General features: G+C 35.8%; 5 protein-coding genes across 6 annotated transcripts in view; 4 read left to right on the forward strand and 1 right to left on the reverse strand.

The window, feature by feature from the left end:
* LOC109054655 (discoidin, CUB and LCCL domain-containing protein 1-like) overlaps positions 1-16,462 on the forward strand; it is a 34,244-nt gene extending 17,782 nt beyond the window's left edge. The window contains exons 7-15 of one of the 2 annotated variants that reach the window (XM_042746186.1): positions 387-427; positions 7,888-8,079; positions 10,194-10,315; positions 10,529-10,685; positions 10,769-10,861; positions 11,715-11,799; positions 12,557-12,603; positions 13,787-13,906; positions 15,469-16,461. In XM_042746186.1, coding sequence (XP_042602120.1) covers positions 387-427; positions 7,888-8,079; positions 10,194-10,315; positions 10,529-10,685; positions 10,769-10,861; positions 11,715-11,799; positions 12,557-12,603; positions 13,787-13,906; positions 15,469-16,022 — 1,411 coding nt within the window. In that variant the 3' untranslated portion in view covers positions 16,023-16,461. Of the gene's footprint in view, positions 1-386; positions 428-7,887; positions 8,080-10,193; positions 10,316-10,528; positions 10,686-10,768; positions 10,862-11,714; positions 11,800-12,556; positions 12,604-13,786; positions 13,907-15,468 lie in introns of both variants that reach the window. The other variant, XM_042746187.1, reaches the window with a different exon arrangement.
* A 6,242-nt stretch (positions 16,463-22,704) lies between these two features.
* LOC109054649 (Golgi-associated PDZ and coiled-coil motif-containing protein-like) lies at positions 22,705-36,127 on the reverse strand. Its single transcript, XM_042746528.1, has 9 exons — positions 35,589-36,127; positions 30,571-30,735; positions 28,249-28,272; positions 26,693-26,868; positions 26,385-26,554; positions 25,328-25,419; positions 25,048-25,212; positions 23,975-24,146; positions 22,705-22,874 (listed from the first exon to the last, which is right to left on the reverse strand). The coding sequence occupies exons 1-9, from the start codon at positions 35,868-35,870 to the stop codon at positions 22,756-22,758; spliced, it is 1,365 nt and encodes a 454-aa protein (XP_042602462.1). The 5' UTR covers positions 35,871-36,127; the 3' UTR covers positions 22,705-22,755.
* Positions 36,128-36,616: 489 nt separating this feature from the next.
* LOC109065450 (nephrocan-like) lies at positions 36,617-40,321 on the forward strand. The gene is made up of 3 exons (XM_042746793.1): positions 36,617-37,146; positions 38,151-39,052; positions 39,835-40,321. Exons 1-3 carry the CDS (start codon positions 36,952-36,954, stop codon positions 40,232-40,234), a joined length of 1,497 nt encoding a protein of 498 aa, XP_042602727.1. The 5' UTR covers positions 36,617-36,951; the 3' UTR covers positions 40,235-40,321.
* Positions 40,322-41,034: 713 nt separating this feature from the next.
* On the forward strand, positions 41,035-51,739 carry LOC109065449 (dehydrodolichyl diphosphate synthase complex subunit nus1-like). The gene is made up of 5 exons (XM_042746781.1): positions 41,035-41,582; positions 42,823-42,954; positions 47,186-47,338; positions 48,311-48,410; positions 50,659-51,739. Exons 1-5 carry the CDS (start codon positions 41,234-41,236, stop codon positions 50,747-50,749), a joined length of 825 nt encoding a protein of 274 aa, XP_042602715.1. The 5' UTR covers positions 41,035-41,233; the 3' UTR covers positions 50,750-51,739.
* A 6,115-nt stretch (positions 51,740-57,854) lies between these two features.
* Positions 57,855-72,089, forward strand: part of LOC122140978 (solute carrier family 35 member F2-like) — an 81,647-nt gene continuing 67,412 nt past the window's right edge. The window contains exon 1 of the mRNA XM_042746548.1: positions 57,855-57,964. Within this exon, the coding sequence (XP_042602482.1) occupies positions 57,855-57,964 (110 nt within the window). The remainder of the gene's footprint in view (positions 57,965-72,089) is intronic.

A 72,089-nucleotide genomic window follows, 5' to 3' on the forward strand; every position in this document is an offset into this window, starting at 1 on the left:
AACTCTGAAACGGTTTGCTCGACTACCATAAAAGTAATGAAAAAGTAATCACATCCAGGAAGCCTGTGATAATGACAGGTTTTTAAGTAATGCCTGACAGAGATGCAATTTCCCAGCCTGTTCCTCTCTAATTACAGCACACTGCTCTTTTCACCAGCCCAGCTGTACCCCAGTTCTCCTGTCAGAGGGGGAGATGCGGGATGCAGTGAGGGAGGTTGTCTGAATTTGGCAACACAACAGGGTTGACAATGGAAATCTCCCTTTTGGCCCCTGCAGGCGTTACTTTCACATGACATAAATAAAGCCTTAATAAATCACTGTAATAATGATCTTTTGTGTCTTAAATGCTCAGTGCTCACTGATATCTGTTTTTCCATGTCTTTCAGTGGCTCGTTGTCTGAAACCCTCTTCACATTTGTGACAAATGGTAAGCACTTTTGTTTTATGGTTCAATGGTGATGTGAATTGAGCCCACATATTGGTGTAGGATTAATCCTATTATTTCTTGAACCGTGTTGACATGATTAGTTTTCGCCATCTGCTGTTATTCCTGCTGCCGCTGTGTGGTGTTGTTTGACTGGTATATTTGCACCTCTGCAAAAAAGGAAGTAGTTTAATCACCTTATGCTGGCCCAACAGGTTTTTTTTAACAGGTTTGGATATGGGAAGTACTGTTTGCTCTTTATCAGGGTGAATGGAAGGCGTGGGAATATCTTATCACCTGAGTTTGTTTTTCTCTGGCTGTTTGAGTCTGGCACAGACAGGTTGCCATTTACCTGTGCCGACGTGCTCCATGCAGCTCTGCAGAAGCTGATGAATCAAACTCTCACAACGGTTGCCAAATGTGTGCATGTGCCAGCACTTGCTCCAAATGTTTACCTTCCATGGTTGTGCAGGTTGCTAAATTGAGAATGACTTGCAAATTCCAGAATTTTAAACATAGTAGCAAACAATATAAAATGAGAAAATAAAAATATAATAGGATGAAATCAAGAAATATCAAGATGTTCATCATAACTTTTTTGTATTTCATTTATAATTAGTTATCTATATAAAAATATGTGACGTAAGTAGACATTGATTGGCCAAATGCGTATGAAAACGCCCTCACCCACCATGATTTAAAACGCAGTGTAAACATTGTGTTAATTTATTTCGCAAGTATGGAGAACAGCGATAGATGGACGGACACTGAAGTGCAGGCGCTTGTAGCAAATATAGCACTGCCAGTTGTCATTGGAGAATCTTAGTCTTCCTTTCTGTTCTTTCAATCGATTTACGTATACGTTGACATTCCATGTCCATTATTGTGAAACCTGCGAGACACAAAAAAAACACAGCTCCGATCACAGCGTCCTCCTTCCTTTTGTTGTCAACGTTGTTCTTCTTTGTTTCCATTGTTGAATGCCGTGCACAAATGACGTCGCTTTTGACTTCCAAGTACACACTGTCGGTGCGAATGCAACCCCTTTAAATGGTACTGGGAAATTGTACGCGCAAAATCATCCCAGTACTTTAGTACTGTACATTTAGTTCTGGAACTAAAGCGGTGAGAAAGGCCCTATTGGTGCCAAAAAAGAACCTTTTATTTTTAAGATAATATTTACTATTGGCAACCTGGATACATTGACTGTTCCCTATTTGCTTTAGTGATACGCACAAGCTTTAGTCAGTTGTTGTTATAGATTTGTGGAAGTGCCTTTCCCGATCGTTGTGACCCTAATCTCTTCTGGTCAGAAGTGGATTTGTGTTCAGTGTGCATTGTTAATGTATTGCATGAGTTTCTGATGACAGGAGTTGATAGATATGTGGACATCACTCGATCCATGTCAATTGATTCCCATTAATCCAATTAGCTTAAAGCACAGCCATGCACCCAGCAATGACTGCTACCATCAAGTGAGCATCCTACCCTCATCAACCCCCTAGCTAGATGATATCACTCACAAACAGTAGCCTATGTGACAAGACCTCGAAGATATCAAGATGCATTTTGGTGGCATTTTAAGTCTAACTATAAAACACATGGGCATTGAAATACAGAGACCATCTTGAAATTCAGAGATTAAAAATCCTGTTTAATACTGAAAATTAACAGTTTTAGAATTAGGAAAAAGTTCAAACAAAGAAACACTGATGTGAAAAATACTGAAGAGTCCTTGGTATTTCTAGGTTATTAAAGAAAGTAAAATACATTATTAAAATAAGCATCATCTCTGGAGTTTGCAGACTTTCGGACCCCGCTGTACTTCAATCGGGGATCTTTTCTGACCTCCTGCTGAGATTCTCCTTGTCTTCTTCCACATATTCCAAATCCCACAAATGTTAAATTTTTAGAAAAATAAAGACTAAGCAAAATCATGAATAAGCAACATTATTCACTCTCCAAATTATTCTCTCTTCAAACCACCCTCTTTTATTTCCCACATTCATATATTCAAATATCTCAGGGATTAAAGTTCTCCGTCGTTACGACGGATTTCCGTTAATTGTAGCGAGTCATCGACGGATTTCCGTCAATTACACTGTTCCGCCTGTCCTTAATGTTTTAAATTCACTTTTCATAATTTTAATGCTGTATATATAGGCTTACATTTCTCAAATAGTGTAATAAATGTCTTAATTTTAGTTTAAATAGGTCTTAAATTAAGGAAAGACAAAGTGTATTCAGCCTGCTGAGGAGGATGTGATCAAAGCCTGGAGTGGAGCGAATGCACGTTCCTCTCTTCACTATAAGCGTTTTGTTATCACTCCGGTATGGATCCACTCCGGGTTTTGGTTTAGTTTTGAAGAAGTACATGTCAGGCTACGGCTGAGGTATAATTACATTTAAGATAGCATGGACACACTTATAATGCAGGAAGGCTCCGATGTTTCGGAGATTGATAAAAGTGTAAAAAATAAATGGAGATGGGCTTGGCTTAGCGAAATTGGGAAGAATGGCAAGCCTTTTAGTTCGTGGGCTAAAAAAATCAAACAACCAGGTACGTGTCTTTGCACAGTATGCCACAGGAAATTTCAATATGGCAATAATGGCAAAAAAGTGCTAGCTCGCCATCAATCAGAAGCTAGTCACAATGCTGCCGTTCGTGCTCTACAGTACACATGCTCCCTGCCTGGTGCGACAAGTACCACAACGGAGATTCATGCGTCTATGGCCGACCGTGTGTGCGATGTAAAAGTGCGCATATGTTCTTTCATAGCGGAGCATGACCTGTCGTTCACAGTCTCACAACCACTAGTTAATTTAATGCAATCAGTTGTCAAAGACAAGAGTGCACTTTCAAGATTGTCTATGTCTAATGCACATGCCTCCTACTTGTGCACACATGGCATTTCTGCTTATTGGAAATCCGAATTGTCATCTAAGCTGAAAACGAAGATGTTTTCTTTAAATGTAGATGAGGCAACAGATGGAAACATGGACAGGATTCTGAATGTTCTTGTTCGGTACTATGATGAAGATGTGGGAAAAGTGGCAACCCAGCATCTAGCCTCGAGGAAACTGAATATTGCAGATGCCTTAACAATCACAAACACATTGAAAGATATTCTCCAGTCATATAGCCTGAACTGGAATCAGGTTGTTGGTATACTGTTGGATAACTGCAGTGTGATGAGAGGGAAAAAGTCTGGAGTAGAGACACTAGTCAGAAGAGAAAATCCATCACTGCTGGATGTCAGCGGAGACACTGTCCATATGGTCTCGAATGCAGCCAAGGCCCTTTTAAATCCTTTCCAGGGATTTGTGGAACAATTTTGCTCTGATGTATACTATGACATTGAAAAATCACCCAAACAGAAAGAAGTTTATTTCTGAGTTTCAGTCCTTACTTCATTTGAGAATAAGAGCCTAATACGTCCCATCAGCAGCAGGTTCCTGCAAATGTTGGATGTGTGCAACAGAATACGGGAGCTTATGGATCCATTGACTGTGCACTTCTACAGCGTCCTGTCTTCTCATGATCAACACAAACACAGGTACTTCTATTTTTGTATCATCTAATTTCTGTACTAGTAGGCCTTTTTTGGATTTTTAATGAAACACACACACATTTTTTTGTTTGTTATTAATAATATTTAAAGATGCAGACATCTAGTGGATTTTTTTTACACAACAAATCTAAACCAAGGGGTGGAGATGGCTCAGTGATCAATCAGGTTATATAAAGTTATAGATATAGTGACTCAAAGGGTTAAATGTTAGAACAATGAAGCTCGGCTTCATTCCAGATGCAATCAAATTATTAAATAACCTTTATATAAAGAAAAGGAAGTGCCTTGACCTGTAAACACAAAAAGTATGTCATGACTGTTGAAGTATTGGCAATTAGAAATAGCATTGTTGATTTTTTCTTCTCCTTAATCCTTATGTGTATATGTTATTTTGTGATGCAGATGGCTCCTGAACCAGCTTCTTGATAAGCATGCAGTTACATCTGATGAGAAGGCCAGGATAATTTGTCTGCAACAGCAAATGGCAAAATCTGCAAGGATCGGAAGTGATGTCAACAAAAAACGAAAGACACGCATCTGTATGCTTTTTTCAGAGTTCGACAAGCTCACAACCATTATTGATTTGTATCGAGGTATGTTCACTTTTTATTCACTTTAAGTGTTAAGAAAAGTACAGAGATTCTCTTATTTATTGAAATCCCTTTATTGTTATATTTATTATATGCTTATTTTTCTTGGAATCCTGGAATGGAATCTGAGTTAACCATAAATACAGTTTTTAGATCACTGTTAATCAGATCACTTTGGTTAATACTACTAATACTAATACTACTACTAATAAACTATTTATACAGCACTTTGTAAGTTATAGACTTATTAAACCAGAATTAAAACATTTCAGGACTGATGTAAATAAAACTAGACAATTAAATAATACAGATGAAAATTAACAACAACCAAATCTAAAAAATAATATTAAAGGGTTGTAATATTCCAAGAAGAGTATGTTACATTACTATGAATGTGATTATTAATCAATGAATAAAATATTCAGACCCATTTCTAATCTGGTTCTATTGTGATTTTCAGGTGTACTTCCAACTTTTCAGGTGTTCCTGAAGAAGTTGCAACATGAAAAGCCCATGATTCATGTGCTGCATGCTGAAATGCTGCTACTGGTTAGGGAACTTCTCTCCAAATTTATGAAGCCTGAAACTATTCCTTTAAATGCAAAGGGCTTGTTGAAGCTTAATGTTCACCAGAGAGACCTGCAGTACACTGACAAAAGGTTGTCTGTGGGGAGATTCAGCTTCTTTGCCTTAAACAAGGCTAGAGTAGAAAAGAAGCCCTGGGTGCAGAAGGTCTACAGCTCTCTCAGAGAAGGCTACATAAAGGCAGCAACATTCCTCCTGAAAAACCTGCCCCTCAACAACAACATCATCACCTCTTTATCTGCGCTGACACCATCATTGATTCTCCATGAATCAGTCCAAGGTGCATTCAACACCTTGGCCAAGGCCTTGCCAAATGCTGTGAAGTCAGAGGAGTTGGGTCAACTGGATGAAGAGGTTCGAGCCTACCAGATTAATACAGATCTAGGGACACAGGCCAAATGCTTTGAGGAGAACAATGCACGAATCGATGTTGACTGGTGGAGTAAGATTTTCGCCATGAAGATGCCAGAAGGAGGAATGAGGTTCCCCATCTTAGGGAAGTTGGTAAAGGCTCTTCTGTCATTGTTCACTGGCCCTCTTGTCGAAGGATCATTTAACATGATGGATGATATAATTGAGAAAGACAGGGTTAGGCTGAACATTGAGACTTATGAAGGCTTAGCCATTCTCAAGTCCCACATGAAGGTAATGGGCAAAACTGCATCTAAAATGCAAATTACCCCTGCATTAAGGAGATTTTGCCTGTCTTCTTATGAGACATACCAAAATCATCTGAAGAAAAAGAAGGTGAACCTTGACAAGCAAAAGGAAAGGAAACTGAGGGAAGCTGTGAAGGTCCTCTCAGCAGTTAGGGTTAGAAAAGTAAAGAAAGGTTCCACCTCTTCTGTTTGTGCTAAAGCCCCCACCTCTTCCACCCTTGGAGTTAAACGAAAAGCTGCTGCTACAGCCTCCACCCCTGCAGTTAAAGGCACTGCTGCTGCTAGAGCCTCCACCTCTTCCGCCCTTGGAGTTAAACAAAAAGCTGCTGCTACAGCCTCCACCCCTGCAGTTAAAGGCGCTGCTGCTACAGTCTCCACCTCCTCCACTGCTGGAGTTAAAGGTAAAGCTGTTGCTACAGCCTCTTTCTCCTCCACCCCTGGAGTTAAAGGCAAAACTGCTGCTACAGTCTCCACCTCCTCCACTGTTGGAGTTAAAGGTAAAGCTGTTGCTACAGCCTCTTTCTCCTCCACCCCTGCAGTTAAAGGCGCTGCTGCTACAGTCTCCACCTCCTCCACTGCTGGAGTTAAAGGTAAAGCTGTTGCTACAGCCTCTTTCTCCTCCACCCCTGCAGTTAAAGGCAAAACTGCTGCTACAGTCTCCACCTCCTCCACTGTTGGAGTTAAAGGTAAAGCTGTTGCTACAGCCTCTTTCTCCTCCACCCCTGGAGTTAAAGGCAAAACTGCTGCTACAGCCTCCACCCCCTCCACCTCTCCTGGAGCCACTCCTGCACATGTAGCTAGTCAAACACTAAAACGGGTGTCAGGTGTAGCCAAGCTTCAGGAATATGGTTTCACAGCCAAAAAGCAGAAAAAAAAGTGAAAAGCACTCTAGAGACATTTGCACAAGAAAAGCACTTTTTGGAATTTAATGGTGGTGCAGTTACTTTTTTTTTCTGTTAATTATTAATAGTTTCACAAAACATTGTTTGGTGTTATAAGAAACATAAAACATGCACTGAAAATGCACTTTTTGAAAAAGCACTTTTTGGAATTTAATGGTGATGCTATTACTTTTTTTTTTTTTTTCCTGTTCATTATTAAGAGTTTCACAAAACATTGTTTGGTGTTATAAGATAAATAAAAACATGCACTGAAAAGATGTGTGGTAGATGGTTGATTATTTGTCAAGGTATATTTTTTTTCAAAGATTACAAATAGCTTTTAAAATATGCAAACTGGCAATATTAAAGCGGTTTAATCTCCCCTTAAAACGCTATTGGTCTCGACTATTTAAATAAAGTGTTTGTTAAAGGAATATGGCTTGGCCTGAAAAATGTTCAGTCAGAAGATTTTTTTTCACTTTAATCCCTGAATATCGGTGTGTTCATAGCACATACGTCTCCATTTAACTGTACACATGGTGGGTATTTTAAGAGCTCAGGGCTTCCTGTTGAGTCAATGTACACGTCACTGAGTTTTTGCTCAACATGTGTGTTTTATTATGTTAAAAGCAAGCAATAGACATGAGCAGAACTAGCATTAATCTCTTTTGATGTTCTTTATTTTTTGAAGTTGGAATTCATTAATATGTCACCATAGTTCTCATGTGGCACGATAGCTGACACACTACCAATCAAAAGATTTTTATATGTTTTTGAAAGAAGTCCGTTATGCTCAACAAGACTGTGTTTATTTGATCAAAAATACATTGATATTGTGAATTAATATTCAATTTAAAATACTGGTTTTGTGTAACCAGTCACTTGATCCTTCAGAAATCATTCTAATATGCTGATTTGCTGCTCATTTCTTATCAGTGTTGAAAACAGTTGTGTGAATCATTTCATAGAAATCATTGAAAGTGTGAATCATTTTTCTGGATTCTTTGATGAACAAAAAGTTCAAAAGGACAGCATTTATTTAAAATCGAGTTTAACAGTTTTCAAGTCTTTACTGTCACTTTTGATCAATAAAAGTTTTAAGTTCTCTGAAAAAATGCATAGACCCCAAACTTTTAAATTTGTAATGTAAATTGTTCAATGTTCTCTCTTTCACAGATTGCAGCCAACATACTGTTCTTCAACTTGTGAGCACTACTACAAGCTTGCCATCACACAAAAATATCTCTTCTGACGGGTCTGAAGTCGACTGGTTTCTTAGTAGCACCCAACCAGGTGTTGGTGATGACTTTAACAATAACCATCCAAAATGGCTCCAGATTGACCTCAGAGAAAAGAGGAGGATCACAGGTAAAACTTTTTTTTTTCACTGACATGTTTGTTCATCCAGATTTTTCTTCTCTGGGTCACCTGACTTTGCCATTTTCCTCTTTAAAACCTCAAGATTTGGCTTTCCCAATGCATCTTTTAGTAGCTTTTCCATTCTTCAGGGAGAAATGTAATGCTATTATTTCAAAACAAACACGCAAACATGTCGGAAAGACCCACAGAGTGTAATTATCCTCATAAGAAGGTCTTTCTCGTGATCAGCTCTGAGTGCCGAGCATTACACACTCACTCCTCCCCGACTGCTAACTGGTATCTGCATTTTTTGAACAGTTCCTGGTATTGCATAAAAGCACAGAAAGGCCCTCTCTGTGTCCATTCTTCAAAAATACAAACCCTCTTACAAAAGCACATTTAAATTTAGGAACATGCTGGACACATTTATTTTGAGCACAACTGTGTGTAGACAGCAAAACCGAGTTAATTTCATACAGTTCAAGGAGCGAGAGAATGCTCACTTTGTCTCCTGTCAGAGGGAATCTGTGCTTTTGGACACGATGACCCTGAGTGAAACAAAGAGGAAGCTCTGTTATCGTTGTGATGATGCCGTAAATTTGTGAGGCTAAATAAATCTAGAGAAAAAGCATCTCTTTATCTGTGGGGTCACCACTCTGCATTTTTTTCTGAGAAAGCTTTTGTCAACAGGCATGAAAAATGCATGTTTTTTTTATGTATTGCTGTAGACAGTAGGGTAAATGAAAGCAGTGAGCCACAAGAAACTAGTGTTAGTGTTATATAATTGGATCACCCTTAAACATTGTAAAATCACTGTAACGCACAGCGCTGTTGAAAAGTTTTGGGTCAGTAAGATTTTTGTTTTTGGAAAGAATAAAAAAGAAATCTATACTTTCAGTAAGAACACATTCAATTTGTCAAAAGTGACCATAGAGACATTTACTATATTACAAAATAATAAAATTTCAAGTAAATGCTGTCTGAAGTTTCGAATCATCAGAGAATTCTGTAAATGTATTACGGTTTCCACAAAATAATATTTATAGTAAGAAATATTTCTTTACCAGCAAATAGGGATATTAGAATGGTTACTGAAGGATCATGTGACAACATAAAGTTTAAATACTATATTCAAATAGAAAACAGTTTTTATACAATTAAATTATAATATTTCACAATATTGTTGTACTTTGTACATAAGAAATGTATTTACGTATTTCAAAAAAATTAAGAAATCTTACCAACACCAAAGTGTTTATCGCTTTATATGAGTATATGTGTAGTTGGATATGCTGTACGTATAATAATTGTCAGTTGAAGCTAGTGATTCATATTGCAGTGATATTGAGGATTATGAAATCTTTAATGTTTTGGTGGTAATACTGGAGTGGAAGTACTGTAATATCCCACAATGTTCCAGTCATTCTGCATTCCAGACAACAAACAATAGAGCATTGCTTTACTCTGCCATCTTTGAAATGACAATAAATTACACTTCTCACCAGTGTCGGACGTCCGAGGGCCATCCCAGTGGTAATTTTTCTTGTAGGAGGTGGGAGAATTATGGGTTATGCATTGCTCATCCTGTCAGAACCACAATTGTGTGTTTTATCATTTACCTTAACTGAAAACTGTTTAGTTTTCAATATATTCATCTTCAACCACAAGAAGAGACACCAGTGACTTTTTAGTGCTTTGATTCTTTAGCTTTCCTGGCTTTCTCTTTGATGATGAGTAACTTCCTTTCTCAACATACAAGTCATCACACTTCAGTCTCAGCTTCACACTTTGAATCGCTCCTATGATCACAGTGGTGTCCTCTCGCCTGTGATGTAGTTAATGTTGGAAAGTAATAACAGGCCTTGGGGTCTTTCTGTGTCTGCTGGGAACATGCCACTTGAGTTTTTCTCTCAGGAATGTGTTTAGTAAGCGAAGGAGGCCGGCCGCAGGGTTTCCACTGTGATGCACTCTGAAGTGAAGTCTTTAGCCTACATGCTGTCACATTCCTCAGCTGGCTGAGCGCTTGCATCATAGTCCTCAGGAGCATTTGAGGCTAAATGTTGTGTGACTAGATGCGGGAGTTTGCTAATGAAATAATTCGGAGTCATGTTTTTGTTTCATAGGTATTCTGACAACAGGCTTGACCATTGCAGGCTTTGAATATTTTGTAAAAAACTACAAGATTGAGTACAAAGAGAGGAGTCGCTGGCGTACATTTGTGCAGTATAATAACTCTGATGAAATGGTAAGACTTTCTTTAAATAACTACATAATCATGTTCAGTAAAACTTATTATTTATTAATTTAAACAATTAATGAAATATATATTTTTTAATTGATTAATATAATATGTTTGGTTTACATTTTTCCCTGACAATTGTTGGAAATTATAGAGATTGATAGATTTAGCTGTATAGACATCATTTGTTTGATTATACAATGTTGTATTTTACTTCAGATCTTTGAAGGAAATACTGACAGCCTCCACCAAACACGCAACACCTTCCATCCCTCCATTGTAGCACGAAGTATTCGAGTCGTACCTCAACAGTGGCACCGGATAATCGCTATGAGATTGCAGCTACTGGGCTGTCCTTACGTTAAACCCATCCCAGGTGCATGTCTGAGACACAAAGGCTTCACGACCTTATTTCTCTCATTAGAGCTGTTCGCTAAACCACTGTTTCTCTGTCTGCAGTGAATTCATCATCTAAGGTGACACAGGAGGCCCGGCCTACACAGTCCATTCACAGTGACATGACCAAACCAGTGGCCTCTCAGGCTGATCTTGGTATGATTTTAAGAACACAAGCTAATCACTCATGAATTATTACAGATTGTGTTACAGATGTACTGGACAAATGTCTGAGAATGCACAAATATTTCCCTACCACTACTATTCAAATTTCAGCTAAAAGTAATTTTTTTTTTTTTTTCAAGACTTTTTGTCATTAACTATAACCATAAAAAGTGAATTACTTACTTAAACATTGGCTTAAATGAAATAAAATATATATTTTAAAATCCTCTTTTTATTCCAACTGTCAAGGCAACATTTCCAGTTTTCATTTAGTTTAAGTATTAAAATAACTAAAACTAAAACTTCATATAAACTATATAAACATATAAAAAACTTAACAAAATTAGCAACATTTGAACTACAATTAAAAAGAAAATGTAATATCTAAAAATAAAATCTAAATCTAATTCAAAATTTAATAGTACATCAGTAACACTAAAATAACACACAATACTTTTCTACCTGACCTTAATTGTTATATTTCTACTGTATTTTGTGTGTGTGTGTGTGTGCATCAATTAAAGCAGCTCATTAATATGGAAACTGATATTAAACTTGATTAAACTGACTTGTTAAACTGAACCACCTGTGCATTAAATGGTGTTAATACATACCTGCCAGCCAATCAGAATCCAGTATTCAGACAGACCATGGAATAAAATTATTTAATACATACACACACAATAATAACTTGGAAATTACTAAAATGAATTCAAGTTTGTCTTTTCTCATCTCTGGAAATTCATGGTTCAAAAATGCTTAACAACGTACATAAATGCAAAGGGTGTTTTTTCTTTGTTTTTCTTCATTACTTTAATATCTCATCATTTTCTTTTGATTTCAGTTAATCTGGTCATAATAATTGTGCCAACCATTCTGCTTGTGGTCTTGCTCCTTGTGGGAATCTGCGTGGTTAAAATGCTATACAAGTAAGTCAGTTTTATCACGTTTTTGAAGTTGCTGTATTTGTTTATATTTTCCCTGAAGTCCTCAATGTTTGCTACCCTACTTTTATGCCTTTTCGAGATGTAAAAGACCTCTGTAATGATTACCTAACCTTCAGTGTGTGTTAACAAAGTAAATAGGTCAGTTTTTATTTTCATGTTGACTTGAAAGAAGAAAGGATGAAAGTTAAGACTATTTTGTCTGTGTTCTCCATGTTGTGTCTGACGTGAGAATCTGGTCCGATATGTGAACATTCACTGAAGCACGGCAAGCTTATCTCCGTTCAGCTACAGTCTCTTTCTAGTCCTGTTATCAAACACAGCAGACACAGTCTCAGCATCGCGTATGTACATGCACCAGTGATTCCCAGCCTGCCCTAATAGATACCACAGCCACTGGTGTCAATAAAAGCTGATACGAGCAAACCCTGTGTGGCCTGTTGTGATTCCTCAGCAACACATTGCAGCGGTGTTTAGATTCATAAAGAATGGAGAGATTGAGGGCTGCGGGGGATGGGGGGGTTGAGGGTCAAAGGTCAGTGTCAGGAGATGTGCCAGCTGCATTAGTCCCCCGAGAGAGAGCTCAGGGACAAAGGGATTGTGGGGAAATGAGGATGAATGAATGGAGTGTTTCAAGGGAATTGTTAGGCTTCTTCTGTTGTTTAAGAGTGATGAAGGTGGTGAGAGACCCTAGACTTTGCCACCTGTGTCTCTGATGATGGTGTTTTTCATTGTCCCATAGTAAGAAGACCAAGGAGAACACGTATGGCTCTGCGGAGACGCATACAGGTAAAACAATCCCTTTTAATGAACTGGTTTGAACATTTAAAGGAATAATTATCAAAACCAAAGCTGTAATAAACATTTGACTTGTTTCTTCAGTGGAACACAATGCAAGATGTTTACAAAAATGTTCAAACTGCACTTTTTCATACAACGAGAATAGATAGAGAGCAGTGGTGCCGAAAATAAGATCACCATAAAAGCAATCTCTTGACATGATTTGATAACTTTATGAAAGAAAAAAAAAAGTGGTAACACAAAGCATTATGTATGATACATTATAAAGGGTTACTAAAGGGTATAATGCATTGTGATTATTCATGATGTGCATTGTAATGCATTATATCTTGTTGTAAATAATTATAACAGAATTCAAAGTGCATAGTGTGACAATGAATTGATGTGTTATAATGTATTAACTGTGGTTACAGTTATTCATGAGATAGTACAATGCATTATAAGGGGCATTGCAAGGCATAATTAATGCATTTAATCTACTTGTATAGTGCATTATACATAAAGGCTTTAAGTAAAGTATTACCAAAAAGTTACTCATAAATGATAAAGTCAGTTTCATATACAAAGCTATTACATGGTTTCAGAAGGACCAAAACATGTAAAAATATCAAATTTATTAACAAAGAAAAGCCATATGATAGCTTTGTATATTAAACAGATATTGTTTGTTGTTATCATTTATGAATATTGACTTCATTTTTGGTTGGTTTACATGTAAAGCTATCAGATAACTTAACAATGGAGTTACTTTTATTTTTGGTGCCACTGTTCTGCATTTTTTCATTGTTCGCTTGAACATTTTTGTAAATGTCTTGTTTTGTGTTCTATTGATGAAATTAGTAAATTACAATAAAATTTTAATTTTTTTGGATAAACTTTTTCATTGCCTTTAGGGCAACATAAAATCCTTAAAATGATTGAATGCACACATTTGGATGAATAAAACATGACTTCACCATATCCGACTGATCTGAATGAATTTTTTTACCTTTATTATTCCCTAAGTCTGCACAAAATAACAAAATACTTCATAACATACACCACACATCCAAAATATACATATATTTTGCCCTTTCAGACACGTATAATTTAAGGCTTAGCTGCTCAACTCACACACAGATAAAACCATCTTTCACAGACTGGATGACAGTTGAATGATTCTTGTCTACAGGCTGTTGGAGGCAGATAAAACAGCCGTTTGCCAGGCACCAGTCCACAGAGTTCACCATCAAATACAGCTCTGAGAAAGACCCCATCCAGAAGCTGGACCTGGTAACCAGTGCAATGGCAGGTAAAGACTGACCAAGCCAAGATGGTAATAGAGCCCAAGTGACCAACAAAATGTTTCATTGCACAGATTGCTTGTCATAGTCAGACAATAAAACATTTAACATAGAATTAGATTTATCACTTTGAATAGAATGTGATTTATCACTTTGTTTTAGGACAAAGTGGTTAGGACATTGTGTTCATGTGGAAATATGGATTTAAAGCCAGAGCGTTTCATTTTTGTGGCTGCAGCCTGCAACTAAAGTCATAGGGGAGTTTTTTTATTGTCTGATAAAGGGGTTCAGCTTGTAGGGCAAGTTATGGTCCTTCAGTGAGCTGAAGAAGGAAAATAACTTTTTTAAAAATAGTTGTAACAGCCTGAAAGCTTGCCAGCTGAAAAAAATTGAATTGGCACTTTTTCCCCTATACTCCTCAGGACTGTAATTATTGATGATTCAAGGTTTGTGCAAGATGTCAGACAGATTACAGGCAGTCCGATTTCAAGCCCTGTGCTTGACTTGAAGCCCCTTTGAGCAAATACTAAAAAATTTCATTCAATTAATTCATGCTGAAACAATTTATTTGTGTACATTTTGGTTTTTATTACCGTGTCAGTCGTTCCTCTTTTAGGCTGTCAGGAACGTGCGTGAAAATGAACTATAGTACTTTATGGCATTCATTTTTGATGGCTTTAGGGTTTATGGTCCCAGATTTATGAACATGGCTTGCTTAGTTAGCCAGGTAGGTTTCAGAACGGCTTGGCATAAACAATTTCTTCTTTGGAGCACAAAAGAAGATATTTTGAAGAATGTTTAAACCGTTTTGACCCCAAAACAACATTGTACTCCATTGAGTTTCACTGTATGGACCAACAAATAGTTAACTTTTTCTCTTTTTTTTTTCTTTCTTTTTAGGATCATTTATATGTCATTATATTTTTTATTAATATTGTGAATTAGATTTGGTTTTAATGTTTTCTGTTTCTGTTTTTTGTTTAATGTCTGTATAGTTATATGTCTGCATAGTTTTTAAGCTTTGGTTTTAGTATCAATTATTTTATTTCATAAACTTATTTTATTTCAGCAATATTTCTCATTTTCACATAAAGTATTTTTATTTTTTATTTTATTTCAGTTAATGTTTATTTTAAGTATTGATGTTTTTTAATGTTTTAGTTTTAGTTAACAATAATAAGCCCTTACTAAAATTATTAAAAATCGTTTTCTGTAATTATTTAAATTATTTTTTAGAGCTGAAATCATTTATATAATTAGATCTTAAATCCTAATAATTCATTATAAATAATAAAATAAATTTGCCTACTAAATACTTAACTGAAATAAAATATGTAGTACTAAAACTACAAAAATTTATCATCATAAAAATTAAAGCTATATAAAATATATTTTTTAAAAAGAAATTAGAAAAGCACACAACAAAATTGTTAAAACTTTCAATTTAAAAAATTTTAACTTAAAACTGAAAAAATAAAAATAATCAAATTCAAAATAACACTGACAGGAAAGATTGGGGCATTTTTAGAAAAACTATTATGAAGTTACTTACCTTTTTCTATTTCTTCAGCTGAGTACCAGCAGCCTCTCATGCTCGGCACAGACACAGTGTCCAGAAAAGGTTCAACGTTCAGACCCATGGACACTGAGGACAAAGACATCGAGGCTACTTCTCACTACGACCACCTGCACACAGGCATCCAGTACGCCCTGCCACTGACCAATCAGGAACCAGAGTACGCCACACCCATCATCGAGCGCCACGCCTTCCGCAAAGATCCCTTCCTTCCGGATCCCAGCTACTGCGTCCCAGGCGTGGTACTAAACAAAAGCCCGTCATTTCGAGCAGTGGAGGGCAGTAACTGTAGGACAGTGATCGGAGGGCTTGCCGGGGGCTACCAGACGCCCCACATCAAAACGGACAGGGGGAATTACCCAGAGGACATCTATGACAGCCCAAAAATCCTGAAACCCGTCATGCAGAACGGGAGTTGCTCAGCGTACCAGAGACCTCAGATTAAATCCCCAGTTCAAGAGTGCTATTCCACTCCCAGAGACTGCGTCAGACTGCCTTTCTCTGGACTCAGACCGGACCCCGAGGGCAGCAGCTCCGAAGGAAGCTGAGAAGAACCGCACTGTGATGTGCCTGATATACCTGACTCAACAAAACCACCTCCAGACTCTTTAACTTATTTGTGCATGAGGGACAGCTTGTTTTTGCATTTTTGCGGAGGCCATAACGGATGACACCAGTTTGTGTAATTTAACGATTTTTTTTTTATATATTATGTATTTTGTCTTGACATGTCAAGATTTTTATTAAATTGTCCTGTTTGTTCCCCGTTCATTCCCTACGGACACAAACTGTGAATGCGAGCCAGATTTTCATGTATTCTACAATGTGACCATCCCTTTGAACATCCCTAAAAGGCAATTTCACTGATTTTTCGACCAGCTTTGTACTCCACCCCAAAATGTCAGTGATTAATTTTGTCATTAATCACTTACCCCCATGTCGTTCCAAACCCATAAAAGCACAGTTCATCTTCGGAACACAATTTAAGATATTTTGGATGAAAACCGAGCATACACAGCATACGGTGATATGGAGGGACACAGAGGAGTCTGTTGACAAAGGAATTGTTGAATAAAGTCATTATTTTTGTTTTCATATTTAACAAAAAGTGTTCCCGTCACTTCATATAACCCAGATTGCATGTCTGATGGCAGATGGAGTATTCTGACGAAGACTTTCATACCTTTTATGGACCTTGACACTGTTATTTACTTTGCAGTCTATGGGACAGTCACAGGCCTCCCGGTTTTCATCCAAAATATCTTAAATTGTTTTCCGAAGACGAACGGAGCTTTTACGGGTTTGGAACGACATGGGGGTAAGTGATTAATGACAAAAAATTTATTTTGGGGTGGAGTATCCCTTTAAGGTGTCATTAGTAATATGTATATTCAAAATGTATACTATTTCTCCATTAATTTGCCTGCAGAAGACGTTTGACAGCCAGGTGATGTGTTTTGAACAATCTAACAGACTTTTGTTGACATAAACTGGTGTATTTGGGTTGCGGATGACCTGGCGAAAGACTATACATTGTTCATTTCAATATACTACTGACATTTTAACAATACAAAGCTGGTAGAAAATCTGAAAAGTGTCTTTTAACCTAGGGCTATGGACAAAAAAGAACGTATTTCAGGAAGCAGATTAAAAGACCTGTTGGAAGAAGGAGATGTTTTTGGAACTGGGAGTAAACACAAGTTCCTGAGCAGTTACTTTGGTCCGTCTCCTTTAGGACCAAGAACCATTCCATGTTCATGTCTCTGCACCAATCAAAACACATGAAATGACATGAAAAACACCATTAAAATAGCCTACAACCATCTAAAACGGGAAGCAAGCTGTGTATCGATGCAACAAAATTAGCTTGATCCTATAATGCAAGCAAAATGATGCTGCTCATGTCGCTTACATTTTGGATCATTTTTCATCTCTCATTCTGCTGTATGCAATCGCGTTTTGAATCTCAAGGTTTTTGTTGATATTTCTTTCCTGCTGAAAATTTGTTGTGTTCACTTTATTGTTTTAGACTTCCCTTATTCCATGTGAAAACCGGCTGTTTAAAGCAATAACAGTCTTTTTTTTTTTTTTGGATTGTCTATAGGAGTATACATGTACAGTTTTGAAATGTATATTTGGTTAAAAAAAAAAAAAAAAGAGATGTTACTTTGTGCTGTCAATGATTGTTTAAAGGGATAGTTCACTCAGCAATTGTTTATTCATTCTCCTTTAATTCCAAAATATCCCTTTCCAGAAGATCCTGTGAGTTGCTGCTGTTTAAGGGACAATCCCTGTTAAAGATTACTGACTGGTCTTCATTTCTGTGAAATGTTTTGGGGGGATGTGCTGATGGTTCATGTTTGATGCTGTATGCCCGTGAGGATCTGGTCATGCTGATGTGTTGAAGTGCTTTGCCACTGAGAATCTCAGTGCTGTGTTTGTGCTCGTCTAAACCCTGATTAAAAGCACCAGTTGTTCAACCTGTCCTATGATGGCCGCTTTGCTTTAAAAAATGTGAATAATCAGCAAGATTACGTTAGTATTTGGTGAAAGCAGGATGTGCACACATGAGGTGTCTCTGTGGGACAGTGATCAGGAATGTAACGGTGGGGTGTTAGTTATGGGGCAGCAGCTGATGGTGACCCTGCTGTTTAAATCTACCGTTCAGGCGCCCTGTATCACATTTCCCACCCGAAGTATGCAACATTAAAGCAGAGCAGTGAATCTCTGGCCCGACTGACTGCCACAAATGTGACCGTGGACCACAAAACCAGTCATAAGTAGCACAGGGTATATTTGTAGCCATAGCCAACAATACATTGCATAGTTATTTTAGGTCAAAAATCATTAGGGATATTAAGCAAAGATCATGTTCCATTAAGATATTTTGTAAATTTCCTTCCGAAAATATATCAAAACCTAGTAATATGCATTGCTAAGAACTTCATTTGGACAACTTTAAATGTGATTTTCTCTATATTTAGAAATTTTTTTTTTTTTTTTTTGCACCCTCAGATTCCAGATTTTCAAATAGTTGTATCTCAGCCAAATGTTGTCCTATCCTAACTAACCATACCTCTATGGGAGGCTTATTAATTTAGATGGTGTATAAATCACAATTTAAAAAAAATTTACCCTTATAATTGGTTTTTGTGGTCCAGGGTCACAAATGTTTATGAATCCATGTGTATCCAATTCTGGTATATGTGCAAAAAAAACGCAATCATACAGGAAGGAAGAATAGCATTTATCATAGGCTATTTTTAGGGTATAAAATATGGTAAACATTGTAAAGCATGCAGAGAAAAAGTTTGGTAATAGTTTAAATATTACCTACTAACAGACAATCTTATTCATCTGTACGAGCTGCGCGTGTTAAGCATTTTATAAAGGTGTTTTATAAAGGTGTGACTTATGTGTTGTCAAACATTATTAAAAAGGTAATGTCATAAACTTAAAAGGTTTGTGAAACAGCTTTGTTTTAGTGTGTGTGGGAGGTCTTTGTGGGAAGCGGAACTTTGTGTGGGCTGTTTAACTTGGGTGTGTTCCCCGTTCACACCTGCGCGTTAAATAAACGAATCCTGCTAGATTATGAATATTAACACGTTGCTTTCAATACCTTCATGAAGAGCCAAGTCATATATTAAAATAAATATTAATAAATAAAAGTTAACTTACATTACAATCGTCTGCCTTTTGGTAAATGAGTTAAGCCGACTCAGCGAAATACGTCACATAACGTAATTAATATTCATGAGCGCATCGCTTCTGCCGACTGCCGCAACTGTTCTTTCTTCTGGTATTTTTTTAGGATATATATGCTTAATTTAGTGTGTACTAAACTTTAAACTTTATATTTTGTAGTATTGTCATCCAGATCTTCACCATTACAATCGTCTATATTTTAGCAAATTAGTTAAACCGACTGGGCGAAGTACGTCTATCGTAATTAATATTCATGAGCGCATCGCTTCTGCCGCAACTACTCTTTATGGTATTTTTAGTAGGGTTTATATGCTTAATTTAGTGTGTACTAAACTTTAAAACTTTATATTTTGTAGTATTGTCATCCAGATCTTCACCATTACAATCGTCTATCTTTTAGCAAATTAGTTAAACCGACTGGGCGAAGTACGTCACATGACGTAATTAATATTCATGAGCGCGTCGCTTCTGCCGCAACTACTCTTTCTAGTATTTTTAAGGGGTTTATATGCTTAATTTAGTGCATACTAAACTTTAACCTGCAGTTTTTTTGTAGTATTGTCATCCAGACCAGACCCTCACTGAATCCAAAATGTGGAGGAACCATAGCGTACATGGTACGGTTAGTTAATTTTCTCATTGCTAGTCAAATGTAAGGATTAAGTAAACCCAAGTTGCCTCAGTCTAGGAAGTGTTCATTTTGAAATATTACCAACAATATAAACGTTATTCTTAAGATTATTTCTAATATTTCGCAGTAAAACACTGAAACGCCTTACACGTGTAAATTTGACTTATCACATAGTATGCTTATACTGTACGTTTTGTAGTATTTGTTCTGTCAAGCCGTACTGCCACCTCGTGTTTAAATGAGTTACTGCAACTGCAAACTGTTAAAACTATAATAAAGCCCTTTTATCAACACCACAACAAAAACACCAAGCTCTGGGCAAATACATGTAAGTTTATTGAAACATTTCACGTCATACAATAACTACAGGTGGGACATTTATTCCCAATCTCCCTATATGACACTGGAAAAACAGAGAATAAATCACAAACCAGAAGGAAAAGGAAAAAATGAATTGGCTATAAAAAGGAAAAATGTTCCTCCATGTTAAAGTTGCATCTGTGCGGTGCCATGCACTGGCAGTGTGGGAAGAATTTCATCTCACAGATCATCTCCTAGATGAACTAATCAGTAACAAGAAAATATAAGCAACAACAGTCCACTGAACCAGTCCATATACTGCTAAGAGAAGACCTTACAGCCAAAGGAGCCAACTGCCCTCATCTGCCTAATATCTACAAACACCTGTGACAATTACAGTAGGGTGTTAAATAGCAGATAGAGTGTGATATACGCAAATAACTTATCAATATTTCATATTTACCATTCAAGCTATGCCTCCTTGCTGAAAAAACCTGCTTAAACCAGTCTTAATATCGCTAACCACCAAGCTGTTTTTCTTTCAGCAGGGTAAAGCATTGTTTAGGGAATGTTTTATTGCTATGCAGCCCACATGTTTCATTTAAATATAGAGTAATCATGCAAAGACATTCAGACTGGAGCATTAAATAGCAATAATGTGATAAACGCCTTTTTGAAAATGCTAGTGAGAGAACAGTTTGAGAGAAAAGTGATATGTTAAATGACTCAACGGTAGTAAAGCAACACTGATGATTATAGGAACCTCTTCTGGTGATCAATACAGTGATGATCTTACAATTCTCAGGTTTTGAGGCACTACAGCTGACTCTAAAGAGACTGAATTGGGTAGAAAGGTAGGTGTGTGCGAATCCTCATCTTAACATTGCTGTACACTTTTATGTTTTTTTTTCACAGAATATTAAGAGTAAATTGGCTTGGATTAAATACGCTATGCTACATTGCGGTGTAAAAATGCAAGTTCACTTTCCTAACAAGCTAATATCAGTGTCTTTTCCAGAGACGCTGTTAATACAGTAAGTTTAATGGCACTAGATGGACACTGTTCAGTAAAGAGGTTTAAAAATACCTTGACAGATATGTAAGGGTGAATATCAAGAAAGCTGGCAAGAAATGTGTAGGTCACATCTTATCCTAAAATAAAATAAAATAAAATAAAATAAAAATTTTAGGAACAAAAATTACTACTATTTTTTGTTTTACATTGTGACATCATTGTCATGAATAGTAAAAATAGTAAAAATACTATTTATTTGTATTTATTATTCAATTGCCAGTAACATATTTTTGTAATTAGTTTATTTAAATGCTGCAATAATGAGGATTTTGTGTAAAAAATGTGTGATTTTTTTTTTAAGAATTTTGTGTAATAATCCTGAAAATTACAAAATAAAATAGGTTCATTATTTTTAAAATATAGAAAATTGTTTAATTTAGTACCATTAATTATTATTGTTAATATTTTTCATTGTGCCCGGTTATTTTCATGAGAAATAAAAAAAAAAGCACACAAAACCTTTAAAATTTCACTTTTCAGTGTTTGATATTTCAATTAAAATAAAATTGTGTGGGTGTGTATACATTTTTTAGTGTGTATACATAAATATTGAAAGGTGAGTGTCACTGTAAATTTTGAGTAATGGTTGTCCCTTAACTTGAAAATACAAAAATTAAACGTTACAATGTTTTTGTTTTGTTTGTGTTGGTGGTGGTTGTGTGTGTGGTGGGGGGGGGGGGGGGTGTAATTATTTTAAAATAATGCCACAGAAAAGTAAAAAAAAATAAAATAAAAAAATCTAATTATTATTTATTATATATATATGGGTAAAATGTGACCTGGATATCTCTTCTATGAAATTCACCCCAAAATTAATTCTAGATCAACTAAATGGCACTTATCCACTTCTATTCTGAAACTGTTAGTGAAGTAAGCAAAGAAAAAAAGAAAGCACATGGATGTGCACTGTTAGTAAATCACGCTGTGTCATTTCTGTGCCCCCGTCACCTACTGACCACACCCTGTGTGCAAAACAGGAAGTAGCATCATCCCGTTTGCCTTTGCTTCAGAGCAGGACAGGATCACACTAAGCTAAAACAGAGAAGTTAAAAACAATGTGCATACATTTTGAGCAAGCAGTAACTCATTGCTATATCCATCTGCTTCAGTACAAGAGAAGAAGTGTGAATCATTAAAGTAGAAGCCCTACATTTGAGCTCATTTTCAGCTCACCTACAGAGGGGTACACCAAAGAGGAGGTCAAGAATCAAAGCTCGTATACCATATCAATCCATCCAATCACTTTACTCATCCACGTAAATATTGATTTTGTCCCCTCAAGTGTTTCTTTACAAGAATAAACCAAGATGGCTGATGATGTACATATGCAAACAATCCTTTGTGGCCTCTGAGTAACAGTGTGTCCTCTTCCCTCAGTGTTTCTCAGTGGTTCATCCATCTCCAGTGGACGTCGAAGCAGTCTGTTCTCCAAACGGCATAAAACAAGAAGAATCTGGTATGTACATATTATACATGTGCAGTCTTAATCTCTTCCTGGTCTCCATCTCTTCGCTGATGCTCCTCTCTCTCTCTCTCTCTCTCTCTCTCTCTCTTCTGGGAGTCTGGAGATCTAGGAGGAACTCTCTGCAGACTCTGCTGTCTTGGAGGTCTTGTCGTCTGAAAAACTTTCACTGGACAAGGCAGCATCTCCATTCTCTGTTCTGTTGTTCACTAAGTGCTTCCCTACAGCTGTAAGGAGAAAAAGAAAACTGTTAGTCAGTTTGGGATAAACTTCACAATTTTTTATTTAAACCATTAGCCTTTGGCTTTTATGATTAAATGGCTGCATAGGCTATAATGATATCATTACATACAGTACTGTGCATAGTTTTGGGTCAGTACGCTTTTTTTTTTTTAAAGAAACTTATACTTTTATTAAACTGACCAAAAGTAACAGTAAAGATATAAGAATAATAAAAATGTATCGCATTTTCCACTAAAATATTAAGCTGTGCAGCTGTTTTCAACGTTAATGTTTCTTGAGCAGCAAATCAGCATATTAGAATGATTTCTGAAGGATCATGTGACGATGATGCTGTAATGATGCTAAAAAAATTCAGGCCTGCATCACTGGAAAATTGACATTTTGAAACATACTAAAACAGAAAAAAAAATATTATTATATTTCACAATATTACGGTTTTTACTAAAATATTCAAAACAATATTACAGTTTTTTTTTTGTAATAAATGCAGCTTTGTTGAGCATAAGATACTTCTTTCAAAAAAACACACTTTTAAACAGTATTGTGAATTTTTATTGATAATCTGATGTAAGTTTTACACTTACACGTTTATAGCTAATGCTATAGGGTTTAATATTTACTTTTACTAATACATTTTTTAATGTTTCAAGTTGTGTTTAATTTAAAACTAACTTTAATATCATTATTTAGCAATATTTAATTTATTACATTATCTATTAATTCATTCATTCATTTTATATCTTATTGCCTGCATCAAAAAATAGAAAATAAAATTAATGAAAACGTAAACTAGAATAATAATGTTTTATGAACAACCATGAATAGACAATTGACAATAGTATAAGCTGATGGCATATTTAGATTTACATAGATTATTCATTCATATTTATTACTTTTGTTTATTTTATGTTATTTATTTATATTCATATTTAGTGCCTTAGCATCAAAGATAAATAACAAAATTGATTAAATAAATTACAATGCAATATTAATATATTATGAACATAAAGAATGAACAACAAGTTTACACAGATTAATAAATGCTGTAAAAACTGTTCTTTGATTGGAAGAGAATGAATTTCACCTTGTAGGGAAGCGGGGTCCGTGCCATTATTGTGACTGGATCCGGATGCCTCCTCCAGCTCGTCCAGGTACAGACGGTAGCGGTGTCCGCTGTCATCCTCATACTCCACGTTCTCATCATCAGAGTCCACCTCTGGAGCCACGTAAACCACCTCAAACTCGATTTCTCCCCTCTGCAGAACAAAAAAAGAAGTGTGGGTGTGTGTATAGATATCAGTCCTGTTCGTTATGTGAGGTAAATATAACCTAGGGATGCTCACACAGAGCTATTGAATCATAGGGCTGTCAAATAAAAATTAGAATTTTGAATATTTGTCGAATTTTAAAATAAAAATCCACATTCGAATGCAATGTTTTTAGGTGTGCGTCAGGCAGCCTTATCAGTGGAACACGAAATGCGATGACGATTTCTGAATGTTTTTGTTAGCCTATCCATTTGAACACATTAGATGCAGCGATGCTGTGTTGTTCATTCAAAACATTGTGGATAAAGACAACATCAATGCAGAGAAGATCTTGTTTAAGTCAAAGCTGAAACCAAAAGTGTTTTTCCCCCTTACTGAAATTTATGCCTTTTAAATTCGAATACTGATAATATTTAAGTGTAAAATTCGAATTAAATTTTACAGCCATTTTTAACAGCCCTATTATATGACTTCAGAAGACTTGCCCATGAGTCACATAAACCACTTATGATTCATCTATGATGCATTTTTTGTCATTTCAGAGCTGACAGACCCAAGTCCTCATTTGCTTTTTTAAAACTGAAAGAGAGCACCCACCTTTTGTGTTCAACAGGAAAGAAGTCAGATGGGTTTGGAACAACATGATGACGGGGAAAGGAAATGACAATTTTTGGGTGAACAATTCCATTAACAGGTATGTTCTCTTCAAACCGGTAGTCATTACACCTCACAAGCCCAATTAAAGGGCATCTTAACCTTTGGGAGGTTCTCTGCGGGTGTTAGAATGGGATTGAAACATGGTTCTAATAAGAAGTTATAGGTCACACGCTAAGCCCTGATCTGACAGCCCCCTCGCTGGGCTGCAGACTGAACCGTGCGTGTCTCTCACCTGCTGTGAGAGGATGGTGACGGCCTCTTTGTGCTTTGCATCCCTCAGGTTGATGTTGTTGACGGCTAAGATGGCATCTCCCACATGCAGTCCTCCGCAGCGCTCTGCAGGCTGAGTGGGGTGGATTTCGGAGATGAGGATGGGAACGCCGTGCTCTTTCCCGCCCTGTAATAATTCCAATGCAAACATCAAATCAGGACTTTGATCTTGGAACATACAGTGATTCATCTATTGAAACCAGATGAATTAGCCTGCATATAAAATCAAAGGTTGAACTCACAGTAATGGAGATGCCAAGTCCTTCATGATCTTCTTTGCTCAAAACCACTTTGCGTATAGGGCCGACTCCCTGAGTCTTTTTCAAAGAATCTGGTCCTGCAGAGGTAAACGTTAGAGAGGACATAATCAAGGGTGAATCACATGAAAATGCCCATAGTTCACCACAAAATCAAACAAACTACTATATTTATATATATTTATTTATAGTGCATATAAATAATTAAGCTTGTTTCATAGACTATTGTCTATAATATTATATTATTTATATTGTGACATTATTTTCATATTTATGGTAGCCAGCTGTACTGTGGAAAAATCTAATTCTTGTGACTGGGATTATATAGTATATTTAATACATTTAAAGTATATTAAAACAACATAATTTTGAAGACTAATGTTTAAGTCAATATAAATTTTTAAATATAAAAAATCTTACATTTTGATCTAAAATAGATTTAATTTAAATACTAAATAAGTAAATATGGACATTTAAATATATTTTTAAAGATTCTTAAATGTCAGTGCAGACAAAAATCTTAATGGGCTTAACATTTTATTTGTAAGATTACATTTAATTAAACTTAGTTTGTTTAATGCAAAAATTTTATTTCTTATAAAAAAATAAAAAAAATATTATTTTAGTTCATTAAATGTACCACTATTTTTTTATTATTATTATTTTAATTCAATTTTATTTTTTATATTTTTCATTTTAACTTTAGCTAAGGTTTTGTCATTTTGTTTTAAGTTATTATAGTACTTAAAACTAAAATAAAAAATGTATTAAATAAAAAAAATGTTGACGGTATCTAGCTGAAATGTTTTAATTTTTGTAAATTTTGTTTTATTTAGTTTTTTTATTTGAAGTAATGAATTATGGTTTTACTTTTAGTTAATAAATAAATAAAAAACCAGCAGATATAAGAAATTAGATTTTTAACTTCTGATTTTGATTTTGGGGTAAAATCTTGTTTTTTCAAATTTTACTCTGATATATCTCAAGAAAATTAGTTCACCTGCATGCAGTTTTACCAAGTAAATGAACTGAATGTGCTATCTTACATGCCCCACAGGTGATGGCAAGGGTTTTTTGGGATCATTGCGCCCCCTGCAGGCTCGGATCACTGTTTTGTGGCGATGCAGGTGAATCTCAGCTTCAAGCTGGTTCCAAAGCTTGTCATGTGCTGGTCCTTTCATGTCTCGCCCGAGCAACTGGATCTGTTGCACCCTATACAACGAAAAGAGCTTTCCAGTTTATACTGACACCCAGAACTCTGTGCCAGTTTTGGCTCTTTGTGTGGAAGAAATCGTCACATGAAACCCACATAATGGTCAATCAGAACAGAAGAACAATGCTGTCTCTTACCTCCCAGCCAGCTCTTTGTCCAGATACTTGGCTGCAAGCCTGGCTCCATACACCTCAGCCTGTAGTACCGCAATGTGCCTGCGGAGGGCCTCGTTCTCTTTCTTCAACATCTTCACCTCTGCCTCCAACTTGGCCTCCTTCACTTTTTCTTTCTTACTGGCCTCCAGTTCCTTCTCCTGTGACGTAATCAAACAAAGTCCAGAGGTGAGCAGTTGTGCCGCCAAACCTCTGACCATGTATGCATACTGATGCAAGTCTGTTTAATAAACCACACATCAAATCACTGTCATTAACAGCCTTTCCAACGTGTTGCCCAATAGGACAAGAAACAGGAAGACCTGCGTCACCACAAAAACTACAACCTTCACAATGACAAGTGAGGTGAGATCACAGGGACAAACAACCACTCTAGCTTAAACATACCACTTAATGTGTGCAAATACTACAGAATTGTAACAAATGTAGATTTAACATCATAATTACTACAAGTTGGGGGTGGGCGATATACCAATAGACAAGATTACTGGTTTAAATTTGTCAAGAAGAAGGTAGAGATTTTGAACTTTAGTCTCTATCGCGGTTACACACTCACATGACATTGCTGTGCCACATGGTCAAGAAAACCGTTATCATTTGCGCACATTTTTAAGCATTGCGGTTTTAAAACTAGTGATTTTAAGCCTTTGAAACAATCAGCAGCGTAAGAGAACTCATTTTGCTATATGCATTACGCGTGCATCATTTTGTCATATTGACACTGGTGACAACAATTCTGAAATTTCTATGGTATAAAAAATGTTGATATCAAAAAGTCCTTATTTAAATAAAAAATAACTATAACATGATATACATCATTATCGTAAAATCAAATGACTCGTATCGTGATATAAGATTTTGGTCCTATCACCCACCTCTACTACAAGTTTACCAGTAGTGTGAAATGAAGCTATTTAAATGGCACCTCTTCATTTGTTACAACCCCTGGAGTGAAAAAAGACACATCTAGCATTAGCTATGTACCAGTATTGAACTTCAGGACTAATATCGATCGGCTTGTATCAAAGATTAAAGGTGCGATCACATTAGCGATATTTCGGTGAAATTTCGCAGACATAAAAGGTCTATTGTGAAAAGTTTAGTGAGTAATTTTCAGACAAAGCAGCTTTCTCTTGGTCAGTGTGATGAATTTGAGCAAAATCTGTGAAGGAACAGTTTCGTTCTCATGCAAAATTCATGATTATGTGGATTTAAAATACTGGATATCGTCCACAAAATTTCACTCAACACCAGTAAATGACCACACCTTAACAGCATGTGGTGGCCGATACAGATTCTTTTACTTTTTCATTATAACCCCATCAGCTGGGTCAATTTTCCAAGGTTTCAGTGAATAATGTATCGGCTACCAATATATCACTCACCTCTAGCACTACTAGTACACAAAAAGAACATAGCTCTTTACTAGGGATGGTTAAAACAGACAGCAGCAGCATTAACAGAGGGAAAAAGTGGAGTTAGACAGGACACACATGGACTCAAAACAATGCAAAACTTACCTTGTCCTCCACTGAGGGAACAGGCTTAAGATTGAGAAGAAAAACAGAGGGTCAGATGTTAGAGAGACAGGGTTAAACAGAAAGGACGGTTACAGAAGCATCAACGCTCATCCTTACATCATTAGGGTTAAATCAGGAAGGCACAGAGCAGAGTGCCAACCCAACCAGAGTCTGTTAGTGTTCATTACAGCTGATTATACATAGATACTGCTATTACAACACCATCAAATGTCACAGCTTTGCTACACAGTCAAAAGTATGTAGACACATCATGTACTAATTAGTGGACTGAGCTATTCCAGCCAACCCGTTAATGATGGCTGGATAAACTGAAGCATACAGACATGTAATCTCTGTAGTCGGTTTGTCAGATTTGCGCCCTTGGTTACTCTAAGTGATGCTACAGTAAAGTGAAAAAGTCTAGGAGCGATGGCAGGTCACCCACAGAAGCTCACAGAACAGGACAGTGAGTTCTGAAGCGTTACGTGCACAGACACTGTCTGCAGCTTGAGCTGGAAGGTTTTTAAATATTGTTGTTTTGTTGTTGTTGTTTTAATTTAATGGTAAGTTGATATTGGATATATATATAGGTAGGTAAAAATTGATAGCATGAATGCACTGTAAGTCGCTTTGGATAAAAGAGTCTGCTAAATGCATAAATCTAATTTAATTTAATTTAATATATATACACTGCCAGTCAAACGTTTGGGGTCGGTAAGTTAATACTTTTATTTAGCGAGGACAATTAAAAGTAACATTAAAGACAATGTTACAAAATATTCTCATTTCAAATAAAAGCTATTCTTTAGAACTCTATTCATCAAATAATCTTAAAAAAATGTATCATGGTTTCCACAAAAATATTAACCAGAAAACTCTTTTGTACATTTGATTTTCTAATACGAATGCTGATGATGCTGAAAGCTCAGCTTTGCATAGCAGGAATAAATTAGATTTGAGAAAATTGTCATTTTAAATTGCAATAATATTTACACAATATTACTATTTTTACTGTATTTTTAAGCAAATAAATGCAGACTTGGTGAGCATAAGAGACTTTTTTCAAAAACGTTTTTAGAAATCTTACCAACCCCAAATGTTTGACCAATACTTGATATTGGATGTTTAATTGTGCAGCATGTTCATTTTACCATTTTTACATTTGGATTAGCTCTGCCATTACCTAACACTCAATTTAATATTTTAAAACACTAATAACTTAGTAACACTGTTAAATGTAATCTTTAGCAAAAATTAATATGCTCAAAACTCTAAATTAATATAGGTTTTCAATTATCAATAATATATTAATAATAATTTTCATTCAGTTAGGTTAGCTTTTATGGTTTTATTTGTAATTTATTTAGACAAAATCTTATAAAATGGTTGTTGGTTGAAACAAGAAAATAGTTATCAGCTTATCTGCTATTTGCATACTGTGTAACATGGGTTCACACATAGGGATGGTTTTCTCAGGATGTTACGTGTAATGTACGAGTCGAAAACACTAGGCATGTTAACTTTCACTTAAGCTGGGGAACGATCTCAGCGTCAGCGCGGAAAGTGAGGAACTAACTGATCTCTGCTTCATTACAGTTTGCACATATTTTTTTTTTGTCGCGAACGCTGATCTGCCTTCAAAACAGCCGGTAAAAGAGCCGCGCGATAACGTGCGTCATCACTACGACACACCCTTTACGGCATTAGTTCTGGCTTTTGTTCACACAGAGCTCGTTCCAGGACTGAACCCGGCAATGTTACTAGGTCCCCAACCCGGGATCAATCCCGGAATCAATCCCGGGACGTGTTTGCGTTCACACAGACGGCAACCCGGCAATGTCCAGGCAATTTTCCGGGTCCAACGTGCAGTGTGAAAGGGGCTTCTGATAGTCTATGGTTTGTTTGCTAAACGCCATGGCAGTAGTCCTGTACACAAAACAAGCTGATGGTTCGTCTAGCAATCCTTTTTAGATGGGTCTGGAATAACTTGATCAGCCTGCTCGAAATCCCACTCAGCTAGTTAGTCTAACATCACTTCTAGGCCTGAAACTTTATTAGTGTCACATCAAATGAAAAGCTTTCCTTAAAGAGTGAAGGCCATATAACAGTTCCACTTCCACATTAATTACCATAGTTCTGGAATGATATGTTCTGTGTTCAGGTATCCACACACTTTTGACCACATAATGAGTTGAAGATCCAGGTGGCCTTGATGATAACATATTAAACTAGGTGTCCTACAAGCCTATTTTCAGTAACTCATCTAGATTTAAACCTAGCCTTGGTTCTGCTACATTTTTGGGAATCTGGTGATGTGCCCACCATCCTGTCTTTGATGGAGTCAGAGTCGACCGCCTGTCCGTCTTTGGCTTGGAGTTTAAGCTGCATGGCATGGAGTTGAAGAAGCTGTTCATGAACCACCTCCTCCACCACAGCCTTCTCTGCCTGGACATCTGTCAGCTCCGACCGCAGGTCCACCAGCTGAGCCTGAAACACACACACACACACACACACACACACACACACACACACACACACACACACACACACACACACACACACACACACAGAGAGTATAACTAGCCATTCAAGAATCATGAGTCATGCTCAGATTTGTGCTGACTCAAGTAGTGTCTGCGTATGAAGCATTGACCATCCTTCTCCAATCCAGAATAGAGCAGATTTACAGATTAATAATGAAAATATAAAGTATGAAAATGAAGACAAATGTTTATCCTAACAGAGTCAAACCAAAAGGAAAACTGCAATTTGTGGCTTTTTTAGGTACTAGCAATTAGTGCAAGTCTTCTGGCACATTGAGCCAAGCTGCCTATGTGAAAAACTCTAGTTAGATTCCAGTTTGCAACAGTCTTTTTAAAGGAATAGTTCATCCAAAAATAAAAATATGCTGAAAACGGTGGATTTGCTTCTTATAAACATGCAGCGTTTCACTTCACAAGATGTTAATTGATGGACTGGAGTTGTGTGGATTACTTGTGGATTATTGTTTAGTTTTTATCAGTGTAATGCAAAATGTCTCCAAATCTGTTCAGATTACGAAACAAACTCATCTACAACTTGGATGGCCTGAGGGTGAGTACATTTGTGAACCTGGAAAACAAAACCGGTCATAAGCACCACGGGTATATTTGAAGCAGTAGCCAACAATACATTGTAAGGGTCAAAACTAACAATGTTTCTTTTATGGCAAAAATCATTAGGGTATTAACTCTTTCCAGGCCAGGATTTTTGAAAAAAGTTGCCAGCCACCTCCAGCAATTTTGATGATTTTCACTAAAATTTGATGGCTGACAGTATATTTTGCTGAATGAATATTAGAATATGCAATACACTAAAATAAAGAAAAGCCTCTACTTTTAAACAAAAGAATCAGTTTTATTCTAGCTTAAAGCATTCTTTTTTTATCAACACTTGAATATAGGTAGGTTTCATAAAAATGTATAATTTTGAGCAAAAAGGTGACAAAATCACATTTTTATAAAAAAAACTACATCTGGATAATATTCAGTACTATTATCAAAACATGAATCCAGTAAATCACTTCCATCCACACCTCCAAAACTTGCACAGCCATATACCACTTCCTGGATCATCATTTTACTCCATAACATTATGCAGTTTTCATTTATATGCTGTATATTGCTGATGATAGCATTATTTATTATATGCATCTGTTTACATAAGAAATCATTAGTTTTTCCATCCTGTTCACGTGTGTTTTTTGTTTGGGAGGTTTTGTACTCGTTCAGAAGATGTGTAATAGCACCCCCGTGTGTATAACAGTGAAAACACGGAAAGCCGTAAAAACTCGTCAATGGCAGGGAAAGAGTTAAGTAAATGTCCCATGAAGATATTTTGTAAATTTCCTACAGTAGATATATAAAAACTTATTTTTTGATTAGTAATATGTATTGCTAAGATTTTTAAAGGCGATTTTCTCAGAATTTAGATTTTTATTGCACCCTCAGATTCCAGAATTTCAAATAGTTGTATCTCGACCAAATATTGTCCTCCTAACAAGCTTATTTATTCTGCTTTCAGATTATGTATAAATCTAAATTTAAAAAAATAGACCCTTATGACTGGTTTTGTGGTCCACGATCACATTTTCATTTCTGGGTGAACTATTCCTTTATGAAGGGAGGACAAAAAACTGAACATTTAGCCTCTGCTCATATCCTTGATGACATTTCTTTAACTCATACAGAGGAGTTAGTATGGACGATTTTAACGATGTCCTCACTACGTTTCTGGACCTTGAACATTTCACTTGCATTGCTGTCTATGCAGGGTCAGAAAGCTCTCAGATTTCATCAAAAATTTCTTCATTTCTGTTCCAAAGATGAACGTAGGTTTTACGGGTTTGGAACGACATGAGGATAATTAATGACAGAATTTGGATTTTTAGGTGAACAATCGCTTTAAATTTCCTCTTCCCCTCTTCCTCTTACTAACGTTTCCACTTCCCTTCGGAAGAGCATACTCTCATCTGACACACTCAAAAAAACAAAACCTTTAATAAAAAACACATCCCCCGTCCCCCATCAGAAGGCCCCGCAGAATTAGAAAGCAGCTCAATCCTCCAGCATCTCAGCCTCTTAGGAAGGCAAGCTGCGTCAAGGACAGATATAAAAGTCCTCTCGTAGAAAAACTACTCATTTATTTATGCACCTAATCTCTGCTGGATAGCCAAGGTTAGCTGAGGGACTCTCACATTTAACAGTAACGCAGCAGACAAGGTTCATTTATCTGTCAGGATTCGTTCTGAAACAAGTAGAGCGAGAGTGGTGAATCTAAACCCAACACCATCAGCTGCACTGAATACTTATGATTCACAATAAAAAGTGACATAGTCTACATTAAAATGCTAGGAAGTCTATATACTCTTTAACAACACTTCCACTAGCAAAACCAAATATTTCCCCTTAAATTAACAATGTAACTGAATCTGACACAAAACGATGGCACCAAAATACCTCAAAAGGAGTTCAGCGTGTGTGATACAGCCTAAAACTAGAGAAAAATGCCTTATTGTTTCAGGCCAAGACTTTTCATACAGTGGCAGCCCTCAGAGACGGTGTTTGGTACAAATATTTGGGTGGATCCTTCGGGAAAAATGACATCACAGGAGTAGATTTTTAAGGCAGTATGAAATCAAAATGAACCCCATTTACTTTCTTCATGACCAATCCCTATCAAAAACCGTGTGTTTCTTTCAGCAATGCATTACATTACACAAACTGAATGGGTTGACAATGCAGTTTGATGTTGACTATAAGTAGTAATGGTGTATTTACTTACAAAGATGTACCATGTTGCATTCTAATTAAAGCACCTCCACTTAAAACATAATTTGAAACTACAAAAATATAAGAAATAATGTAATAAACTGGATGACTAATCAACCTTCCCGTTTTAAATATCAAGTTTCTTTGCAATGCATCACATTACGCAAATGGAATGAGAATTCAGTTTAATGCTGACTGTAAGTAATAATGTTGTTGTATTTACTAACAAAGACGTACTATGTTACTACAATTTTGTTGTTTTTTTTGGACCCCTATGCTAAGGGTTTTGGACAAGTACCATGGCTGTAACCAAGTGCCATCGAAATAGTACCTTCATTGTGCAGTAGTACCACCACAGTACCTTTTTAAGGACAGGAAGGAAGCTGTAATCACTGTCACATCCAACCCTCCTCTTGTACAGCAGGGAGTTTTTATCAAGCTGTGTGTTAATCTGCTCAGCAGTGCCAGCGAAGAGGTGGGTGTACGTGCGACCTCCTCACCTGCTAAACTACCTTTTCAGAAAGAAATCCAGCCTCCCACACAAATATACCAGTGAGTCAGTGCAGTTAAGAACCTGTTATTTTGAATTTAATCTCCTGGACTCTCCTGAATTTTATCTCCTGGAGTGATTCCTCCTCAGCAAAGACGATTCATTTCCCATATGGAAGATAATACTGCTTATCAAATTGGACTGTGAGCTTTGATAAAGAGCCATTAACGGATTTGAAAAGTGGTGGGAAAAGCAGATTACCCGAGCTGGTCTCCTGAGAAACCTGAATCTGCCAACACACAGACAAGATGCCAGTTATCCAGAGTGTGTGACAGAAAAATCAAAAGACAGCAACAATACTTAATACAAACATGACCTGGCACATAAGTGCATGTTATGCTGCTGTTAAAGTTAAGGGATCATTTATGTGATGCACTGCAGTCAGTTTAAACAGAAGAATGACCAGTGTCTGGCATTGGCTGGCTAAGCAGGTCTCACAGGTATTTATATGCTGCACTCCTAGTTTTGTGACTACTCGCTTTGCACCATATGCAAAGCATTTCCAGTGGATGAAGAAATCTGCTTCCGAACTGGCAACGTTTTATGTTTGTTTATGCAGCTGACATCCAGATACAGCCATCTGTGTGTCCCGAGAAAAATGAAAGAACAAAACGACAAATGCACATATGCATTATTTATCAGACAGCCTACATGAAGTGACAAGTAGTCTGAAGGGCACATAGGCCATTCAGTGACATGAGTTAATCTGATAACAGTTTTCAGCCTATACAGTTTATTTTGGCAATACAAAGAAGCTCATTTTTCAGATTTGACCTATTGATATTTAAAACTATTTCTCTAAATATCTTGCTTTGCGTAGGGGTTCTGATCACCATGTTGGGTTTATTGTGCGATAATAATCAGATTAACTGTACTGTAAGCCTTACTTATTGACCAAAAGCACCGCACTGTACTAATTACGTCTCAAATTTAGAGTAATCTTTTAAGTTGTGCCACATGGAATGAAAAGCTCATGTTTAGGCAACTATACCATTATTAAACCAGAACAGCATGAATTATTCAGAATGCAAATGAAGCACTGTTGCCATCTATACTATTTCGACATTATAGAGCAGTTTTAATTTCAAGGTTCCCGTCCCTTATTGCATAAGATTTTTCAAGGAATTCCTGATTACAGAAGTTTTCTTAGACCATGGGTCTACTAAAAAGGACCATATATATGGGAGTAAATGCTTAATTTATGCACCAATGCTATATACGTTTACATAGTATTTTTTTGTTAGTGTAGATTGAAATAAAACATTTAACTGAATATTCATAACCTATCCATATTCTATTTTTGTTAAACAAAATAAAAATCAGTTATTAAAGACTAACAGACATATCTATTCGGAAAAATATATACTAGTTATTCAGTCCTAAACATTCAGACTGAAACGTTCACAAGACATAGCATACAGGAACAGTACAACAACTTTGTCTAGAGACTTTGTAGGAGAATAGCCATCTATTTTCCTCACCTCTAGTTTGTGGTTGAGCTGAAACATGGTTTGGGATTTGTGACACAGCTGAGCAAAACACGAGCTGAGGCTGGTCATCTTCTGACGGCCCTCATATGTGATATCAGCCTGGTCCGGGTCGATCTCTCCCAGCAACAGATCCACGTCCACAAACGCCTTGTCAAACTCCTTCTCCAGCACCTCCAGCCATCGGAACATGGACATGCCGGAGCCGGGAGCCGCGGCGGGACCGGGAGAGAGGGCCGAGCCCGGGGATACAGCACCGCCAGCGGACGCAGACATCTTTAACACGGATACAAGAAGAACACACAGATGACCTGAAATGTAGTCCTCTACTCGGTGCGATCACTGGCCGATTAAGTTATATTAACAGCAGACTTCTGATGCGATAGAAAGTGAGAGCGATGTTTTGTTGGCGTGTTTTCCGTGCTCTCATCTGACCAGGAAATCCGAGAGCGAACAAGTCAAGCGTGAATCGATTAGTTTGGTCTGCCACACGATGGGGCCCGTCTATGAGGAAGGCAGTCGATAGACGAGCGATTCGATGAGTGCTTCGTGGGAATTTACAGCAGATACACTCTCTGTGTCATAATATAGATACAATTATAATCATTATTGGCATTTTATTAGTTGTTGAACTATGTAATATATTTGCAAGTGTTAATAAAACTTATACATGCTTGGTTAATAATGTGTGTGTGTATATATACACCACCCAACCTTTATTAATTTTTTTTCTTTAAGCTTTTTAGAAATTGAAGCTTTATATGTATATGTATATATATATATATATATATATATATATATATATATATATATATATATATATATATATATTATATATATATATATATATAAACAGTCAGTAATAAAGTCCATATTCAATATTGTTTTTTATTAGATTTATAACAATAACAACAGTGAACAAACAACATGCCAAAATAAAATAAAACAAAACAATCAAACAACAAAAAAAAGTAATGAAGTCAATAAATGTTGGGAGTTTTTTAATCAAGTAGTCCAAAATATAAAAAATTTCTACATTTTAGCTTTTAAAACTTCATTTTGTAATGTTAATATTACTGGGTGCAAAGAGAAGCCAAAGAATGTATCCCTAAGAGATGCATTTGTTTAAAAGAATAGATTGTAAATAGTTCATCAGCAAGTTTACATCTGCAAACAAACAGACAGGACACTCTATTGCTGATATGCCTGTTCCTTGCTGGTGTCGAATTTGTTTTCTAACCAAGATAATGATCTCAGCCATTGTTCCAGATAAAGCAAAGGAGTCTTATTCTCACAAGCGTGAATCTGCCTCAGCTATTTAAGCCTCAGACGCACAAAATGCTGCTTCTTTCTCAGAATGATGATATTCTGCCTTTATCTGTGTGTCTTACTCTACAGTCAACATGGCCACTGCAGCTACATCTGTCCAAAAAACTGCATCTGTGAGCAAGCAAGTTCAGTGCAGTGTTTCAGGGCTCAGGCTGTACCACCGCTCGTCTCAAACAACCTGAAGAAAATACACCTGGGATACAATCACCTCAAAGAGCTGAAGGTATTTTTTGCTTGTTCTTTATTGATGTTATTTAGCTGTTTAGGATTCATTCATTCCCAGTGGATGAAATATTTTTTCTTGTTAATTTTCCTGTTTTACAATGAAATGTGTATATTGTTGTTCAGGATTAAAACATTCATTCATTCATTCATTCATTCCTAGCAGATTAAATCTTTTTCTTTTTTTTTCTTGTTAATTTTGCTGTTTTACTTTAAAATGTGTCACATTACAGAGGTAAAATTGGTAGCCAATTCATAACTCCAGAATGTCTTTCTCTTAGTTTTATCTTTTACATCTTTGTACTGTAAAGTTTCTTTAATTAAATGTATTTATTCATTTATTTCCATTATATCAGATTTGTTTATTTATTAATTCCTACTGGATAATTTTTTTTGTTTTTTTATTGAACATCCTAGTATGTTCTTTATTTGTAGTTCTTTATTTTAATAGCCTATTGTATTTGTTGATTTTAAAGAGATTGAATTATTAACTAATTAAATTAATTCCCAGGGAATTTATTTATTTATTTATTATTTTTAAATATCCTGTTTTACTTTGAAATGTCACATTACAGAGGTAAAATTTGTAGTGAATTTGAAAATTTCAGGGTACCTTTCTACCTTTCTCTTAGTTTAATTTTTTACACCTTTTCTTTTTCACTTTTTGTGATTTTTCTCGAATGAACGTTTAGATTAGTTTATATTATGATTATATTTTTTTATATATTGGTTACTTTTAAACAGATTTATTTATTCCCAGTGGATTAAATAATTTTTTCTTTGTAAATATCCTTTTTTATTTTTTATTTTTTATTTTTTTTGTGGCTTTTTTGGGGGGCTTTTTTTAATTAAATTTTTTAATGTCACGTTACAGATTGAGAGTGCCTTTCTCTTTTTTTTCCATTTTTGTACTATGTGTTTTTTCAAGCTTTAAATATTATTATTCATGTATTTTCAGTGCCTATTACTGTGCCTATGATTTTAAACAGATTGTGTTATTTATAGGTCAGAGATTTTTCTGGTTTGCCAGGACTTGAAGAAGTAGTTCTGTCGTCTGGTGGGATCGAGCAGATTGACACCAATGTGTTCAGATCTCACGTGTTGTTAAGAACTCTGGACCTTCAGAAAAACAAGTTAAGACAGCTTCCCCGTGGCATGCCCTCTGGCCTGGAGATCCTCCATTTGGGCCACAACAGGATACACAGCCTGCAAGAGTCGCCCCTGGAGGGCCTCAAGAAGCTGCGGGTCCTGAACCTCCAGAATAACCAGATTAGCATTTTACGCACAAACACCCTAACATTACTTCAGAGGCTTGAGTGTCTTTATCTGGATGGAAATCAAATCAAATCAATACATGGCGTCCCCAGGTTGCCCTTACTCAGTTTGCTTAGCATGGGAAGCAACAGGATCGCCTCCATATCATCAACCTTCTTCTCTTTGCTGCAGCTTTTAAAAACGTTAGATTTGTCTTCAAACCGCCTCACCAAAGTCCCTCATGGTCTTCCTCGGTCTCTAGTTCATCTGAACTTGGACAGGAATCAGATTCGATCGCTGAGGAATCGTGACATGTCCCAGCTGCACAACCTCATTACTCTTTCTGTCAGCTCTAACAGGCTTGTGTCAGTGGATGGGGGTCTTCGCCTGCCTAATCTGTCTGTGTGCGAGTTGGCAGGAAACCAGCTACGAATACTGCCTGCTAGATTGACCTCTAAACTCGAGAAGCTGGACTGCAGGCAGAACAATATCCAGGAAGTCACTTTCCAACAGCTAGCAGGAATGAAACTACTGAAACATCTCTTTTTGGAAAACAACTCCATCCAAAACTTTGAAGCCAATGCCCTGAGAAACTGCATTCAATTAACCAGCCTAGCGTTAGAACAGAATCTGCTTTCTGCTGTTCCTCATGGGTATGGGCATTTTTTTCTCCACTTAATGTATTGTTATTTGTTTGATTTCCTCTGACATAAACTAAAAGTCCATCTGTGTATTTAGTATCATTGAAATAATAGTTTTTATTAACATTTTGAAATTAATATTAACTAGTATGATTAATATTAATTAATATAATTGATAAGAATATTTTCCGGTTTAATTTCAATTACAATTTTAGTCATTTTGATATGCTTTTGCCTTTTTGTATAGTTTTTAAACAAATTAACATTTGTTTATTTATGCTTTTATTTACACATTAATTTATGCATTCCTTTATATTCATGAGTTTACCCTATTAACTAATCAATTAATTAATCAATAAATTATATTAATCATTTTATTAAAAATTAAACAAAACAATTAACAAATATATTAATCAGTTTAACCTATTAATTAATCAACAATTTATGCATTAATTTACACATTTTTTGTATAGTTTTTGCATAATATTTTAATAGTAATATTATAGTAACAGTAATATTTTATTGTATTTATGCATGTTTAATTATGCAGTTATTTATGCATTAATTTACACATTTATTTATGAATTTATGCATTTGCTTATTTATGCATTTATTTACACATTTATTTATGCATTTATGCATGCATACATTTACTGTATTTATGCATTTGTTTTTTTTATTTATGCTTTTATCAGACTGAATATGATGTGATTAATTGGTCATGTTACATGCCTCAAGAATCTCTTGATAACTCTTTCTATTGATCAGTTCTTTTAATATTCTTTTTATACCAGGCTTCCTGAGACACTGGTCCGTTTGGATCTGAAGGGGAACAACATTGACACGATACATGAACGTGAGCTGAAGCCTCTCAGGCGACTGCAGGTGTTAAATCTGCGCAACAACAAACTCTCCACCCTGCCTGCACTGAACCTACCAAAACTAAAAGTTCTACATTTGGATGGAAACCCATGGCAGTGCAACTGTGAACTCATCAAGGTCAAAAAGGCCCTTTTAGCAAAGGATGTAGAAATCAGGCCTGATTTCTGCAGCGAGCCTGTCCATGAATCTCTTGATGAATGGCGAGCTTATGTACTGGCACAAGATATCTGTCAGAAGCAGACCAGAGATTTGTTATTGGCGAGCCAAACTGAACACACAGACAATGAGGAATATGATGATTATGATTTGTAAATGTAATCCTTACATATGAAGACATTGCAATGTTGTTCTGCCTCTCTGCTTTGTTTATGTTTGCATCCCATATAGAATGAACAATAAATTTAATCTTGTCCAGTATTGGTCACCGTCAGTGTCAGTGATATGGACACAATAAAATAAAATAAAATCAATTGTATTTGGCATAGAAAATATAGCTTTGTTTCATTAAATTCCAGAAAGAAATCAGAAACAGACTCATAAAAAGCCATTTCATATTAATTTCATATTAATATATACATTAAAAAATCAATTTGTTACTGTATTATAGTTAAAAAATTATATATTTATATAAAATACATCAATATTAAATTTAAATATATATTAATTATCGTTTTATAGTTGCAATGTTGATGCATTTAACAGTGGCTAGTAGTAGTACGTGTTAAAAGTCGTTTTAATCCTATCATCAAACACATTCAAATATGTCCTTCAGTAAAACGTTTTATATATTCTATGACGCTGAGTAAAATCCGAAATGTATATCTGAAGTAAACATAAAATAATTTACTTTTTTTATTCATAGATCAAAATGATTAGACATTGCAGTAATAGGATTTTTTTTTCACAAATTCCATTTACCGGTACAGCAGCCAATCGGATTGCACCTTCTCGCGCAAGGCTGAATTCTGATTTTATTTTGATCTGAGATCAGCCGTCAAATGTTCTTCTCGCGCCTTAGCGCTGCCGGGAAACGTCACAACCGACCCCAGACCAGCGATTAGGATGACGCACAAGCGCTCTGTCAGCCGTCCAATCAGAGAGCTCCATGTCACACAGCAGCGGGTTCAGAGTGGAAAGGTTGGCAAGAAGAAGAAATGGCAGCCGGCGCGCTGCGGTGTTGGCAGTGACCAAAATGGTTCATTTCTCGATAGACCATCGCTCACACCGACACGGATTACTTTAATATGAGGAATTTACTTCAAAATCCCATAGATACATTCAACTAGGAACGCGTTTCTAAGACTTTGAAGCATGGCTATACTGTATGAGATGGCGTGGCGCTTTTTGCACGCGCTGTTCTATGTCCAGCGCGCGCTGGTCGCCTGGTTCCGAGTCCACATCTGGAGGTGGAAACGGGCCATGGTGGGCTTATTGCTGCCCCTTGCCCTCGGCTTACATAAGCCGAAAAAGACTGGAGCCATAAGCAAACGGACCAGCCGCCGGGTTCGCTGTGGAGCCGATGGCAGGACGCTAGAGAAGCTGCCTCTTCATCTGGGGTTATTGATCACCGAGGAGGAGATCCACTTCACTGACGTCGCCAATCTAGTGGTCTGGTGCATGGCAGTGGGCATCTCATACGTCAGTGTGTATGATAATCAAGGTAAGACTTATTGGGATTCTTATGCATTGAATAAAGGGAAGTGAATGGCAGTCACATGCATCCAGTCACCTGCTCTTTCAGGACTTGAGCAAAGAGTTCATTTGGCATACTTAATGTAACCTACTTTGTGTTTAGATATGATTGCTGTTATGCCAATGCTTCACTTTTTTGCTCGTATTGATGTCATATATAGTATGTTTATGGGTATCAATATATGGGTCAAAGACGAGATATTCATAAACAATATACTTTATAATATAGGGTAACTTATATAGGATAAACGTGTGTGAGACATGCACCAAAACTTCTTATTCCTTGATTTCAAGAATGAAACTAGACTTTGTAACACCACTATTTGCATGAATGTTTCTTTGAAGGTTTTGAAAAGCATATTACTCAAACTTTAGTTCTTGTCTTATAATGTATATGTGTGCTCCTGTAGCTCAAGTGGTAGAGCATTGCGTTACCAAGCGCAAGGTTGGGGGTTCGATTCCCCGAGAACACATAAGTAAAAATTGATAGCTTGAATGCACTGTAAGTCGCTTTGGATAAAAGCTTATATTTCTCAATGGAAGTAGGGGAGTGTCTCATATAATATAATAATGGAGCAGTCTGTCTGGTCTGTTTCAAAACCTCAGTAACGTTTTATTTCTCAATGGAAGTAGGGCAGTGTCTGATATCATATGCCACTTGTAACCTTTGACAAATATTTTATAACTGACAAATATGTGGTAAGGGTGAACAGAGGTCTGAATCATGTTATTAATAGTAAATTCCACTCTTTATTCATTCATGCCACTATGGACCAAGTCATTTTAAGAAGAAACCAAGAAGTCTGTGGTATTTTTGATACAAGATTTTGTTTTCTCCTCCCTTTTAAAAATAGATTATCCTGTTAATTTTGCTTTATTTTATTGTTTTATTATTTAACAGTGATTATTCCCTGTCAGAACAGAACTGTGCTCCTCCAATAGAAAGCCACTGATCTAAACCACTTTGTCAAATTCAGCAAATTGAGTTCTCTCATGTGACATGTTCCTTAATTAGCCTCAGATGTTGAGAGTCTGAATTTGTCTTCTGAAAGTGTGAGGTTGCTGGTAACGTTTTTAGATTGATGTTAATGATATAACAGATGCTAAAGTGTAAGCAGGTTTTATGGTTGTGTCTAATTTTAATGGATGAAGAACATCTCTTTCTGGAGCTATAGTGTCTGATGGGTGTGAGACATCTTGTTTTACAGGTGTATTCAGGAGGAATAACTCCAGACTCATGGAGGAGATCCTGAAACAGCAGCAGGAGCTTTTGGGAATGGACAGCTCCAAATACTCGGTGGAGTTTATGAAGAACGGTACAGATAAACAAGAGCATCAAGGTGAGGCTCCAAACCTGAGGAAACGACTGGTGCTTTTTGTTTGAGATGCTCACTGTGGGTGGACGCCTGTACAAACAGGTTGGATCAGAATATTTAGTGTAGGATGAATGCAGGTTTTGCACCTTTATGATCTCTGATGGATCGCAATGATCAGTTGTTTACACCTTTTATCTGTTTTCATGGCTTGGGTTTGGAAACACTTGTTAATTCACATGTTAATTATGGAGAAACAAACACTTTTATGCAGTTTTGTCTGGAAAAGATTCATTGTTTCTAACCTATGTAGATCAGGAAATTGGTTTTAGTTTTCCAAAGTTGCCTTGAGCAAGTCATGTTTTAAGGACAGTATGGAACTCGATCCAGAGTGACACAGTGATACATGGGGAAAAAAGAAAAAAAAAACCTTCACTTATTGTTTTACTTCTAGCCTATATATATATTTGGGGAAACCAATAAGGAGTTTTCTGCAGATTCAGCTGAACAAGTAGTTCAGATTTTGCTCTGCCATCACATTTATACTTTCAAAGGTGTGGGATCAGGGAGAATTTTTTTAAATAAATTTTGTTTTTTATTCAGCAGGGATGCATTAATTTATTTAAACATGACAGTAAAGTCTCTTATTTTACAAATTATTTCTATTTCAAATGCTATTTCAGTTCATTACAAAATCTTAAAAAATGGTTTCACACTAAAATATCAAGCAGCAACTTTTTTTTTTTTTAAACATCGATAATAGGAATTGTTTCCTGCTGCAAATCAGAATACAATTTTTAATAGACTGAAGTAATGATGCTGAAAATTCAGCTTTGCATAAAAGGAATAAATTGTATATTTAAATAGAAAACAGTTAATTTAATTTGTGATATTTCACAATATTGCTTTTTTTTTACTGTATTCTTGATCAAAGGTTTACTGTCACAAATAAATTAATACATTTATATATGTGTGTATGTATTAGGGATGTCAACGATTAATCGATGATCGATTAATTGTCGATAAGAGATGCAATCGATTAAGGCTGTCGATGGTCGGTTAACCGATTTAATGTTGGGCTGCGTGCGGCTCATGCGCAGAACACGTGCGAGCGGCTGTGAGTGACGGTGACGGTAGCAGTACAAACATCATCATTCATTCACAATGTAAAAAATAAGCTTTCAATGTGATTTAAACTTTAAAGTACATTAAAATAGAAACAACATAAAAGTTCTTAAACATAAAAAAACAATAGAAATGAAGTAACTAAGTCATTTCATCAGATAACTGTTTCATATCGTGCGCCTCGCAGGGCTGCGGGACACAGGACAGGACAGATAGTAACGTTATTCATTCCTACAACTTGTTAATTCGTTCCTATGACTTATTAATTTGTGGCAATTGTCCATGTTTCATTAATTTTGTTCCCTAAATAACCCATGATTTAAGTGAAATAAGGGAGCAAATTAATAAATCGAACGAATTCTTAATTCATGAAATCTTTCATTTCCTTTCCCATGCATGTTTACCACAGAGATGCGAAAACAGTGATTAAAAGTGAAAGATAATAAAATAAACCTGCGAAATTAGAGGGTTACACTGTGAAGATTTAGGAAAAGAAACAATGACTATATATTATTGAATTTGTGGAAATTCGTGACCAACCGGCAAACCAGAACAAAGCCCGGTAAATGAAAACTATGGCTCGAGCGCATCCAGAGGCATGCTCGCGATCTAACATTTTCCTATTATTCCTCTAATAAACAAAGCTTTTATACCACACTTGTCATAATCAGAGCTTATAATTTGTAAATAGCCTAAATAATTGCTGGATTCAAAACAGCGATAGGCGCTGTGACAGACACGATACGTTTTCCCACGCGCATTCAGTGATGTCACTAAACGGTGACGCCGAGCATCGCTCACAAGTTTCTGCATTGACCTAACTAGGCACAGGCTCTCGAGCCCTGGGACAAAATGGGATGCTTTAAGAAAAATGTAATAGGCCCAAAATAAAAATAACAATTTGTTTTCTTGATGGTTTTTTTTTTTTATTTAAATATGCGAAATATATCTGACTTCAATAATTAAGATAACGGATTTAAAACAGAAGTGTGGCTGCGCTCCACAAGTTCACGGAAAGAAAAAAAAAGGATGACAACGCATTCTGTTTGTTTGCTTTATTTTACAAAGAGCACAAATCTTCTGTTTTTATTGTGAGTGTGCACAAATGAAAGCAAACACTTTTGCGGAAAAGGTTTTTTTATTTTTATTTTTATTTGTATTTTTATTTTTTTATGTCTCAGCTGTTTCGATCGCGCCGGAGCCTGCTGCACACGTATATTCTAGCGATTTAAAATCACATCGCAGTCTGTTCATTATCAAAATAAAATAGTCAACTAAAGATTTAAAAGGTTACACCAGTCAGTTTAAATAGACCGTACCGGTCTAATCTGCTGTTATGCCAAGGACGTTTGTGCTCACGTGAAGAGGATTATCTTTTCCGTCTATATGCGAATGCATGTAAAGTACAAACCTAGTTTAAATTATCAATAATAGTTTAACATTCAAATGCATTGCGAATATAGAAACATTTTGATTTATGCCGAATGAGACATGAGCAATAACCTCCAAATAAATCTAGCCAAAGCCCGCGCTCGCTCGTCCTCGTCTGCACGCACGATCTGATGCACTGTATGCCGGGTTTTTAAAAACAAATAGGCCTACCGGACCGCAAAAATCTGACATTTTCTAGGACAGAATCCAGCAAGATCAAATTAATGTGAGTAACAGTGTTTTGCTGCAGCAGCGCCGATGTAGGCTAAGCAGTTCACTTAATGCGCAGCGCAGTCACACGCGCGCCACAGTTACGTTTGGGATAATTTTATTTTAAATGCCATAATGTTAGTTGAAAACATTGCAACTGTGTTTTAAAATACAACAACGAGCACCACAAAACCATTTAAAGAGGCGCGTTCAGCGGGATTCCGTCATCCGTGCGGGATTGGAAACGGTCAACAACGTAAAATTACCTCAAAAGTATTGCGCGCTCTTTTCATTTTATGAAATCATCATAATCACATCTATTCATTTTAGAACCCTGCTACTAGCATTTTATTCAGACTTAAACCCCTTTAATTCAAGCGAGAAAGCGTTTTGTGTGTGCGTGTGGCTTTTGCACATCCTCTCATACCGGTGACTGCGTGCCTGCAATAGACGCATTTTGCAGCATTATGGTTAACGATTAATCGATTAATTGATCGTTAATTTAAACGACGATCGATCATGGAAATAATCGAAATTTGACATCCCTAGTATGTATATGTATATATGTATGTATATATATATATATATATATATATATATATATATATATATATATATATATATATATATATATATATATATATATATATATACACACACACACACACACACACACACACACACACACACACACACACACACACACACACACACACACCACACACACACATATATACATACAGTTGTGCTCACAAGTTTGCATACCCCTTGCAGAAATGTGCAAAATGTTAATAATTGAAACAAAATAAGAGGGATCATAAACATTGTGTGATATTTTTTATTTAGTACTACCCTGAATAATAAAACTAACATAAAATACCTTTACAAACAATCAACAAGGCAAAATGATAACTGAATTTATAAAAATGACCCCATTCAAAAGTTTACATACCCTTGAATCGTAAACATTTACTGATGCCCAAGAAGCCCACACAATGCATTAAGAGCCAGGGGATGTAAACTTTTAATCATGATGATGATGATGATGATGATGATGATGTTAATTCTTCTCATTTTTTTTAGCGATCATAATTTTTTCTTTTAGTACTGGATTTCAGAAGTTACATAAATACTTACATGTTTCCCAGAAGACAAAATAAGTACAATTTACCCTGATCATCCTTTTTAGTAAAGTTTACACCCCGTCTCATAAATATATATTTATATACTGTTGCTAATTTTATTCCTCAAATTGTCATCATTAAAGTAACTTTGTATGAGTCCGTTCACAAGATGTGACTGCTGTTTTAATCTCAGTCTCCTCACACGTCTGACTATAACAAGAAGACTGACTTCATATGTAGTCACTTGTTCTGAGTTACTTAGCTTCTAAATGGAAGATACAGCAATGTCTATGCATTGCCCGAATGTTTTAGGCTGTTTAAATGTTGTCCACACTTAATATAAAGTAATTTTTTCCTGTCCTCTATAGTGTTATCTTGTCAGTCAGTGGTGAAAGTCTTATCTCCAGACGATGGGCGGCTCAGTATCGTCCAGGCAGCCCAGCAGCTCTGCAGGGATGTTGAGCAGAAGGAAAAGACACTCAAAGACATTAACGTCACGGTGCTGGACTCATTACTCAGAGGTGAGGTTACAGCGTGTCTGTCAGCTGACAAGCACAAACTGTTATATATGAGCATTTAGTACTGTAATTTGACAGCGCAATCCACATTGAAACTTAGGGTTTTATATATATATAAAACAAAAGACTAACACACAACCTATATATATAAAAAATTTCAAAGTGACTTATGAGAAATTTCAAGTCAAAGCCAGTGAAATCATAATAAATGGGATATTTTTCTGATGTATTGTATTGGTGATGTCTTTCTTTTCACAGTACAAGAGTAGAATAAAAAGAAACACCTTTAACGTCAACTTTTTGCTGTGAAATGTAAAAAAAAAAAAAAAAAAAAAAAAAAGATTAAAAAACTCATAAAACATTGAAAATACCAAATAATCTAATATTTTACTGACCGTTTATATGGTAATTTGACATTTCTTTATAGATGCAATGATTTAAACCTTTGACGTTTCAAATAAATTGACCCTTTTTGTGACAGAATAAAAAAGGTAAATTGACTTTTTAATAAATATTGGGTAATAATATTAAATATTAATCATGTAAATCAATTTTATACAAAATTGTATTACAAGATATTTATATTAATAAAAGATTTATTATTATTTATAGTTACAATAATGTTGGATGTATCAAACCAAAATCCACTTACAAAAATACAATATTATATATCAGGAACATGATAATATCAGATAACAAGAGGCACAATAGAGAATGTACATTTCAGGCCATCAGAGTGATGAAGAATATGTATAGCACAACCTCTGATGGCAACAATATGAGCATCATGGCTCCTCTGTGATTGCAGCTCACTGAGCTCACTCATCCTGGAGGATATGTTGTGTTGAGAGACGGATCTGTGGTTCAGGACCTTTTTTTTGTAGTTTCTATGGTCTCCAGGATCCTCTCGGTTAACAAAAGAGCCTGTAGTGTTCTCAGTATTCATCTTCAGAAGCTGTTTTCCCCCCTGTGCAGAGTCAAAGAACATCCCAGACCCAGACCTGGTGCTGAAGTTCGGCCCTGTGGAAAGCACACTTGGGTTTCTTCCCTGGCACATCAGACTAACAGAGATTATGTGAGTATGCTCATGTATCGATGTAATTGAGAAAGACCAAACTGTACAGATTACAGGCCAATTGCTTTGTACAGAACATTTAGATTTTTGTTCTTTTTGGTACTTTCCTCTGGGTTTTCTTTTGTGCATCTTAAAAAGTCTTCATTTGTTCTTCCACAAATTAGGGCCTTAAAGTCAGAGCAGAATAACTTAAATTCATAAAGATGTTGCATTAAATATTGCATGCACTGCAAAAAAAGTACACTTACTTTAGATGCAAAATGAAGTCTTGTTGTCTAAGACATTGAACAAAATGAAGTGAGTTCATGCTAAAACAAGAACAAGATGGTATTTAAAGTACAGTGGGCTTCAAAGTCTACAATAGATGTATAGAATTTAAAATCAAATTTAACCCTGGAAATAAAGTGTGAATCTACAACAAAGAAATAAGTTCAGAGAAATAATGAGGGATCGGTAGCAGAAAGTCTGTGATTTTCATAGTTGTGTTTCCCTCTGTGCTTATGGTGGCATTTTGCCTGTAGAGTTTACTTAAATCCTTCGCCGTGATTATCAGCACAGATTAACAAGTAAACCTGTCCACGCTGGCACACTAACCTCTGGAAGCTTCCCCAGCATGTGTGATGATGTGTACAGCTCTGTGAGATCACGGCACACATGCAGACTTTCACCGCATTGCATCATGCAACCACTATCAGCTTCCTGCAGTCTGACAGTCTCCATCTTAACTGTTTTAAACACCAGTTTCTTGTCTAAATTAATTTGCATGGAGTTTTTTAACCTCACAAGATTGTGAATGGTAAATGCCTTACTAATTTTATTAAAGGTCATATACAATTTTCGTTCTGTATAAACTTTAACCCAAAATCTTAATGCACAAATTCAAAAATTTGAGATTAAATGAGAAAATATTAATATTAATGACATTTTAAAAGTAAAAGCATATAAATATGGACTTTTTATCCTGTCGACTTGTGTTAAGAAACAGAATTTAACAGAGAAAGAAACATGTATTTTCCTTTTCAGTGATAATTGCAAAAATATTGAACTAATGGAGAATGTAAATTAGCATTGTTCAACGCTGAATGGTATTGGTTTGCGTTTCTCTGAGCTTCCACCAGATGGCAGTGTGTGGCTGCACTGATTCACTGCATTATTTGCAAACATGATCCTCTGCTTTGTTTCCCTTCCATGTATCACAACACATTCATTCTAAGCCTTGGATGATAACACATCTGTAGACTGTTAATCGGGGCTGTTTTAAAGTAATTAAAATGATTTTTAGAAGTTTAAGTGATTGTACAAAATTGATTTACAATTATGCACCTACATTTCAGGTATGTAATTAGCTACATTTTAATTATATCAGCCCAGCTACCCTGAGGAAACTGAGATAATCCAACCACATCTAATCATCTTCATTCCACTAAAATGAAATGTGCACATTTGGAAATGACTGAAATTGCGGAGAGTTATTATTATTATTTTTTTTAGAGAAATTAGTACTTTTATACAGCAACGGCACGTTAATTTGAATAAAAATAGCTGTAAAGACATTTATAATGTTGCAAAAAGTTCTACTTTAACTAAATACTGTTCTTGTCAATTCAGCTTTATTTATATAGCGCTTTTAACAATACAGATTGTGTCCAAGCAGCTTTACAGTATTAAATGGGAAAATAGTGTGTCAGTAATGCAATTGATAAAACTGCATTGATAAGCAAATCAGCAGCAAATCAGCATATGAGAACGATTTCTAAAGGAACTTAAGACTGGAGTAATGATGCTGACAATGTAGCTTTGCATCACAAGAATAAATTACATTATAATAAAGAAATGTTATTACCATTATAGTATTTTATTACTTTTAACAATGTTACTAAATAGTATTACTCTTTTTAGTGTGTATTTGATTAAATAAATGCAGCCTTGGTGAGCATAAGAGCTTTTAAAATCATATTTATTTTATTATGCATTCTGTACTGCACAAATGTTCAGTATGAGAGAAAAAACATGGTGTAGAACCAAGGTTCAGCTTTAATTAAAAATCATGAAATTCAGCTGTAACAATATTTTCTAAATCGCCAATTAATCAACAGTTTTTCATTGTAAAAAATGAAACCTATTTAAGAAAATGAAAGGCATCATTAAAATGAATAAAAAAACAAAACAAAAATAATAACATAATATATTTATTAGTGTTTCTGAAGTATGTGATCTCTCCATATCTCTCTCTCCTCTCCACCTGTAGCTCCATGCCGTCCCACGTAGATGTCTCTTACGATGACCTGTTCGGTGCTCTGAAGCGCTATGCGACGTGCGAGCAGCGGTTGGGCAAGTGAAGGATCAGTCCGCAGAGAGCAGAACAGAAGGAACTGAACGAGCGAGAGGGGATGGAGGGGGTCCGTCCCTCTCTTCATGTTTACAGTACAAGCACTAGAGACTCAGCGCCAGCAACCCGCTGCTGCTGCTCTTCTCCACCAAGGCCGGCCGGGCGTCTCTCTGTGTGTGTATGTGTGTGATTTATACTTGTGCGTTTGTGTACGTGTGAGTCACCCGTGAATAACAACACGCAGAAAAGGACGCGAGCGCTGCCCTGCAGACAAGCCGGTCACTCGAAGAGCTTGGTTAGCCATGTGGTGTAAACTTACCATCATTTTTTTTTTTTTTTTACTTTCTTTCCTGTATCTTTGGACACTTTGGAATGGTGGCAGTTGGTAAAAGTGCACTGAACTCTACAGAAGCAGCATACAGTCATCGGTCTTGCACAGCGAACGAGAGGCCCTGGAGAGGGAATGTGCTTCTAGTTGCACAGCTGCGTTCAGACGGCGCAAACGTGCGAGATTTTTCTATTTCGTCGAATCTTCTGCATGCCGAATCTGTCTTATTGCTACGTCACGTTCCCATTAAGGCTGTAAATGGATATGTGTGTGTTTATTCGTAATTGTGTCGTTTGAATGTGCGCCTGCGTGCCACGAGTGACACTAATTAGCATTACACCCTGAAGTTTACACACTTTACATCTACATCGTTCCCCCCGACGAAAAACTGTTGCTGTTTGTAATTGCTCGTGGCACTGATTATGGTTTTATTTGATTTATAGTAAATATTGTTTCATTCAGAAGTCTTTTTTTTTCTGTTGATATCTCTATGGATCAGAAATGTTTCACATTAATATTTTCTGAGATCTGTGATTGTTTTTTCATAAAAGGCAACAGGCTTTTCATGGTTGTGCTCCGCACAAGAAGAAGTCTTAAATGTGTAATTCATGGGTTGGTTTGCTAGTGTCCAGCGTGAATGTACAATAACCGTTACTGAATCCTTTAACTGTAGTTGTATTGAGAGTGGCATTGATTCTTCTGTGGTGGAGTCGAAATGTAAAGAGGAATGATTTTCCTTTGCAGCTTCACTCTCACGCTTCCTGCTTCTGACTGGTGTGCCACTTTTCTTTTAACTTCTGTGTATTTCATCTGACAGTTCTTCATCTGGCTGACACTTTTATCCAAAGTGACTTGCGTTCAGGCTATATATTTTATCACCATGATCCCTGGGAATTGAGCTCATGGAATTGGCATTTCTAGTGACATGCTTTAGCAGTGACAGGAGCTCTGCTGGTATATTGGATACATCCAGAATAATTCTTCTACAGTAATTCAGCTTTTCGTCCATAAGGTTCACATGTACTGCCATGCAGAAGTTTGGGGTTGTACGGTTTTTTTCTAATGTTTTTTGAAAGAAGTCTCTTATGCTCACCAAGGCTGCATTTATTTGATTAAAAACACCGAAAACACTGCACAATAATTTGCAACCATTAAAAAAACAAAACAATTAACCAATATTATATATAACCATTAATACAGTTTATTTCCATTTTTATTATATTTATATTGCACTCTTAAAGCTAATCTATAAAAACACACTGGACATTATAATGTTATGGTTAAATTCACTTGAAACATTTAGAATGGCTTATTTTAATTTGTAGTGAGCAATTTCATTTAGACAAAATATTAAAGAATTTTAACATTAGCCATTTACCATTTATTGACCGTAACAAGAAGCCAAAATTATAATATTGGTTACAATGTTAACATTAACCAAATTAGCTACTGTCAAAATCTGAAAACGGGCAACAAACAAAGGCAAAGAATGAATTGTCCTCATAGATAGCTTCTGCTTTATTGGAAGGAATTGAAATGTTTATTATACACTCATGTTGTTTCAAACTTGTATGACTGATTGTCTTGTCAAACACAAAAGAAGTTAACCAGAATGTCTAAGGATGATCTCAATCTCAAGAATGTACTTACCACCATAAATGTAGTTTGTACTCGAGCACTAGATTCAAACCTGTCTGAAGCTTTACAATATCTTGTGTGAAACCCAGACTGAAATTAAACTTATCCAGAATTTTAAATCCTGTGGTTAACGTTCACTTCCATTTATATGTGAAGAGCAGCTTGAACTTCGTGCAATAAATAACTCCTTGTGTGTTCTACAGAGTAAAGTCAGTCATAGGGGTTTCAAAGGCATGAGTGATGGATTTACATTTCTGGGAGAACTGTAACTTTATATTTACATTCAGAAATAGTAGATGTAATTGGGACATCAAAGCTGAAGGATGGGGGTTGCCATAAATTCCTCCTGTTCTTATTAAACACCTCCATGTTCAAAAATGCAGCTTCTGAAGTAGTTCGCACATTTAGGTCAGTGAGGACAGGAGGTGTTATGAACATCTGGGCCACCGATTACATCCCGAGACTTATTCATTGCTTCTGTCAGGTGTCATTTACTTCTCCTTTAGAGGTAAAAGACTGTGAAAATGACTATATTGAGAAGAAAAAGCAGACCAAAACTGGTTGCCTTTGAATTTTACCCTTCATTTGATGGTTCGATATCTACGGCTGACTATGTTCAGAGTTACTAAAATCTGCTTTTCATATTTACGATGTTCTCACAGGAGATGTTTCATTATAGATCGTTGCTGGGATTGAAGATACGGCAGGTTGCATTTTTAAGAGCTTATCTGCCTCAGGAGGACAGAATAATGCTGAAAATAAACAGAAAATTTGGCTCCAATGCTTTAGATTTTCGATGCAGTTTGAAATGTACAAACTAATTCGGTCTTGCATGTCCCTCGTCATCTTTAATGTGTTACATATTTTATTTGGGAAAGCTTTTCCATATTTATTGCTATTTTTCATATCACTTAGATTTCTTTTCATGTTTTTTTATTTTACATGGATTCATAGCCAGTGCGTTTGTTACAACTAATTGCAAGCAAGAAGGGTTTATTGCCTTAAGCGTCTTCGCACAGAATCTAGTTTCTCTCCATTTTTTGTCTCTAAAGAGTAAATAAATGTGTGAGCTTCATTTGAACAATTTCATACGGCTGAACATGAAAAATACATGACGACTTTGAACTAATAAGATTGTCAAGATGTTTGGGAGTATCTGAAGAACAAACTGTCATGACCTACTTGTGAAAACTAAAAAAAAAAAAGAAAAAAAAAAGGCAGTAATCTGGTAGTTATCCTAATAGTTGTTGGTGAGTAAATTTGAGGTCTGGTTTGAAACTATGCCGCCTTAATAAATCCATATTTCACCATTGTTTTAAATTGATGAAAATTATTTGTCCAGTTATTTGTCATACTGTATGAAATTATTGTATTTTTATCAAATGAGAGATGTAAATTTGTTATGGTTTAGTTTAAAGCAATATTAAAATGTGTGTGTGTGTGTGTATATATATATATATATATAGCTAGCTTTTTTTTCTTTGGACATTTTATATATTTTTAATGTAAAGTTTGTTTCCTATCAAATGAACAATTCCATATTAAAGGAATAGTTCACTCATAAATGGAAATTTGCTGAAAATTTACTCACCTTCTGGCCACCCAAGACGTAGATAAGGAGGCGGGATTATGGATTTATTTATTGGCCGTAAGGTTTAAAGTTGAAACACTGTAATGATGGATTTGCTTCTTACAAACATGCAATTTTTCGCTTCACAAGATATTAATTGATAGACTGGAGTGGATTATTGTGATGTTTATATCAGCTGTTTGGACTCTCATTCTGACGGCACCCATTCACTGCATTGGTGAGCAAGTGATGTAATGCTACATTTCTCCAAACCTGTTCTGATGAAGAAACAAACTCATCTACATAACAGACGGCCAGAGGGTGAGTACATTTTCAACAGATTTTCATTTTTGGGGGAATTAGTTAATTTGTGATGCAAGCGTTCTTACTGATAGTGGATTAAGAACTTGTCTGTGTCTGTCTGAATGACCTTTAGTGTTTGTTATATGAAGCTTTTGTTCAAAATCCTTTGTTCTTTTCATTGTACGTGCTTCCAATAAAGCACAAGTCCTCGTGTACCTTCAGTCAGTCAGAGAAAGGCATCGACCGCGGCTCTAGGTGATCCACCCCCCGTGGCTAATAAGATAAATATTGCAGCAGCACGCTAACACCTTGAATAGAAACAAATCAATTGATCACCGGAGCACAGTGAACTGAGGTGCTTAGAAAGAATAATTCAGACCTGCCTACAAAAAAAGCATCTCGTAGTGGATTAGCCAAAGTCTAAATTATCATTAGGTTGTTTCAGGGTACACAAAACAGTCGGGATGCATTAGCAGACACATAAATCCACTCAGGGACCTGCTTTATGAGCTCTGCAGTTCCCTTGTTTTTATGGATTTGAATTTGTGCCTATTTATAGTACAGACATTGTCAGGTCATTCTCTTGTAATAGGGTGTTTGTCTCCTGCCGCTCGACAAAGCAGTCATGTTGCAGTCACGGGCCCTCAGCAAAGGAAAAAGATAACGCTTCTTCATATATCAGCATTCTTCAGGCTGAGTGAAATTTTAAATGGATTTCCCACCCGATAGTCTTTCAGTCGAGAAATCGATTGTAAGATATTGGCTGTGTTTGGAATAGCATACTAACTACTACTATTATGTACACTGCACACATTTCTGTTTGCATAAAGAACTCCTACCAAAATGGGCAGGAATAATGTATCCCACGATGCAATGCAATCAAACTGAACTTCCATTTCCTTTGTGAAGAATGAAACAAGAATTAACAGCTGGGATATTTAAAATCTTACAATTTTACAATCAAACAAATTAACCTATCATGAAAATAACATCATGAAATATTTTAGTTTTCATTTGTCAAAGTGAAAAAAGAAAGTCAAATCAAATGCATTGCATTGTGGTTTGCAGTATTACACAAAGTGTGCTTGTTGTATAACAGAAACCATTGAGTAATATCGCGTGGCAATTCTGTTACATTAATAATGACGTTTTATTCATGCAGGCCAAGACTGCAGCGCAGTGTTCAGATTAAACATGCTAGAATCTGCTTAGTTTCTGTATCAGCTTCAAAACAAGCAGACAGATGCTTGATCAAGGCCAGAAGAACATGTGGGATCAAACATCATCTTTCCAGCTCCTTCCTCGTCAACATTCAGCGGATCAACATCCATTAAAGTGCTGCTGTACAGCTGTACTTCTCTAACACGAGAATCCCCAGTAGGTTATGATTGCACCTGCTGTCTGTAAAGTCCCTCTGAACGAGTCCGTGACCTCTCTCTGTGCTTCAGCCACAAAGAATACACTCTATGCTGCGGTTTCACACACATGCAATATGAGAGCCAGTCCTGTTCAGCATGCTGGCCACTGGTTTCCATGACAACTAAGGGGTGATGGGTGGTCAAAGCCTGTATGAAAACACTACTTTCTCAACGTAAACACCAGCTGATACTGAACGGACTAATCTATCATTACGTAAAGTGGATGTTGATTTAAATTCAAAGTATTTCATATCAATTCAAAAAAGACAGAGAGCTTGCAAACGTGACACACTTGTTGTGCAGTTCTAAGCGCACCCATTAAACATGAAGATGTGCTGCAAGGAAATGCAATCCATGTATTGATTTCAGACCGAAGCTTCCATAACTGTTGGGCTTTTGGCACACTAACAAGCATCTAGGCTTAGATGTTCAGCCCCCTTAGGAATGAGTAACTGATCGTGGGCTTTGTGTTTTGACATCTCGCTGCACAGGGAATTGAAATACCTGCAGTGTTTCCTTATGGCAAGATTACATCCTCCGAAGACAAAGCTAGAGAATGCATTTAGTTGCCTTTTGCTATGTTTTTGTTTCGTTGCTTCTTGTTTTCTCTTGAGAAATATGCATTTGTTTATTTGCTTGCAGAAGAATCCAGTATATGCTTAATTTTCTTTCTCTCTCTAAACAAAGAGCAAACTGTATTTGTCCATTTGTAGTGATTGTATAGCTGCAGATTTTTTCCTCTTTGCTTTTCCTTTTAAGTATTGTCTAATTTATTGCTGTATTTATACTTATTCACTATTGTTATTATTTACATATATTTATTCTTATTCTATTCTTATTATTTTCATTTATGCTGATGCAATCATATTCATTAGTATATTCTGTGAAATACTTTTGTCTGATCTTATCTTGATGTCTCTGTTAACATGCCAAAAATGTTTATTTTGTTTTTAACTCAAAAGGATTTTTTTTAAATTGAATAATTAAAATAAAAATTAAAATAATTATTTAATTTTAATTTAAATGAAATAATTCATTGTACTTTGTTCCTGTACACACATGAATAAATCTGAAATTAAATCCCAAAATAAAATTAAACATTTAAAACAAATATTAGCAAAGTTTTTTTTTAATGAGATATTAAATGAAAGATTTCTGGGAAAAGTATATTTATACATATATAATTCTACACAATATTTTCTATTGTGTATAATGTTACATTTATTTATTAATGCATTTTTAATGTATTTTTCTTATATTTACTAAATATTTTGACTACATAATATTACAGAACTTATTTTTATTTAATAAATCAGATTAAATTTATTTATTTGTTAATTATTTAATTTATATGTACATTTTTATTTAGTAAATCTATCTTATATTTACTAGATATGATTACATTTATTTATTACAGTAGGTACTATTACATTTACCAAATGTGCTTACATTTCTTTATTACTGCTTTTTATTTTTAACCCATTCTCATTGGTTGACGCGTAGCGTCGGAAACAGTGGCCTCTAGCGGTCAGACTGTCTATTTCACTCAAAAGCGCACCGCCTCCCAATAATCACGGCAGTCCTGCTCCGGCGTTCAGAAAATGCGCACCGAAACACCGGGAAACATCTGCTCAGAAAGCAAACAGGAGAACAGGTGCAACATCGCGCATGAATCTGTAACATCCAGTGACTTCTAGGAGCCCCCAGCATCCCTCCTCCTCCAGCACTTACTGGAGATACATACACCTGTTTGTTTATTCTCACCTGCAATATGGAGAGCTGGAGCTGCTCGGAATAACCAAAGCCTCAGGAATGATCACTGCTTACTGACTGACGGCTTCAGTTTTCAGCTTTAAAGATGATGCCCGAGCACCAGAACCATGTTGTCACCACTATCGAGACCATTCCATCAGAGACAGTCACCGCATCACCATCGCTGCTTCAGAGGATGAAGAAAGTGTTTAACAGGTAAGAGAAACTACTGGAAATATCCTGTCAGGATGTGTTTGGATTTGCTCCTCCACGCCAGCAGACATCAATTCAACTTTGTCATGCTAGGCACATTTATTAAGATGTTTATTTTGCATTCGCACCTGGTTTGCTCAATCATGTTTACAACAGAGAAGACTGAAGCAATCTGTTCTTATGCACACATTCGAGTTCCCAACAGTGCATCCAGTTGTGATGTTTGTAATGGCTGTTCCAAACTATATTTCTATTTTTATCTATAGATAGGTGAAGCAAGTACTGTTTTTATATTCATGAGCCATGCGCAGGTTTCTTTGTTCTGTCGTACTATTTATTTGGACAGAGATGTAGGAAATATTAATCTTCTAATGTCAGTTACTGTCATTTCCTAAATTGATTCCTACAAAACATCCCTCTCATGTTGTTCCTCGGTCAGTGAGCATCACCGATTGTCTTTTTGTAAAAGTCAGGATTCACTTGTGATGTGTGTGTCCATGCTGGCACCAGAGGAATTTTCTCTTGAAATCCTGTCACAGAAAACCTGTTGTGTATAATTTGGTCCAATAAAACTAAAATCGGAAACTCGGGCTGAAAATCTTCTCTCAAAAATGAACTAATACTCCCAAATTTTGGTTTAATGTGGGAGTCAGTGTCAGAAATGAACTTTTACTCTTCAGTTTTTTACCTTTATAAATGCATATATCTTTAGTCAAATTTTTGGTCTTTTGCATCAAAACCCATCATATTAGCACAAAATTTGCATCAAAGCGATACTCCACCCCAAAAATGAAAATTTTGTCATTAATCACTTACCTCCATGCCGTTCCAAACCCGTAAAAGCTTTGTTCGTCTTCGGAACACAATTTAAGACATTTTGAATGAAAAAAGGGAGGCTTGAGACTGTCCCATAGACAGCAGAGTAAAATACACTGTCAAGGTCCAGGAAAGTATGAAAAGCATCGTCAGAATACTCCATCTGCCATCAGTGATTCAACCGTAATGTTATGAAGCGACGGGAATACTTTTTGTACACGAAGAAAACAAAAATAACTTTATTCAACAATTCCTCTCCTCTGTCTCTCCAAATCTGCGTAGCTCCATTTTGGCAATTCTGAGCTGTATGCAGGTGGCTTACGCTCTTCTGTATCAGCCGCACCTCAAGGATACATTTTCTACCTGTATTTACGCTGTGGTTTGAAAGAAAACAGCACATCAGCGCAGCGCGGCTCACAAAGAAGAGTGTACTACGTACTGCTCAGATTCGCCAAAATGGCGCTACGCTGATTTGGAGAGACACAGAAGAGAGTAATTGTTGAATAAAGCCGTTATTTTTGTTTTCTTCATGTACAAAAAGTATTCTCGTCGCTTCAGAATGTTACGGTTGAACCACTGATGGCAGATGGACTATTCTGACGATGCTTTTCATACTTTCCTGAACCTTGACACTGTTATTTATTTGGCAGTCTATGGGACAGTCTCAAGCCTCCCGATTTTCATCCAAAATATCATAAACTGAGTTCCGTTTACGGGTTTGGAACGACATGGGGGTAAGTGAATAATGTCAGAATTTTCATTTTGGGGTGGAATATCCGTTTAAAGACTGTGAAATGACAGCTACAGGCCAATACACCGAAAAAAATCAACCTTTTCAACTGCTAGTAAGAAATTAAAAGCAACACACTGAATTAAATGTGAGTTTTTCAAGTAGAAAGTCTGAAGTTGTATTTTCTAGTAAAGCAATTAAGTAGTCTTTATTTACAACTTCAAAAATTCAGCGTCTGCAGTCGCCGAATCCATTACTAATTGAATCTAGAAAAGAATATAAATAGGACTTCAAAAAAAAAAATATATATATACATAGATTTTTCAGAGTTTAATTATGTACTTTATGTTGTTTGTTAGATAAAGGATAGAAAGCATTTTTTGTTTAGTTTTTTTTGTCTCAAGCCCTTGTTGATTTTTGATCGTAATTGGGATGTTCTAACTTTAAACGTGCCAGAAGCGTTCTTCTGACTTGTTGGAGTTGTTTTGTCTGGTAATTTGTTTGTCCGTGTGTGTAAAGGTATCCGGAAGGGAGGGTTTAGCTGCTCCAGTTGTGTGTGGGGTTATGCAGAGAGGATGACAGCTGGTAGTCCTAGGTCAGATCATGAGTCAGGCTGCCCACTCTTTCTCTCTCTTTACCATCTGCTGGTCCTTTTTATCCCCGCCACTTGCCTTTATCTCCCAGAACAATGTCCCAGGAGGTGGAATCTGTGCAGCAGCAGATCGGATTGCACGCTGGGTGCTTCAGTGCCCATTGTGAACCTGCCAAAAGTGAAATCTGTTCTTAGGGTGAAAGTGAGGCATGTTCTTACTGAGGAATCTTTTAATAAGCTGGATGCCACTGTATAGAAATGAACATTTTTAGTGCCGCATCACTATTTCTAACTCATCCCACAAAGTTTGTGCTACAGGTCAAATTAAGTGGGCATATATAGTATATTGAAACCAAAATATCATATTTTGGTTTTGAGACCTGGGGATGAGATCTTTCAACTAACTTTATAATGCAATCAATACTGAGGTGAGTTTCTGGATCCTGGCAGTATTTGCCTATTCACATATATTCTTTATGATACACTTGATACACCTACATAATGTGCATGTTTCATTATTTGTGTTTCTATAATCAGAGAGCATCATGAGCTTGGTCTGATCCATCATGCTTAATGTTCTCTTTGTCTGTCCTCCTTTCCAAAGCCTGGTAATTGAAACGCTTGTTTGGATGAAGACGGTCATACTTATTTATGGGATTTGAAGTCATATTGTATTTGTGGTTGCTTAAAGCAATGCAATATAAAGCTTAATTAGAGGAAAGATTCAGATTGCATTAATAACCCTCAAGGTTGTTTTGCCCTGGATTATTGTCTTACATTTAGATAGTAACCACTTAAAGGAGTAGCTCACTCAAAAAGTAAAATGTCCATAATGTTGTTCGAAACTTTTGTGCTTTTTGGAGCTAGAGAGCATCTGGTAATGCTTGCATTGCAAGAGCAGCATAATAATTTTACAAAAATGTTTAATCCATGCCACAAAAAAAAAAAAAAAAAAAAAAAAAAAAACAGCATATGGGTTTTGGACAAAACGAGGGTGAGTAAATAATGACAAAACTTTCTCTCTTTTTTTTTGTGCTGTAAACTATCCCTTTAAACTTGTACCAAGGGTAAGCCTGCCACGTTACTGCTTTTCTCAGTGTGCAATGGGGTTGTGGAAACAATGTGACATAATAAGATATAAAATATACAAAAAATGCATTTTTTTTTGGAGGGAAAGCGGTTCTTTTCTCTGACACATGGATAGTGAGGACAGCTAAGCTAAATCTAATCAAGTTTCATCTGTAGAAAAACCCATGAGGTTCAGACGGCACAGGAAGATTTGCTTAAGATATCTTTCTTGCATTACAGCTAATAATGTTTGCAAATGGATAGAAGTTGTTTTAGGGGGAAATTGCTAATGTTTTACAATGGATTATATTTCTTTGAAATTGATCTGCCCAGCTAGTTCTGTGGCATATGGAGGGGATGGGCTTCTTGGTAAAAAGATAAAGGGATAGTTCACCCGAAAATCAAAATTCTGTCATCATTTACTCACCCTCAAGTCGCTCCAAAACGGTATGAATTTCTTTCTTCTGCTGAACACAGCAGAAAATCGTTTTTGGTTCCTATTGACTTCCATAGTATTTTTTAGTATTTTTTCCACCCATACTATGGAAGGTTAAAGGTACCAGCAACTGTTTGGTTACCCACATTCATCAAAAGTTATGTAAAAAAACTCAAACTTTTGAACTAATTCAGCAGTCATTTTCCACTTTTCTTAACTCTAATACTAAAATAATAACACGTATTCATTGTTTTCGGTGTTAATCTGCTTAATATATTTTTATATAAGAAAAAAACTAATGCTTAAATGTTTCAGATTTTGCTGCTGAAACAAAGATCTCAACCTTTTAGACAGCATTGAATGCTTACAGCCTGACTACAGCAACCACATGGTAGGTTATTTGAAAGTATATATATAATCAGAAACCTTGGTACAAGATTGTTTTTTTTATTATTTTTTTTTATCAAATATCCACTTTGAACCTGGCAAGTTCATCTAGTCATATGCACTTGAGTTTTCCACATTGTCAGAGTTGTTAAGACGTAATGTAATCCTCGAAGAAGGTGGCTCCTTTTCTTAGCAACCCAGGAGACAATGCATGGAATGTTCATGGCTCATTGGGGAGCGGGTGGGCTGATGTTATTGTTCTGGTGCACCCAAACCATTCACATGGCTGCGTGGACTTCTTAGGTCTAACAACGCAACTTTGTTTCATTTCCTGTGGCACCATTACTGCTCAGCCGACAGCTGAAATCATGTGAAATGTTAAATGAAACGTGCCATTCATCCCTCTGAGGCTTGAAGGTGGAATCCTCTGAAAGGTGTTACAAAGTATCTTTTTGATTTGGATCTTCATTCTAAGAAATGATTCTAAATTATGATTAATCGGATAAGCTCCAAAATTGAATTACAGTACAAACAAATCATTTTATATGACACGCTTTTATTAGCGAGCTTTGGAAGAAAATTCCTATATATATATAGGAAAAATGAATTTTTGCTTAAAACCTAGAACTCATTGATCCAGTATTTCTCCTTTCAGAATAACAGTGGAGCGGATCTGATGATTTCTGCTCCCAGAATGGCTATTCCGGGGCCTTGTGCCACAATGTAATTGGCTGTTTAATCATGTGGCGGTAATCAGGTCAGAGAAACTCACATGGCTTGACTTGGCAGGGGCTGTTAAAATTGAGTTAACATTCAGTCTCCATTATGAAATTCTCCCGATAATGAGCCTCATAGTTTTGTTTGCAGCTTAATGCCCATTTATTGCTTTGTGTAACATTTATGAGCAATTTAATCCAGGCGTCTTAATCAGCTTTATTTCGGCATAGAAGGACACTCTTTAACTCCTTCCTCTGTGCAGTTTAATGTATTTATTTCACTTTTTGGCGAGGAGGATGATGTGAGCAGAATGATGTATTTAGTATGATTATGCACTTATAATGATTATGTTTCCTATTTGTGATCATTTACTTAACCTTGTTGCAGATCTTGTGTTGGAGTTGTTTTGTCTGGTAATTTGTTTGTCCGTGTGTGTAAAGGAATATAAATCTAAACATGTAAATACATGTAAATATTTTCTAAATATATACTGTATGTGTATGTCTTTATATAAACATAATAAATATACACAGTACACACACACACACACACACACACACACACATATATATAAAGTAAACTTTTATTTTGGATACAATCACAATTAATCATTGCCCAGCACTAACTATGCTCACCAGTTTGTTAAAAATACAGTAAATATATAATAATTGTATAAATATATATTTTTAGTTATTGCCATATTGCCATTGCCATTCAAAAAAACTGTTTTCTATTTTAATATATTTTAAAATGCAGTTAATTCTGTGATGCAAAGCTACATTTTTAGCAGCCATTACTACACACACAAAAAAAAAAAAAAAAAAAAAATTATTCAAAAAAATCTTTATTGTTTTTAAAAATCTTTATTTCATTACAAAAAGTAAATTTTTCGTAAAATTTATATTTCTATGTCTTACTATGTCTTCAATTAAGTTCCATTAACATGAATATCATGAGGCTGTGCATACATATTTATGACTGGCTTTCTTTTTCCTTTGCTGTGTTCATGGGTGGTCTAAGAATAATCAAATATCACACACTCCCATCATCAACTGAGGAGAGCGGAAAATGTCTGAAAATTTTGCCATTTCCAAACTCAGCAGTTGGTTTCTCCAGTAAATATTTTGGAGCGCTGGAGTTGTGTGTGTGTGTGTCAGCAATGTGTTTTGCTCAGACATGTCAACACCTGATTGTGCTTAGAGGTGACACTGAAGTTGGCTTTTGACAATACGGCCAAATCGATCATAATTAAAAAAAAAAAATTAAAGAAAAATCCGTTCCTCTCAATTAATTGCCTCTCACAGCATTGCAGCAAAGTCAAATATCATCATTCACTTGATGTCTGATTCCCTCCAGTGAAACGTGATTAATCGAGGTGAATTCAGGAGTGAAGCCTCATGTGTCAGTCTGCCGGTGAATGAAGGACACCCAGGATTCAATTTGTCTCAGCATGTGCCACTGGGAAGCAGGTGCTTTGATAGGATGAAGAATCTTAGTGTGCTTCATCTTGAAATTTCTACTCATGTTGCCCAACTCAAAAACAACGGCATGCACTGTCACATATTTTAATGGGACATATCATACTCTTTTGTAGCAGAACCTGAATTTATATTGTTAATCAAGGTTTCGTGCTCCTAAAAACAAAGTTTTAGTTTAACATCTCCATTTTCACCCTCCTTCTGACTGTTTTTGCTACTTTGGTGTTAGCCCAGTAAAGCCTGACATATGAAATAATGGTCAGATTTTTTTTTCGATCTTTTGAAATAAAACTAGTTTTTTTATGTACTGTGAAACATAGTGTAACCTTCAAAACTGACAACTTCCCAAGACCATTTATTGAAATGGCACAGAATTCATCAACACATGTCACTGATGACCGTCTGGTCTGATCTCAGCAGTTTGTGTGGCACATTTCAGCACAGATTGTTTTGTGAACTTGTCGAAATATGCAGGTTTTGCCAAGAGAGACATCTTAAAGGGATAGTTCAGCCAAAAATGAAAATTCTGTCAACATTTTCTCATCCTCAAGTTGTTCCAAATGTTGTATGACTTTTTTTTAAGAATGTTGGTAATCAAACAGTTGTGGGTATCCATTGATTTACTTTGTACAGAAAAAATACTATTGAAGACAATAAACTGTTTGGTTACCAATGTCCTTCATTTACATTTATGCATTTAGCAGACACTTTTATCCAAAGCGACTTACAGTGCATTCAGGCTATACATTTTATTTTATTTTTTTACCTAACATGTGTTCTCCTGGGAATCGAACCCACAACCTTTTGCACTGTTAACGCAATGCTCTACCACTGAGCCACAGGAACACTAAAATATCACTCTTCAAAAAAAAATAAACTCATATAAGTTTGGAATGATATATGGGTTAGTAAATGATGAAAACTTTAATTTTTTGTTTAATTATAAGATCAGAGAAAGACTGGAAAATGGTTTTTGGCACAATCAGAGAAAGATGGTTTTTTGGCACAACTAAATTAGACTAACGTTATAAGCTGACTTCAGTGGAAAAATTAAAAACATGACCTATTTAATTTTATGAATATTAAGGAATTTATTTTAAAATATTGATTGACCTTTCTGCTTTATGCTAATTTGTGTTGATTCAGTGCAACATAACAGTTCAGTGTTTCTTGAAGCACAGATTTTCCTGTTTGTCTTGTTTTTTGTTTTTTTTTGGATCGCACTCTGTGTCCCGAGAATTTCTTTTTATCCTAATGAAAACAGTTCTCCGGTCATTTCAAGCTGCCGAAGCAGAGCCTCGGAAACGGCACCTAAGAGATTAAAGAGAGAAGGAAAGACTCAGGTATTTATCATGTCTTAGGGGTTAATTAAAGGGCTGGACCGTCCCAGTTTGTCTTGACACAAGGATTTCATGTTCATTTCCTTGTGCTGAAATGGAACACGCTCTCCATTTCCTGTCCCCTAGTGTCCAATAAACAGATATTACGACAAAGTCATTTCAGTGCCATTAGTCAATATCCGCCACTGATACCATCAAAGTGTGTCAGATAACACACTGTCAATGCAATAAGGATCTGTAAAATCAAATTCAGAGTGTATACTGATACTCTAATAAACTAACGCCCAGTTTTCGGGATATTGCATATCAAGGTGTTTCTTCAGATACAGGCACTTTTATGCCCTAGGGTTGATATGTATTTAAATTATAGTTTTGTATCCTTGTTCCAGACTTTCAATCTGAAAAACAACTGGTGTAGAAACTAAATAAAAGGAAAAAATAACAATATAATAACAAGGAAATAGCAAGGAAATAGCAATTAATACATTGCATTAAACATCATTTTTAAGTAGAAGACTAAAAGTATTTTCTTGTTATGCATACTTCAATAATCTTTGTTTTATTTACTTCAAAATAAACCTGTATAATAACTGTTTAACTTAAGTAAAATAATTGTTACAGTGGAAAATGTATAAAAATATTATTACTTCTTATCACTTCTTCAAATATTTTTTGTATAAATAAATTGTGATCATCTAAACAAAATGTAAATAATAATTAAAATTATAGTCAGAGAAAAAAATTTGACCAGGGGCTCATCAGGTAATCACAAGCGAGACAATGGGTGCTTCAGAGAGGGAACAAAATGTCAAAAACAAAAAGTGGATCCCATTGCAAAACACATTAAAATAAAAATAAAACAAATTTTTTTTAATTCAAAGTACTTTACATAAAAAAATGAAAAATAATAATAACAATAAAATCAAAGAATACAAATTAACTTAAAACAGTTAAGAATAAAACTACGAGGATACATAAAATATAGTGCAATTAAATAAAAGTGTGAAAATATTTATTTAAAATCCTACCTATGAAATTAGTCTAGTTTTTTTTAATATTTAAAATGTCATTTCCATTACTGACATTTCCACCACAAAATGAACAATACATTGGAGATATGGTGGAAATGATATTTCAGCAAAAGTGCCTTCTGTGATGCCATTAATTAGACAACTTGAAAAGTGTTTATCAGTAAAGAGTTTTTTTTTTTTTAAAGTCCAAAGGGCCAAAAGTGCCCATAGCTTGGATGAGACTAAAGATTTTATGGCAGACACATTTGAGTGTTTCTATCAGCTTTGAAAACACCCTGCCAAGTTGAGTCTCCCAGGAAATTCTGAGATCAGAGTCAAAGGTCATTATAGAGAGGATGTGTCCCTGAAGATGGCAGGAGTCCAATTTTCCAGCCCTGTTCGACCATTTAGCGGTGTCTTCCTGACTGCCAAGGAGTGATGTAAGGCAAGGAGCATCCGCACATAATCAAGGCATTGATCGCACTGGGGCTGTTTGAACATTTTCTCCACACCTCCAGCGGCCATGCAGACTAAGGGCCAGTTTTACTAAACAGGGCAAATTAGCGCGAGAGCGCAATTCCAAAACAGCGCCGATGGCCGTGGAAATTTCTGTGGGTGATTTACTAACAACTGCCCAAATTAAAGAACACAGACCCAACATCTAATTTACATATCGACCAACGCAATATCCCAAGCGCAGCGCAAATTAGCATAGTTGCAAATAAAGAATAAAGAAGCCACAGTATGTTGAAAAGAACCAGAGGCCAAAAAATAAAGGTTTGCAAGAAGTTTTGATAGAGCTGGTATTGTGTGACTCCTAGTTGGGGGTTCCAAGTCGTCTTTTATTTCCTGAAGCAAATTAAAAATAACATGGCTTGGCAAATTATATGTTTGGACAATGTGCTCTTCTTGCGTTCTAAATTACGGAGCCCCACACATGGCATGCAGGAAAAAAATACTAGGTTAAATTGTGTGCACGATTTACTATTTTGTGTTCCTAATTTGCTAAATCATGCACACAATTTATAAATCGAGAGAAAAAGTAATCGTGTGCATGTTTTAGTACATCGCGGGAAACGAATTAGTAAATCGTGCACACAATTAATTTATTTTTTCTTGCATGTCATGTGGGGGGCTCTGTACTAAATAATTTAATATGTATGGGAAAAAATCCTCCCCCTTCTACCACGCGCACTTTGTTCTCTGCGGTGCCTCCTGCTACCAACAATATTTGCAACCATTTCAAGCGCAAAATAGTTTAAGACATGCTTTATTTTGGCGTTAAAAAAATGGCGCAAATACCACTAATTTGACTAGCGTAAATCTTGTTGCGTGATTCATACTCTCCTCTTATAAATTTTGCGTCTGAAATGGAAACTCCTTACAAATGCATATTCCGTAAGGTCAGGCACAAAAATAACTGTCTATGCCTTTTCAGTGCTAATTCATAACTGCACGTCTTTTGTAAAACCTGACAGTAGTCTAACACCAAAAGATGGTTTGCGCTGGCGCAAGCTGTTAGTAAAACTGGCCCTAGATGTTCACACTGGAAGAACACAAAATGCTTTTCTGTGGATCTTTTCAATGACAAAATGAAAGCAAAGGATTGTTTATGTCTCTATACTATTAACATATTGCAGTATTTATTGATAATATTCTTTGATCTATTGAATACTCTAGATTATTTGGATATGTTGCAAAATATATGCAACACTGTGTCCTAACGAGATGCAATAAAGCACTGTGTGAGTGTGAGAAAGCTAAAATTGCTGTGAATTTTTGACCAGTTGTGACCGCACTTTTTTTTTTTTTTTTTTGGGCTGTGTTGCAACAGTATGCTAATTTATCAATCTTTCTACACTATGTAGTATGCATATTGTGCACAAATGTACATTTTCTGAATGCATGGAGTACTGTGGATGGAAGGATAGAATATTGTGCATTATAAAACAAAGCACACAGTGCAGAATAATATAACCCACAATGCAATAATGAATGAACCAGAAAAAATTAAAACACCAACAGCTTCATTTTGACTCATTTGACAGCCAAAAATTAAAACATTTAACATAAAATAGATTTATAAATTCCTCTTTATTCCTTCATATAAAATTCTTGATTTTGCCCCTAGATAACCTAATTTTACAAAATAATATGTTTAAATATGTTAATTTTTTCATATAATATTCTATTTAAATATATTTAGTATATTTACATGATTTCATATATTTCATGATATACATATATTATATTTGATATATTTAAAATATAATAATCTATAGATTTATTGTATTTCTATAATATTATTATATTTAAAAATAATATTACAATATATTTAATATATTTATATTATAATATATTTTTAAATTATATTTCTAGAATTGTGTGAATGTATGTGTATGTATATGTGTAATGTGTAATTGTGACATGCCATATTTTACTTTCAGTAGTTTTTAAAAAAAAGTGGTTTGTTTTTAGGATCAACTAGTTTTTATTAAATGAGTGTCATCCAAGATAGATAGCTAACATACTGCACGTTTACCTTCTTAGTATTTGATAAATCGACGCATCCAACTCAAATATCATGTCACGCAATGAAAGACCTGAGGAGCTTTTCAATACATATACTGCTCTCTTTATGTCATTAGTCACATTTTACTCTGGATTCTGATGTTTAAACTCATCACCGGCCCTGAGAGTTTTCCCAAGATGCCCTTAGCATGCACAGACACCTCTTAGCATGCACACTGAGCACTCCAGACTCTGCTAGCCACGTCCCAGCAGAGCAGCTAAGCTAGGCTAAGCAGAGCGGGGCCGTGAACGTGGCTTCACTGATGAACAGGGATATCGGGGCAGAACAAGGGGGTCGGATCATTGACTTGTGGGAACTCATTAGCCCACCTGGCAAACCTTAAACTACATTATTATTCTTCTGTGGTTTTTCTCCTTAGCCTTGATGCCTCTGATGGAACGGGTCCATATACTCCCATCACTGGTTAATGAGGTTTAGGCTTGACTAACTGGGTCAGGCTTCAGGAGCCACAGCTTAAGACCGTCATCTGCTCTCAGGAGTAAATGTGAAAGAGTCCCTCAAAGTATAGATTAAGAGAATAAGACTGAAGACTAGGAAGAGGGGAAAAAGAAAGAAGAGGAAAATTGGAGAGCAGAAAAAAAAGTAGATGTTGGAAGAGGAAGATTTAAAAAACATATAATTATGCTATTTTCTGCAATTCACCTCTGATTTAGTTTGTTTACCAACCTGTCTTTAAATTTAGCATCATATACTACACTAAAAAATGTGTTTAAACAATTTTCACTCAGAAAAGACTAGTAACTTTCACAAATAATTACAAAGAAAAAGAAAAAAAGACCAACAGAAAGACTGAAACAGAATTAGAAAGCCTGAAATTGTCCAGTAATTTTTATTTTACATTTTTGAAAAATAATTTTTTAGGGTGTATGAGTAATGTTTATTCTTATGACAAATTTCTTGGTTTACTAGTCACTCTGATTAAAAGTATATGTTAATTAATAAATGTAGTGTAAATTACTATTCATTGGTATTAGAATGGCCGTAAAATAATTGGTTAATATTTTTCTGCCCATGCATCAAAAAAGGAAGCAAAAATATATTTTGATTAAACATTATGAATATATTTTAGAATAATGTCCATCATTATTCCTCATGAATCAGAAATTTAATGGAGCCTGAATTTAATTTGATTTACTGAAGCTGAAATGCATTTATTGTTAAAAATACTTAATAAGGCAAGATACAATGAGTGAATAGGGTTAAAATTTTCAACTATCAGATAATGTCATACTTCTCCATTTGATTAATCACAGTACATTAACACAATTGTTTTGTATTGCAAGTTTTCTGAAATGATATATTTAAATATGCACATGCAATACTTTCTAATTAAATATGCACTCATTTGCATATATTTTCAAAAATATGAATACTTGATAAAGACATTTAGTTGAGATGGTGTTAAAGGTTTTACAGAGGGAAAATATATATATTTGCATCACTCCATAAATCTAAAAATACTGTTAACTGCCAGAAAAAAAAAATCACCATGTTTTTCGGAAATAAAATGTACAATTCAGAGAAGTGAACAAACCTCTCTATAAAAACCATCAGAATAAAATGAAATTTTATGAAAATAAAATAAACATTTAAACATGTACTTTGGATTTTTTTTGTTTTTACATGTAGAAATTACTATAACTAATCCATCTGTAGCTTGATTTACTTGAATGTAGCCAGAAGATTGGATAAGTGTTGTGATTTTGGTTTGAGATTGAAAAATAGTGGAAAACCGGTTTGAAAACAGTCATTATTTTTGCAATTCCATTTGGAGATGCTCATGGAGCAGAAATGACACACTTCACCTTTAAAGAAAGAAACTGTTAAAGGAAGAAGGAGTGAGTGAGGCATTAGCCCCTCACCCTCTTGTTCAATAAGACATGCTGTGCACATGCTTCATGAATAGATGTGTTTGTGAGGAAGCCATCCTGTGAAGTATCAGCCCTCTCCTTGTGGGGTCACGAATGTGGGAACAAAGAGAGATTCTGTGTATGTGAGCAAGAGGATGTCATCGCACGCAAGAGACATCAGATATGGATATTTTTAGGCTGGAGAACTTTCAGGGAGCCCAAACTTATGCTATTGGTTGATGCTCAAATGGGGGAAACTGACTCTGCATATTAGAGAATTCTATATACACAATTGAGGTTATTGGTGCAGCAAATATATTTATACATATATTTTAAGTAATGCTAATTGCCAATGTAAAATGATGTTGTTTTATTTGTTTATTAGCTCTGTGGACCAAATTATTGCACTGTATTTATTCAGTAGCTTTTAGTATGATGAGAAATCATCCTGAAACATGTTCCTTGCATTGTTTCTGTGGCTTGTATGCTAGGTGATTGCATGCTATCTCTGAGCATCAGATTCATGCTGGATCACTGAGGATAAATCAAAAGCCTTTCTCAATCCTTAAATAACCGATTAAACGTTATTTAGCTGCATGATTTGAAAATGGATAGAGCTGTTATCATCAGATAAGACTGACCCGAGATGGACTCTAAAGCAAAGAGTGCTAATCATCATATTATATGTAATGGAGAGGCAGTAAAATCACACATTTTATATGGTTTGAGGGGCTGTTGGGACATGTTCTAGTGTTTGTGCTTTGTTAATATTTTGCTTTATGCTTTTTTTTTTAGTGTCTCACTCCATGAGCGCAGCATTCAAATCACCATAAACAGTACACTGTTCAAAAGTGTAAGTTTAGTATTTTTTTTTTAAAAGAAATAAATTTTATTCAGTATGATCAGAAGTGTCAGCAAAGGCATTTATAATCTCACTTTTTTTCTATTCAAATAAATGCTGTTCTTTTGAACTTTCTATTCATGAAACAATCCTGAAAAAAGTATCACCGTTTACACAGAAATATTAAAAAACACTTTTTTTCACTGTTTTTAACATTGCTAATAATAAGAAATGTTTCTTAAGCAGCAAAACAGCATATTAGAATGATTT

Source organism: Cyprinus carpio, chromosome B20, assembly GCF_018340385.1.
Source record: "Cyprinus carpio isolate SPL01 chromosome B20, ASM1834038v1, whole genome shotgun sequence".
NCBI classification, from domain to species: Eukaryota; Metazoa; Chordata; class Actinopteri; order Cypriniformes; family Cyprinidae; genus Cyprinus; species Cyprinus carpio.

Excerpts from the sequence above, each read along its gene's own strand:
- LOC109065450 (XM_042746793.1), top strand. The coding sequence starts at position 36,952 with ATGATGATATTCTGCCTTTATCTGTGTGTCTTACTCTACAGTCAACAT. Across the intron at positions 37,147-38,150 it reads ATCACCTCAAAGAGCTGAAG|GTCAGAGATTTTTCTGGTTT; the intron begins GTATTTTTTGCT and ends TGTTATTTATAG. Across the intron at positions 39,053-39,834 it reads CTTTCTGCTGTTCCTCATGG|GCTTCCTGAGACACTGGTCC; the intron begins GTATGGGCATTT and ends TTTTTATACCAG.
- LOC109054649 (XM_042746528.1), bottom strand. The coding sequence starts at position 35,870 with ATGTCTGCGTCCGCTGGCGGTGCTGTATCCCCGGGCTCGGCCCTCTCT. Across the intron at positions 30,736-35,588 it reads AGCTCAACCACAAACTAGAG|GCTCAGCTGGTGGACCTGCG; the intron begins GTGAGGAAAATA and ends TGTGTGTTTCAG. Across the intron at positions 26,869-28,248 it reads TTCCCTCAGTGGAGGACAAG|GAGAAGGAACTGGAGGCCAG; the intron begins GTAAGTTTTGCA and ends ATTACGTCACAG.
- LOC109065449 (XM_042746781.1), top strand. The coding sequence starts at position 41,234 with ATGGCTATACTGTATGAGATGGCGTGGCGCTTTTTGCACGCGCTGTTC. Across the intron at positions 41,583-42,822 it reads CAGTGTGTATGATAATCAAG|GTGTATTCAGGAGGAATAAC; the intron begins GTAAGACTTATT and ends CTTGTTTTACAG. Across the intron at positions 48,411-50,658 it reads ATCAGACTAACAGAGATTAT|CTCCATGCCGTCCCACGTAG; the intron begins GTGAGTATGCTC and ends CTCCACCTGTAG.